General features: G+C 48.2%; 4 protein-coding genes across 5 annotated transcripts in view; 2 read left to right on the top strand and 2 right to left on the bottom strand.

Moving 5' to 3' along the window:
* Positions 1-2,999: 2,999 nt before the first annotated feature.
* Positions 3,000-17,050, bottom strand: msrb3 (methionine sulfoxide reductase B3). Of its 2 annotated transcripts, XM_084447929.1 has the most exons (7): positions 16,843-16,978; positions 14,418-14,823; positions 11,265-11,373; positions 9,894-9,971; positions 9,097-9,125; positions 4,428-4,525; positions 3,000-4,047 (listed from the first exon to the last, which is right to left on the bottom strand). In XM_084447929.1, the coding sequence occupies exons 2-7, from the start codon at positions 14,491-14,493 to the stop codon at positions 3,865-3,867; spliced, it is 573 nt and encodes a 190-aa protein (XP_084304055.1). In that variant the 5' UTR covers positions 14,494-14,823; positions 16,843-16,978; the 3' UTR covers positions 3,000-3,864. The 2 variants fall into 2 exon arrangements, with proteins under 2 accessions (XP_084304055.1, XP_084304054.1); XM_084447928.1 differs by lacking the exon at positions 14,418-14,823 and having other exon boundaries at positions 16,843-17,050.
* Positions 17,051-24,927: 7,877 nt separating this feature from the next.
* Positions 24,928-34,321, bottom strand: lemd3 (LEM domain containing 3; the record flags this gene model as incomplete). Its single annotated transcript, XM_084447706.1, has 13 exons — positions 24,928-25,103; positions 25,636-25,714; positions 26,556-26,661; positions 26,859-26,940; positions 27,088-27,266; positions 28,228-28,330; positions 28,486-28,587; positions 29,059-29,204; positions 29,435-29,514; positions 29,699-29,775; positions 30,051-30,120; positions 30,347-30,387; positions 32,776-34,321. 13 exons carry the CDS (start codon positions 34,319-34,321, stop codon positions 24,928-24,930), a joined length of 2,787 nt encoding a protein of 928 aa, XP_084303832.1.
* A 980-nt stretch (positions 34,322-35,301) lies between these two features.
* wif1 (wnt inhibitory factor 1) lies at positions 35,302-45,374 on the top strand (the record flags this gene model as incomplete). The annotated part of the gene is made up of 10 exons (XM_084447705.1): positions 35,302-35,443; positions 35,643-35,782; positions 38,297-38,405; positions 38,575-38,715; positions 41,103-41,198; positions 42,402-42,497; positions 42,686-42,781; positions 44,189-44,284; positions 44,660-44,755; positions 45,244-45,374. The coding sequence occupies 10 exons, from the start codon at positions 35,302-35,304 to the stop codon at positions 45,372-45,374; spliced, it is 1,143 nt and encodes a 380-aa protein (XP_084303831.1).
* Positions 45,375-61,178: 15,804 nt separating this feature from the next.
* Positions 61,179-63,616, top strand: part of rassf8b (Ras association domain family member 8b) — a 16,172-nt gene continuing 13,734 nt past the window's right edge. The window contains exon 1 of the mRNA XM_084447808.1: positions 61,179-61,382. The gene's annotated coding sequence lies outside the window, so the exon portion shown is untranslated. The remainder of the gene's footprint in view (positions 61,383-63,616) is intronic.

The following is a 63,616-nucleotide window of genomic DNA, read 5'->3' as shown; positions in this document are numbered from 1 at the left end:
CCACCCCCCCCCCCTTCCCCCCTCCCTCCCTGCCCTGCTCTACAAGACCGTCCCACAGTCTAAACACACCTGACTTGTAAATATTCTTTATTGCGTCCGTAACGTAAACGCTCTCAGCGCCTAGACCAGGCCGAGGACTGTTCCCACACTTGCCCCCTCCCCACCCCCCCGCGCTTCCTCAGCGCTGCCCCGACTCTAAACACAGCGTGGTCCTGAGAGACACGGCGGACTGACGTCACCCCCACCGGGGCTCACGCGGGGGGCTTACAGGGGTCCGTAGCCACCCACGGACCCGAGGGGGGGGGGGGGGGGGGACAGCCTCCCCACCACAGTCCTGGGGGTTACGAGCGGGGGGGGGGGGTAGCGGCGGAGGATACTGGGGTTCTGGTACACCCAGCCCTCCTCTTTCCAATAGAGTCATGACATCATGTTTCTAAACTTGCCTCCGTGTTGCCTGGTCAGACACAACACACCCAAGCTATAGATTATGCCCATCGGGCAGAGGCATGGACGCCCATGGGTGGCAGTTTGGAGGGGGTGAGCAGCAGTAATGCCTACTGTGAGACAGAACAGTATCGGACGTTGTCAAGATGTGGCTTTCAAGGAGGTAAATCAGCCCAGGCCAGTCTGTAGAGGTCATGACCCCCCCCCTGAGCCAGGACACCAGGGGTCATCTGCTTACAACAGGCTGTTTGGGGGAAGATTGTGTACTGTATGTAGAGATATATACATTTAAAGTGTTATATGGCTGAGAGTTTATGATTATGCTGTTGTCTAGTGAGTGTTCTCAGACGTGTGTGACCTCAGGGTAGTAGAATATTCCAACTAAGACGTTTGGGGGGGGGGGGGGGTAGAAGAGAGCTCTAGTAGGGAGGGGCTTTCCCACTGACCTCAGCTAACCTGTTATCTTCTTGAAGAGTTAGATAACATTTGCCTGGCACATTTAAAGTGACACCAAAACAAACATTGACTTTTCATTCATGAAATGGAAACCCTTTACTCACTTCAAAAGGAAGTGGGTCAACAGATAAATATTGTCTTAGTGCTCCGCTTGGCTGCACTTGGACGAAGGCCACATTCAGGCCCTGGTCAATCAACAATCAAATTAGACCACATTCCACATCAGGGGTTCCTGGCCTGGGCACGCTGGCGTGAGACTCTAGTTAGAGTAACACACTTCACTGACAATGACAACAATAAGACAGCAAGAAATTGATCTATGAAAAAAAATACCACATATCATACGACTGTGTCACTTTTAAAGCTTTGTTTTAGCTAACGGTACCAAGGTTGAGGGAATTTGACAGAAATATTCTGTTGACTTCATTGAGAATGGTCGCAAAAAAATAAAAAAATAAAAAAACACCGACCGCATCTTACGTTACAGAGCAAATAAAACCTCATTCCAGTACAGTTAAATCTCAACATTAGGCCCTGGCACCAGGTTAGTTACGTCACTTAAAAATTGCTGTGGTTTGTTTTGCCTCCTGAATAGTGTGAAGGGGATCTATCAAACCAAAATAAGCTGGAACAAAGCTACATTCCAAGGCTGTTTCCCTGGAGACCCTGCACAAGGCAGACCCCCCTCCCCTCCCCTCCCCCTCCTCCTCCTCCTTCTCCTCCTTCTCCTCCCACCACCGCAACCGCCGCCGCCACAGTCAAATCCAGCAGCCTCGCCGGGCTGCGCCTGCTGGGCCAGCAGATAGCGAGTCGCATTCCTGCCCAGTTAAAAACGCTCAGCCACTGTGCTCGACGCTAGCCCGCTGGGAAAACCAAAACACATAAACATCGTTTGAGGTGAGCGGTATGCGTCTCGACACAAACCAGTGTCCTCAGATTGTGACCGCGGAGAGGGGTGATGGTGCTTTCCCAGGGTGTGTGTGTGTGTGTGTGTGTGTGTGTGTGTGTGTGTGTGTGTGTGTGTGTGTGTGTGTGTGTGTGTGTGTGTGTGTGTGTGTGTGTGTGTGTGCTTGCTTTCAAGTGTGTGTGGGTGTTTTTGTGTGTGCGTGTTTGTGAGGGCGCCTTTGCCCGTGTAGGCGTGCGTGTGCATGTGTGTGTGTGTGTGTGTGAGGGAGGAAGGAGGTGAAGACTAGGGCGGGTTCTGCCACGGCTGGCTTCACAACAGTGTTGGGAGGAGTGCACTGCGGAGGGCTCAATGGCCGCAGTTAAAACAAACCATCATCAACACACCCCCCAGGTGCTCAAATCACTACCAGCAATAATTAATCAGCTCCTCTTAAACACTACCTCCCATTTCCCATGCCCCACACCGGCACCCTATACCAACAGCACTCAGTCCTAGGCCAGACCAAACCACTGCTTGAAAGCACAAATTAAAGAGTTGTCAGACATTTTTGAATTAAAGGTATTGGGTGAGTAGGTGCTTGCCAGGTTTTTGTTTATTCTATTTTTAATCTGAGCAGTCGTACCCGTTTGTCTTCATCTGACTGTGACTGGGTATCAAGGTCTTCCTCAGACCCAGAACCTGGGAGTCCGTGGTTCACTTTTAAGAGTGGCGGAGAATGTTGGCTGCCAGAGGAATGTGTGTGTGCAGACCAGGTCACCCCACCTCTGTGTCCCGTCCAATGGACTGTCTGAACGCCTGGGCAGGTCAGCTGACCCGAGTATGACCTCTTGGTTTACAGAGCCACAAGACTTTTACAGCTGCCAGTTATTCATTTTGTACGCAGAAGGGCGTACAGTAATACACAGAAAGGGGTTACGTTGACATTGTATGCAGATGTGGCACCTTATGAAGCTCACAACATGGAGAAAATGTGAACCCCCTGATGTTGCGGCTGAAAATACAGTTTTCTGACACGGATAGGGGTTTGACATAAGGGAACATACAAGCGAAGAACAACTTTATTTGACTAGAACAGGGTGGTTGTCGTTTTGAATTACTATCACGTCTCTTTAGTACACTTGGCAGAAAAGAACACAAACGGCAAAATAGAGATGTATCAGGTTTTATTTGAAAACTCTTCAACAACCCTTGTCAATGCAATCCGTAAAAGAAAAATATTACTCAACACAAGAAGCACCAAAAGTATAGGGAGCAAAAAAAAGACACCCTTAAAAGCCAGGCTACATTTTGTGTTCAGACTAAACATTTGTCATCTGTTCCGTTTTATTTGAAAGAATGCTTTGTTCTCGGCGTGATGCTTATTTTACTGCTCACAGCGGCACTTGCATAGCGTTTTCCTCAAACCATCAACCTCTCAGTATCAAATATCACTTCAGAAATAACACATTGTTCACAGAAAATACACATATATAATTCACTTCCAAGCAAAGGTCTTTCAGTAAATTCTAAGGAGAAAATAAACCAGTACATATATTATTTTCATATATTATCAAAAAAAAACCTCATATGTTTCTGGAATAAGGTGCGCACTGTGACACAGCGTCTGAGTTCTACACAGACAGATTTCTAGAGTTCTATTGTGCAGAACTTGGTAAATTAAGGCAAGCAGGCATTTCTGGGTTTCTGGGCAGTTCTGGCCATGGCCACACAGTGGGTTCTTGAGAGGACTATCTGGGCCTGTGTTATTTCAGATTGGGGAGTTCTCCGGCTGATGTTATGATTGGGAGTATTTGGTCTGTGTCTGGGGTGGAGTGGAGTCTAGTGTCTTGTTCCATACTGCTATAAATGGATCCTTCTTTTCTCAAGCTGATCACAGATCTGACATCATTTGATAGGTGAAAAGTACAGTAGAGTAGCATACTTCTAGCTCGTAACATATTGAAATCTCCAAGTGAGGAGCAATGTTTGAAAGTTTTCGGCCCGGGTCCTGAGTTTCCATATGGAGTTGCTGTTCCTTGGTTCCTTGGTTCCAGGAGTCTCCCCAGCCTCCCCCCGTCTCAGAGCTCCGTCTTGCCCCCAGTGGCAGAGCCCCCGGCGGCCCCGGCCCCCTCCCTGTCCGTGGGCGGGCTAGAGGCGGCGGAGTCCTGGGGCTGGAAGGCCAGCGAGGCAGAGTTGATGCAGTAGCGTTTCCCTGTCGGCCGAGGGCCATCATCAAACAGGTGTCCCAGGTGGGCTCCACACTGAAACACACAGAGGGGGGAGTTACACAGGTAGGACAGGTCCAGGTCTTTGAGGGGGGAGTTAGCACACACAGGTAGAGCAGGACCAGGTCTTTGAGGGGGGAGTTAGCACACACAGGTAGAGCAGGACCAGGTCTTTGAGGGGGGAGTTAGCACACACAGGTAGCGCAGGACCAGGTCTTTGAGGGGGGAGTTAGCACACACAGGTAGCGCAGGACCAGGTCTTTGAGGGGGGAGTTAGCACACACAGGTAGCGCAGGACCAGGTCTTTGAGGGGGGAGTTAGCACACACAGGTAGCGCAGGTCCAGGTCTTTGAGGGGGGAGTTAGCACACACAGGTAGAGCAGGACCAGGTCTTTCAGAAGGGAGGGATGTCTTACCTGACTGCAGGTCGTCTCCACTCTGTGCATCCCGTAGGCGTAGTCATCAGTCACGGTGACGGACTCTTCCTTTATCAGGTCGTAGAAGGAAGGCCAGCCTGCAGTGAGAAGAAACACACGTCACATTCGCTGTTAGCGTCACAGCCTGGGCACAGGGCAGCTTAAGGCCGCGATATACTTGCTTTTAACTATGCGTTCGTCCACGCAAGATGGCTGCCAGATCGTATTTTGCGTTCCTTTGGCGCGTTGGCCGTGGACGTCCTCAGAAAAGAGGGGACTGCAAAATACAAGCTTGTCTACTACGTGTTGCTAAACAGCAAGTATATTGAACGCTTCATAGTATTCCCACTCAGGTGCAACATTGAAAAATGCACCGCAAATTAACATAATCAAAAACACTTCATTAAAGAAACGGTTCTTCTCGTGTTAGAACAGGCAAAAGGAGAGAAAACTGGTCAGACAGTGATGTCATTGAGTGGCTGTGCCTCGTGGTTCAGCCTCAGCCTATCGGGCTACAAGCCGGCGCTGTTCAGATTCGACGTGTGTCCTGGTCTATTTTTAGACCGCTGTGACTGATTATAACTATGTTTTTTTGCATTTGGTGCTGATTGTGATTATAGAGTTTGCTGCAACTCTGTGTGTGTGTGTGTGTGTGTGTGTGTGTGTGTGTGTGTGTGTGTGTGTGTGTGTGTGTGTGTGTGTGTGTGTGTGTGGAGAGAAAGGATTCCCCCACCACTCCTTGGCTGCATCCCCACTCTCTCCCTCCCTCTCTCTCTCTCCTTCTCTCTCCCTCCCTCTCTCTCTTTTCCTCCCTCACTCTCTTTCTCCCCTCTCTCTCTTTCTCCCCTCCCTCCCTCCCTCCCTCCCTCCCTCCCTCCCTCCCTCTCTCTCACTCCCTCTCTCTCTCCCTCCCCCTCTCTCTCTCTCAGTAGCCGCCAGTCTCTGGGACACGTTTCTCTTTATCGTTGGCTGCCAAACCAGAGCTGGAGCGTTTATTTTTGTAGTTCATTCCAGCTAGACGCTCAGTTTCACCCCCCTCTGACTTCCCTTTCATTTCTTAAGGAGACCCCAGCCTACCTCATAATTGAGGAGTGGTGTAGAACAGGGAAGACTATCAAACACAAAACACCGTTCAATGAGCTGAGAATCCAGAGGTTCAGTGGCTGTGTTTTTCTCAGGATGTGGAGGAAGATAGTGCCCCCTATTGATTGTGACATTGAAGTATGGATTACCCCATTCATCGTCAGTGTGGAAAAAAAAATATTTTAAAAATCATTAAAAGCATCTATGGACATTCTATAAAGTTCTGTTCACTGTGATTGGCATCTTAGTCAAAGACACAACTTCATCCAGTCAAAATTGAGTGGTAGGGCACCGTTTCAAAAGCAAAAGCAGACCAAATAAAACTTGTCGGGAAAAGTCCAACATAATCCACTGAGCTAGATAGATCTCTCTCTCTCTCTCTATCCCTCTCTCTCTCTCTATCCCTCTCTCTTCTCTCTATCCCTCTCTCTTCTCTCTATCTGCTTTTCCATGAGCTGTTCGGTCCCATAAAAGCGCAGGATGGAGCGTTGTGGGCGGCCCGGTGTCTCTCCGTGGGTGGTCCCGCCGACGGCTCCCTAGGTAGGCCGGGGCCTGTCTCGCCCTGTCACGGGAAGAGAGGTGTCACTCTGACCCCCCCTTCCTCGGCCAACCAGGGCCCGGGGGGCCCCAAACTCTTGATTTCCACTGCAGATGGAGCTGTCACGTGTAGCTAGCCCACTCCCCTCATTATTGAGTTATTGAGGCCTGGGGTGGGGGGGGTCACGTTACAAGTGGCTCTCAATGTACTCGTGTGGCGCATACATACGCAGGGTGACAGAACGCAACAGATGCGGCTCGGTTTCCCCCGTGTACCGACTCAGAAGCTAAAGACCCGGTGTGGAGCGCGAACGGCTGAACGAGACGAGGACATCGACGTAGTCCGCCTATTAAAAAAAAAAAACACCCGTCTCCCTGTTCTCTTCAACAGCACCGTTCAGAACAACAACAACAACAAACGCGCAAAACTCAAGATTATTCACCGATCGTGAGCGAGGAAGAGAGAGGCTGTAGGTGCGTGAAATAAAATAAAAACGAACGACTGTGGAGTTTCCACCTTCGTGGTCTTATCCTGCCGTTCATCCTGGTTAATTACTAAACAGCACCGTCCTGGAAACTCTACAGGCTCTTTCCTCTCAGGAACCCAGACATGAGACCCTGCTGCTACAGACCATGTGCAGAATACTAACACAGGATTAACTTGAAGTCTCAGAGAGAGAGAGAGAGAGAGGGATGAAGGGGGAGGAGGAGTGAGTGAGAGTGAGTGAAAGCTATAGTAGGAGGGAGGGAGAGAGAGAGGGATGATGGGATGGGGGAGGAGTGAGAGAAAGCTATAGTAGGAGGGAGGGAGAGAGAGAGAGGGATAGAGTGCGGGCGGGGCGGCTCACAGCTGTGTATCACTTTTAATGACGCCAGAGCCGTGGCGATAGATAGCATCTCCAGATACTCCAGCGCCAGGTCTGTTGAGAGGTGAGGTCACAGAGCAGGTCTCAGCTGAGCTCCTATCTGTGGTCAAAAACAGAAGTCCTGGAGGCTGGACCACCCCTGGCTCCCTGTGGTACAACAACAACCCCCCCCCCTCCCTCCCGAACTCCACTTACACCCCCCCCCCCCCCACCCCTACTTCCCCTAAAAAAACTACACTGTTTACCCCTGAACCTTCCCTCCCCCAAAACCAGTTTGGGAGGGGAAGGCTGGCCACAACTACAAAGACATGAGATTCCACTGAAACACAGGAAGCCCTCTGGGGAGAAGAGGAATCCAGTGAGTCAGAGCAGGAGAATCCCAGTTGGTTGCCGTGGCGCTGATCTAATGGGTCTTCATCGTCAGACCAGCGGCCCTGTGTGCAGGGGAGACCTAACAAAACAGGAAACCCAGTAGAAACCAGACCTGGTTCGCAGATGGAGGGGGACGCGCAGCGTGTCTACTGGACAGAGTCGAGGGCAAGAGTGCGAACAGGACCGCTGCAGGCGAGGGTCCAGATGTTCCGATTGGCTCTGTGAAAATCAGTTTGGAGCCGAGAGGTCCTTTGTGTCAGAAGCGGGGCACTTTTTACAATCTATCGTTTCCGAAGCCTTTTTTTTACATTTTTTTCAGGGGGAGCTGAATATTCCCAAAAATATATAGATATGTTTTTTTTATATGACAGACAGTTCCGACCGCGCGCTGTGATTGGTCGAGAGGCATTCTCAGCCATGCCGATATTCATGATATGAACGGCTAAATCACCTCTAAACGTTTCCCTGCGCTGCTGGTTCGATTCATGAAAGACGTTGAATTTACATGAACAATAACGTTATTTCCTATAAAATAGTCAGTTAGCTCCCCCCGGTTCTTGATTTGTGTAGTGTTCTTTGTTTGTTTTTGCATATGAAAAAGGAAAATGTACGCATTGTATATTAGTATGTCACGTAACATTTGAGTGAAATAATGTGCAAATAAAAAGTAATAATAAAAAATAAAAAAGTCAGTTAGCTGCTAAGGTTTGTGTGCTGTTGCAGCTGGGCTAAACTGTCAGCTGGTATGAGGTTTCTGTGCAACGATAAACATTGGGGTGAACTATTTCGTAAATGGTAAGTGGACTGCACTTATGTACAGTAGCGCTTTTATCCAAAGTGCTTTACAGTGGCCACTCATTCAACCATTCACACATACATTCGCACACCAATGGCGGAAGTTGCCGTGCAAGGTGCTAGCCTGCTCATTGGGAGCAATTTGGGGTTCAGCGTCTTCCCCGAGGACACTTCGATATGTGGACAGGAGGACCCGGGATTCGAACCGTCGACCCTACAATGCTCTACCTCCTGAGCCACAGCCCCCCGGGAGCCCTTCTTAATCCTCCAAAGACAGTTTGTACCTTGGATATATCAGTTTCGGTTAACATCTTTTTCATAAACTACCTTGAGCGTTTACATTCATCACTTCCCCAGTGACATCACCATCCGATGTTACGTTACGGTATGCCCTAATTGCCCCCAATGACTAATAGTTGTCAAGCCGCCCACAATTAAAAAAAGAGCAGAAAGTCCTACAGATTAGAAGTGACAGAACCCGTATGATTACAGGCAAAAAATTTACGGCGGAATCCCAGATAGCGTTCATTAAAAATGACACTCTCCAAATATTTTAATCTCCTTTAGCCACTCCGGCTATTTCATATTCCGAGGCGTAATTCACCAAGATGAATGGCTCCGAGGGCCTGGCTGGGCTCCGGCGCTAGACAGCCGACAGTGAGCACACTCGTCCTTGCAATCAAGCAGAGAGGGAGAGGTGCGGGTCAAGCTCTGGATTCTCTTGTGTGCGAGAGCTAGGCAGATAAAAAGCTTGCAAGACTCTCCGCTCTCTAATTTCTAGCTTATGTTGATGTGTGACCTTGCTTGGGAGCTATATATTACATTGGGTGGGAACAGGCAGTTGTTGCCATTAAGAATTGTGAGAGGAGTGTGTGATGGGAAAAACAGCCCGACTCAAAGCTTGGCGTTGCCTTGACTTGGGGAGTTGTTGGTGTTTAATTGAAGTAGTGTGTGAGCTGACGTCAGACGGGGTGTAGGAACGTTGCCCGTCACGCTGGCTTTTCAAACATACATACCTGACCCAGAGTCGAATTTTGTCTTGGACCTGCAAAAGAGAAAAGCAAACATTGAGCTGAAAAGCAGAACGGGTAAACATGGCGTTTTCTTTGTGTCTGTACAGCAACTCACAGGTTTGGGAGGCAGAGTTGGGGAAACGGCAACTCTACTCTACTACTGTGAGTCTTCATCTGCCCCCAGAATACCAACCCAAACACTGCTCCACCTTTCACCCCTGCCCCTGAGTGCAGATGCACAGTAAGCAGGCACTCAATGTGCTCTGAGAGTGTGTGTGTGTGTGTGTGTGTGGGGGGGGGGGGGGGGGGGGGGGGGGGTTCTAGCCCCCTCTCTTGTGGGAACATTGTGTCTGAGATATGGACCAACTCTGGGCTGTAAATTCAGCCTCCTTTGAAGTTCTCCATCGAGCTGTGGGAAAATGGCGACCTGGTAATCGCTGCCGAGATGGGTCTGACGTGCTGTCAGGTAGAGTTAACCTAGCGGCTGTCTGTCAGGGCGGGCGGGTTGCTGTCGGGCCGCGCCGGCATGGAGACCTCTCTTGAACCAATTAGAGAGAGACTGTGAGGGGGACAGTGGCTCTGAGGGAATGGGTGTGTGAGGGTGTGTGTGTGTGTGTATGTATGTATGTATGTATGTATGTATGTATGTATGTATGTATGCATGTATGTATGCATGTATGTATGCATGTACGATCATCATTCTGATCATGCACGCATACACGCACACGCTCTCTCTCTCACACACACACACACACACACACACACACACACACACACACACACAGCAGTGCTGAACTTACTTGAACAAATGTGATCCGCAAACAACGCAGGTGTATGTGCCATCCTCTTTATGATCTGTCAGCTCTCCTCTGAAGGCGCTGTGGAGAGAAGCCATTACATAGTTATTACAGATATTACACAGTTATTACATAGTTATTACAGTTATTACACAGTTATTACACAGTTATTACACAGTTATTACACAGTTATTACATAGTTATTACATAGTTATTACATAGGTGTTACGGTGATGTCCCAGTGAAAAGACGAAGCACAGAACGGCGTCAGTTTTGACTCAGACCAAATTGCTAAGAAGTTATGCGATCCCTCTGCAAAGGTCACAGTCTAAAACGAGTGTTCGGCCGTCAGGGTTAAATATGAAGTCCACCCACTGTGGAGCCCACAATATAAACGATGAAGCCACCGGCTCTGAGCAGCAGCTGGGCCACAGGGCTAGGACTCGGGCTGGGGCCGGAGCCACGGGGCCGGGGCCGGGGCTGGGGCCGGAGCCACGGGGCTGGCCAGAGGCCCTGTCGGAGGGCACACCAATGCGCTCCCGGGCTCCGGCTCCCAGGGCCTGGTGTCTGGGGCTGAACCGCCACGCAGCGCCCAGTTATTGGGCATTTTTCACATTCCTTCCGCAAATGAGCCGATAAATACTTTCCCCACGTGTGCATTGCCAAGGAGGAAGAGGAGGAGGGATGGAGGCGTTGTTTCAGCAAACAACCCTTTTCTTTTTTTTGGGGGGGGGGGGGGGGGTCCCACTGGCTACTTCACGGTCATGACTGGGCCTTTAGGATGGGTCAGTCTGACAGTGGAATGTGTGCGTAAAGAGGGGGGGGGGGTAGCTTGGTACACGGAGCAGACTGACTGAGCAGCCAAAGAACATGGCGCGCGGGGTACGAACCGAGGGACTGGGGAACATCTGAGCTGCCAAATAGTGACCCGTGGAGAAATCCTTCAAACTTAATCACGGCAAACGGCGTGCTGGATCTCATGAGCTGTTTAAACAAAATTGCGTATTCTTCTACTCGGTGGCCAGCAGCGGCAGATGTAGTGGTAAAAGTTCATCGTCTGTACTGGAGATCTGTTCTACTTTTCATTTCGACTTCCTCATCTGAGGCGTCTGCATGGTACAGGGGCCGAAATGTCCTTCAGGAGTCAAGCAGACCCACCTTAAGAGGAACATTTGTCAAATCAGAGCCAAGTGTATCATCATACTGCGCTTTGGAAGGATTAGGATTTCATGATCTCCCGAGAGGTGATGATCATTGAAGTATAGTTTTGTTTTTTTTGTAAACAATGCAAAAATATTTATCGGTTCTAAAGCTTTCCTCTGATTTCACAAATGTGGCACCGGCGTGGGTGTGGCTGCCCTGCGCTGTCCCCACCTCTCTGTGCCTTTCTCCTGGGTGACGTGGAACTGCATGGGCGTCAGGCGTTTCCTCAGCTCCTCCTTGGAGAACGACACTGGCCAAGTCTTCTTGGTACGGCATGTTCCTACAGGAGGGAGGGGGGGCAATAATCAGTGTTTTGGTCCACTGCTCTGACTGGGGGTGAGGGAGTAAAGGGGGTCCATGTGATTCCTCTTCTGTAAGCCCCCCCCACCCCCACCCAACTCATAGCTGGTGCCTCAACACGCAACACAAGCCGGGCATTCACCAAGGCCCAAACGTTCATTAGCATTGATCACCCATCTAGTTCTGTGGAAGGCTTGTCTACAGCTGCTGTGTCAGTGTGCGAGGACAGAGGTGTGCTACAGCCAAAGCACCGGGCAGGCCACTATTCCACATGAGGTTGGTACCTCAAATGCTACCGAATCTTGGTTAACTCAGTTATAGCCAAGTCTATACAAATCTGTTGTAATAACACAGACAATGTCAACAAAGGTTATAGTTTTTCACAAACTTGCTGGTTAGGCACCCATCTGAGGAGTTACGGTGAAGGTCAGTGAAGAGGATGGGTTTGTGAAGCAAAAAAAAACAAAAAACCCTCAGCGAATCAGTGATTTGTAAATCTCGGGACGAGATTCCAGGATAGAGCTGTGGACATGAAAATCGGTCTCCTGTGGGATTGTTTTGATTTATTTTGAAATGACCGGCCTAGCTCCTAGTACTTATGTTCAATACTCGTACGATAAGCAATAAACGTGTCAGACAAAAGTATTTTTTGTTCCTAATATAGAAGTTCACAGGCATAGAAGGGCCAATTGTGTTGGCAGCGTTGAGGGGGGGCCAGATGTCCATCTGTATGCCATTTACCTAAGGAGACGCCACTGCGGTCTTAAATTACAGGGAATTGGATTGCAATTTCCCAACATTGTATGCTTTTGCCTTCACTCTCCTCCGCTGCCTTTATTGATCGTTACAGCTTTCTTCATTAAGGAAATCACGGTTGAGCCGTTATTCTGGTGCCGGCTTTGCGGCCATGTTGTTTCTTTAAGGATGTACTTGTTTTCCTTTTTGGAGACGGGACTTTCCCAGCGCCGGACCCTGTCGGCGAGGTCGTTGGCTGGGGCTGGGGCGGAGAGGGGGGGTTCTCCTCTCTCATGTCGACTATGTGGAGAATTCCCCCCGAAGAGATTGAAACCATGTGAATGGAGTAAATAATGGGAACTTTAAAGGGCTCACCGGTGAATGGACGCCATTGATGCCCCTAGCTCCGTCTCGTGGGTAGAAAGTTACTTTTGACACACAAGGGGCTGGAATAGGATGGGGGGGTTGGGGTTTGTGGTGGTGGGGGTGTGTGGGGGGAGGGAGGAATGATGGTGGTTTACGGGCCTGGTCCCATGTTCTACTGGTCTGTGACCTCGTGAAAAAGTGCTACTGCACCAAGTCGTCCCTCTCTTTTTTTGTTTTGATTTTTTGGGAAGCGAGCGGCGAACGAGAGGGAAATCACGACGCGTCTCCTTTGTCTCTGGAGAGCCCCTGAAGCGGCACTCTCAGAAATGCCTCTGGAATGTGCCCTGTGCCGTAGCCTGCAAATTATTTGGCTTTGGTGCACTCAGGGGTCACCTTCCAAATTAGCAAATTTTTCCGACATCCTGGCTTTTCAACCCTCAAGTGTAAATATTGTTTCCTAATTGTAAGCAAGGTTTGTTCTCCGCTACCCCCTTTTGCTTATTTGAACTTGTCAAACTTATGGCTTTCCTTCCCAAAGCCTCGTTTTATCTCCCTCTCCCTCCCCCCTCGTTCTGCTCTAGGTGGTTCTCCTGGCCCAATCAGCTATTCTACAGAGACGGGCCGGGCTATAGTATTTCATCAGTGACGGTGAACATGACGTTAAGCATTGAAAGCACATCCAGCTCATTAAAACAAGCCACCATGAATGTCAGGGGCACAGATCAATCAACCTTAATTGGCCCCTGAAACGTTTCTGACACCGCGCTACTCTGCCAAAAACACTATAGGCTAACCTCTAATAGCTGCAGAGCGCTGACTGGAGATGTCGCTTTCCGGACTTCAAAAGATACAAGCCCTTCTAGATAACAGAGTGGACATTAGTGAAGCAAAAGAAAATCTGTATTAAACTACACACACAGTGCATGCAAGCTTGAAGGAAGGCAGGCAGTGAGTTACTGGTTGTTCCACGAGAAACGGAAAGAGGCTTTCCAGCTGATGAGAGGAAGAGAGAGAGAGAGAGAGAGAGAAGGAGAGAGAGAGAGAGAGCACTGCGGAACGTGAGAAGGGTTTGTTACCCGCTGCAGAAAAACACAGCTCGCTCACAACGCATCTTAACGCGTCAAACGACGGTGGAGCGACAACTGAGGTTCTGTCATGTCTAGAGGGGAAACTAGTCGTCTCAACTGAGGTTCTGTCATGTCTAGAGGGGAAACTAGTCGTCTCAACTGAGGTTCTGTCAGGTCTAGAGGGTAAACTAGTCGTCTCAACTGAGGTTCTGTCATGTCTAGAGGGGAACTAGTCGTCTCAACTGAGGTTCTGTCATGTCTAGAGGGGAACTAGTCGTCTCAACTGAGGTTCTGTCATGTCTAGAGGGGAAACTAGTCGTCTCAACTGAGGTTCTGTCATGTCTAGAGGGGAAACTAGTCGTCTCAACTGAGGTTCTGTCATGTCTAGAGGGTAAACTAGTCGTCTCAACTGAGGTTCTGTCATGTCTAGAGGGTAAACTAGTCGTCTCAACTGAGGTTCTGTCATGTCTAGAGGGTAAACTAGTCGTCTCAACTGAGGTTCTGTCATGTCTAGAGGGTAAACTAGTCGTCTCAACTGAGGTTCTGTCATGTCTAGAGGGTAAACTAGTCGTCTCAACTGAGGTTCTGTCATGTCTAGAGGGTAAACTAGTCGTCTCAACTGTTGTCGCGAGTGTGTTTTTCTGCCGGGGACGAAAATCGTCACACACACACCAACCTTTTACAAAAACACACACACACACACCACCTTTTTACAAAAACACACACACACACACACACCACTCTTTTACAAACACACGCACACACACACACGGTGTGTTAAGGCAGAGTGAGGCAGGACAGGGGGGTGGCACGGAGCAGGGCAGGGCACAGCAGGCAGACGGCACCCAGAGTCCACCTGAGGGGAGCCCACAGGGCCGCAGGGCCACAGGCTGGCTCTTGGTTATCAGGTGCAGCAGATTGAACCCGGACATGGCCTCTACCGACGACCGCTGGAGAGAGAGAGAGAGGGAGAGAGAGAGAGAGAGAGACGAACGCCCGAGCTGCCTGCTAAAACCACCCAGGGAGGGGCAACGCTGAAAAGGAGGGAGGGGGGGGGGGGGCAGGCAGAGGGAGAGAGACAACACAAAGACAGGTCAAACACATTAACGTTGATTAGATCAGACACAGAGATACGGACGTACAGTAAGAGGGCCACCCCGCGTGGCCGGGGGGACGGCCGTGCAACCGTCGTCTTTTCATACGCCGCCGGTACGACGACGGCTATGAAACTGGAGGATGGCGGCAAGGCTCGGACACAGAACCTGGAATGACAGGTCGAGTCGTTATTGCTGTGGGACCTTGTTCTTTGTTCCGGAGTGAGAACTCCCCAGTTCTACCTGCTATTATTCCCACAGCACGCTGGAGATTTTTCAACAATGACCAGGAGGAAGATTGAGAGGATGAGGGCAGTTAAATGTTAATTGGGTTAGGGATTCTAAGATAATTACAATATCACATGATTACTGGATGATAAATCACAAGTACATACAGTACAATGTTGTGCATGGCTGTCTTTATGAAGTCCTTATTTATCACTGGTTGATCTGATCTGAATGGACTGGGACAACAATGACGACAGAGAAACCGGAAGTAATTCAACGACTCGGAAGGGCCAGAGACGGCGTATCAAAACAGATATAGCCCACACACCGAGCCGAAACCACGCCTGTCCACAAGGATTCACGCTGAGATGTTTTGGCGTGTCCTCCGTGACCCCGCCCCTGCCACACGCAGTGGCTGTAGCACAAGCTGACCTGGGTGTGATGGGACCTACAAAATACCCTAGCAGGGTGTAGTAGACTGGTTACTCTACCTAGCAGGGTGTAGTAGACTGGTTACTCTACCTAGCAGGGTGTAGTAGACTGTGGTTACTCTACCTAGCAGGGTGTAGTAGACTGGTTACTCTACCTAGCAGGGTGTAGTAGACTGGTTACTCTACCTAGCAGGGTGTAGTAGACTGGTTACTCTACCTAGCAGGGTGTAGTAGACTGTGGTTACTCTACCTAGCAGGGTGTAGTAGACTGGTTACTCTACCTAGCAGGGTGTAGTAGACTGGTTACTCTACCTAGCAGGGTGTAGTAGACTGGTTACTCTACCTAGCAGGGTGTAGTAGACTGTGGTTACTTTACCTAGCAGGGTGTAGTAGACTGGTTACTCTACCTAGCAGGGTGTAGTAGACTGGTTACTCTACCTAGCAGGGTGTAGTAGACTGGTTACTCTACCTAGCAGGGTGTAGTAGACCGTGGTTACTCTACCTAGCAGGGTGTAGTAGACTGTAGTTACTCTACCTAGCAGGGTGTAGTAGACTGTGGTTACTCTACCTAGCAGGGTGTAGTAGACTGTGGTTACTCTACCTAGCAGGGTGTAGTAGACTGGTTACTCTACCTAGCAGGGTGTAGTAGACCGTGGTTACTCTACCTAGCAGGGTGTAGTAGACTGGTTACTCTACCTAGCAGGGTGTAGTAGACTGGTTACTCTACCTAGCAGGGTGTAGTAGACTGGTTACTCTACCTAGCAGGGTGTAGTAGACTGGTTACTCTACCTAGCAGGGTGTAGTAGACTGTGGTTACTCTACCTAGCAGGGTGTAGTAGACTGGTTACTCTACCTAGCAGGGTGTAGTAGACTGGTTACTCTACCTAGCAGGGTGTAGTAGACTGGTTACTCTACCTAGCAGGGTGTAGTAGACTGGTTACTCTACCTAGCAGGGTGTAGTAGACTGCGGTTACTCTACCTAGCAGGGTGTAGTAGACTGGTTACTCTACCTAGCAGGGTGTAGTAGACTGGTTACTCTACCTAGCAGGGTGTAGTAGACTGTGGTTACTCTACCTAGCAGGGTGTAGTAGACTGTGGTTACTCTACCTAGCAGGGTGTAGTAGACTGTGGTTACTCTACCTAGCAGGGTGTAGTAGACTGTGGTTACTCTACCTAGCAGGGTGTAGTAGACTGTGGTTACTCTACCTAGCAGGGTGTAGTAGACTGTGGTTACTCTACCTAGCAGGGTGTAGTAGACTGTGGTTACTCTACCTAGCAGGGTGTAGTAGACTGGTTACTCTACCTAGCAGGGTGTAGTAGACTGTGGTTACTCTACCTAGCAGGGTGTAGTAGACTGGTTACTCTACCTAGCAGGGTGTAGTAGACTGTGGTTACTCTACCTAGCAGGGTGTAGTAGACTGGTTACTCTACCTAGCAGGGTGTAGTAGACTGTGGTTACTCTACCTAGCAGGGTGTAGTAGACTGGTTACTCTACCTAGCAGGGTGTAGTAGACTGTGGTTACTCTACCTAGCAGGGTGGCGGAGGGCAGCAGAGGGAGGCGAGGGGCCGCGGCCGCAGGGAAGTGTCTGCCGTGTCTCGGGGCCAGCTGAAGGGCCACGCAGCCCACACGTCTGAGCAGGACAGCCATGGCCCACACTCACGCCTCAGTCAGAGAGAGAGCAAGAGAGAGAGAGGGGTGAGGGGGATTGAGCTAGGGGAGAGAGAGAGAGGGGTGAGGGGGATTGAGCTAGGGGAGAGAGAGAGAGGGGTGAGAGGGATTGAGCTAGGGGAGAGAGATAGAGGGGTGAGGGGGATTGAGCTAGGGGAGAGAGAGAGAGGGGTGAGGGGGATTGAGCTAGGGGAGAGAGAGAGAGAGGGGAGGAGGGGGAGTGGAACATCATTCTGTGGCCAAGTAACATGTATGTGTGTTGGTGTGTGGGTGTGGGGGGGGTGGAAGAGTGTGTGTGGTGAGAGAGAGCATGTGTGTGTGTGTGAGCGCGCGTGTGTGTTTGCGTGTGTGTGTTTGAAGTCGGTGTGGATTTAAGCAGGCTGTGCTGCCATAGGAAGTGGAGGGTGTGCTGTGTGAGGAGTGAGGTCCATCTAGTGGTGCAGTTGGTGATGTGATCAAGCTGTGGTTCAGGGCTGTAGAATATACAGAGAGAAAAAAGATGGAGAGACTCGGGGAGAGGGAGAGAGAGAGAGAGAGAGAGAGAGAGAGAGAAAGAGAAAGAGATGGGAAAATATGCTGCAGAGCAGTTCGCTCAAATAGCCTTGAAATGTCACGGTGGAAAAGAGATGCGAATCTAATGTATCTATTGTATTATTCATTATTTTTACAGAGCTAGAAATAGCTAGATGCTGCTTTAATCTGTGCTCATGTTTGGATATGCAACTCAACACAGTTTTTCTTGTGATGTGTGATGAATGAAAGCTATTGAGCACTGTCATATTCCTAGGGACTGAATATATTCTAGGAATCCCAGTTAACCCGAGGTGTTTGGGCCAACAGTACAATTTTAAGTGGTAAATGGTATAAGTCACATTTAGGATCAGGACAGTCCAAAATTACGACCTTCCTTGCCTGTCATCACCATTGCAGTACCAAAACCAAACACAGGGTGGCAGAAGAAAGGAATCTCATTTTACAAGCCTACGACTCCCAACTACAGGAGAGTCCATGCACCCTGCCACTGGGTCAAAGAGAAGACTGGGTATTGTATGCTTATTATGCCAGAGTATTAATCATTGACACATTTTTCTTAAATATCCAGTAATTTTTTTTTTTTTTTTTAAGTAGTCCTAATAAACTGGCCGTATCACACAGCTTATGCTGACCCTATTAAGCCTGGCTATGACGATTAGACTGGAATATATCATGCTAGGTCAACTACCAGCCTTCCGGCTATCCAACAGGCCCTATCGATCAGTGCAATCGAGCTGGCCAGTCTGGACACAGTCTGTGATCACTGACCCTGCCTTGTGGGTGGGAGGGGGGGGGGGGGGTTCTATTAATGTACGCCAAAGATCTGTCTGGGTCATTACAGTCTGCTGGCTCAGGACACACAGATCGTTAGCTGACTTAGAGGGCTGGGTGGGACTCAGAGGCCCTCAGAGGGAGGGGAGGGGGGGAGGGGCATCTTGCGCTCTCAGGGTAATGATGCATTCTTCTGACAACTCCGATGGGTATTTGGGATTTGTAGTTTTAAGAGCCACACCAGTGGGCTCAATGTTGTAGCGGATACACACAGATCTAAAGCAGTTGGCTTCAACATGGCAGTGATTATGGGGATAATAACCCGATCCTAAAATAAACACAGCCCTAGTCCAGCCCAGAGATGTGCCGTCATATGGTTCTTTTTGGTTGTAATCTTGTTCTCTTCGGTCTTTTGGTAGAACGCTGGACAGAGTGTGTCTCGCCTGTGTGAGGGAAGTATGTGATAAACAAATTTAGCATGCTGACTAGCTCAGACCTTATATAGCCGTCTTCCTCCCTGCTCCGAAGTAGAGTGGCCTGACTAAGAATAAACTGCAGAAAAACTACACAGATCTCCGGTCCGTCTTACAGTAAGCTTTTACAAGGCCCTTAGTTTTTATAGTCCATTAAGGTTTCCACTAAATGCTACTCTTAAATACTAAAGATGAGTTAGTACTTCCAAAAACGACCTATTCTAGAATGAGTTGGTCAGTGGCAATCATCCCCAAACCTATATCAGATTCCAAATGTTTTGGATGAGCTGCAACTGAGCATTTGCCACAGGCTATTCAGCATGGCAAAGGACTTATGTGTTTTCATGCAGTAATGGCAGCACTGGAGCTCAGCACAGCAGGCAGTGGTTACTGTGCAAAGTAGCCTTTGTCACAGGCACAATGAACAATAACACCAGTAAGAGTGACCAACCCAAGGCCTCTTATGACAGACTATTAAGCACCACAGTCCAACACACTTTAGTGTGTGTGTGTGTGTGTGTGTGTGTTTTGCTTTTGTATGCGTGCACATGTGTGTTCACAAGTTTGTGATTGAGTCAGTGATTACAATATAATGAAAATGCTAACTTTAAGGCTGCTTCATTAGTGGTAATGGTTAGAGTTCTGCTGGCTTAGTGAGGTTGCGTTGCATGTCCACAGATAACGCAGAGAAGCACACCTGGTAACCGTAACCATAACAAGAGTCTTCTTGACTCTTGGATGGTCGTGTGAAAAAAACACATACCAGATGAACTCTGTTTGACCGGTAATCACATATTAGCTACATGCAGTTTCAATCAAATTATACAAATAGCCTGGCTATGACGTGATGTAATGGCTTTCAGTCTGGCTGGAAGAGGGTTAGTGAAATCAGTCCATAATAAAAAATACATTGAAAAGATATTTAGGTCAATACAAGAAAGGTTATGTACATTATATTCACGATGATTTACAGGATGATTTACAACACTTAAGGCCAAAAATACGTTTGTAAATAATGATTACGTCACAGCAATGCCACACAGTGCACTGCTACATTGTATCCAACGTGACTGCGCAGCTCGCTCCCGTTACATTGTATATCCAACATGACTGAGCTTATACCGTTACACTGTATCCAATGACACGAGATGGTTACAAGATAGTTTGGGTTTCACGGTGTAGGCTAGGCTAACCACGTACGAACAGTTAGTCCACGCCGGTGTTCTTGTTATAGAAGCCTTAAATACATGGGAAAACGCAATCAATTGGCTATTTCTAATTAGAACGACATTGAAGCGCGACAGTTTCTCGCACATGACCACAGTTTGTTTGCCATTGATGGTGGTCGTCCAACAGCGAAAGCTCTGGAAACACCGACTGTTGTTCACAAACTCCGTCTATAGACATGCGTAGCCTATATTATAGCAAATACATGTTATGTCATTCCGACCTGTAGCTTTGGCCTACCTGTGGAAAGCAGCAGTGGTAAGGTAACGTAGATAGTTAGATAATGTACGGACAAACAGGCAGTCCCGTGTCGGCGCATTGACTGTCAACACAGTGAACAGATCTGAACTGAACACTGCTGAATAACTTGTTAGGTAATGACAAGTGCATTATGGGAGATTCCGCTGCTACAGCGATCTCCAAATATGAGCAAGAGGCGAATGGACTTGATCTCTATCAAACCGTATCCCAGCCGACGATTCAACTATGGTCTGTCCGGCAGTCTCCTGTTCTCATTAAAATATGTCTGCAATAATGTAGCCTGTTGTCAATGGCAGCTATTATAATCTATTGTAGGCTAATGTAGCCGAGTGAAACATAAGTAGCTGGTGAAACTCACTCCTCAAACGAGCACTGACTGTCAGTCCAAATGGGACGTCCTATTGGCGCAACTGTCAGCACGTCCGCTTCCCAAGCGGGAAACCTGGGTTCTAATCCCGCCCTGAGCATGCTGAAACTGATGGATAACACTAACATGTAGCCTATACTCGAGCGTTATTTGGAATAAGTCCAATTTATTCTAGATTGCATGAATAGGCCTACACTTATAAATTAAGCCATCAGCCATGGGTGATAATCAATTGTTGGTTTCTCCATAGCTATTTTCAATGTTCAATAAGTTTCATATTATAAACAGGACTTAATGGGTAAAAGTTGATGTTAAGTCCCCTTCTACAGTCATCGTCATTCTACAGTATATGCATGTGTCAAAGTAGAAATTGACAAGACACGATTAAAAACCCCTAATAAACCTTTAATTAGAGCCGTTTTTACAAGACAAGTGACAAATTACATTAAAACATCTGAACCTTTTAAATGTCTGGATTATTCTACAGCTTCCCCCCTGGCTTGCAGGTCAGGGATATTGGTCAATCAAAACAATACAATGCAATGGAAATTAAGCTACATATAATAGTACATATTACAGTTATATAAATGTACAGTGTTTACATAAAATACACCAGAGAAGAAAACAAGGATGCAGCTGAAGTTCTAGCGCCGCCTTGGGAGAAGTGCCACCATACCAAACTAACATTTACATTCATCCTCTCTAGTCATCATAAGACAAAAGACCTGCAGGTGCACCGACATCAGGCTGGAAACATACAAAAATATAAAGATTACCCATGATGCACTGAAGTACAGAAAAAACAACTGGCTTTAATTCGCAGAGTGTTCTCTTTATTGTTGATCAGCTCTGTGCAGTGGATACAATCGTTTAAAGTCACTGTAAGGTCGCTCATGGATGGGGTAGAGAGAAAAAAAATCACTAGACTTTTAATGTAAACGCATAACACATCTAGTAACATTTAAAAACACTTCCAACAACACATCTTATCGTAAAACGTTGTGGAGGAGCATTGGGTAGGACACTGATAGAGACTCCTACGAAACACTCTGGAGATGTCTGCAACAACTTAACACAATTCCTCGGGCAAGTCTACTAGACCTTTAAACGATTGTACCTGTTTCAACACTTAATAAACCCCATACATACATTCTCCAGTAATGCAGTGCCAGTCATTTAAAAAGCACAAAGTTAAGGCACAATCAGGTTAACTGCTGCAGGGAGTGTGCACCAGGTTAATATCATTTTACATGTGCATCATTTGTACAACGTCTTGCTGCAAATACTGCACCCCACTGAAATCCACTACACTGCATTTCCAAAAACAAATTAAGTAGAAATATATATATACATATATAATATATATGTATATATAACTAAATGGTGGCAATCCTTTGATCTTTAGCTTTGTATGAATACATAGGGCCTACCACAAACAACTAACTGACAAGCAATCAATCATTCATAAGTTTACAGTCTCCACACGGGGTTGGAATACTTGGGAGTTCAACAATAAAAATATGTAAATCAGCTTATTCATCCTAACACCGTTCCCCGTTACATCTAAAACAATTGGCTGCATTCTGTCTTTCTCTCTATCAATCTGAATGGGGAAAACAATAACATTACAAAAGCTCTAAGTCATGAACATGGCTGGATACAATCAACAACTAATAACAAAGTCGATTTTCAAAATGGCAGGAAATGTCTGTCTTACAAGTGAAATGACCAAAGGAATCTGAGCTTGACAAAGGTTGGAACTCTATGGGCACCAATGGAATTTTGATCATGTACACGTCTAACACATAGATGACTGTGCTGGGAAGGTCTCAGGCCAGGGACAAACATTCACACCATCTCCAATATATCTACAAGGCCCCTGAAAGCCTTGGAAATTTAGAAATTTCATTCTGTTTCAGTCTCAGCAGAGGTCTGTGGTTGGAAGAGGTTGATGAATGTCAAAATCAGTCCATAATCAAAACAGTTGTTAACACAGAAACAAAAACACCTTACATGGGAACACGTGGAATAGAATCTGACACCAGGGCTTCACATGTGGAATAGAATCTGACACCAGGGCTTCACATGTGGAATAGAATCTGACACCAGGGCTTCACATGTGGAATAGAATCTGACACCAGGGCTTCACATGTGGAATAGAATAGGACACCAGGGCTTCAGAAAAATGGCTTGGGGGGGGGGTGCCTTAGAGGGCAATGGCCTGGGGGGAGGGGCTTAGAGAGAAATTGCCCGGGGGGGGGGGGGGAGAGAAAAATGGCCGTACATAAGTGGAATAAAATGAAACAGTAAGCCAAAGATACTATGGCTGACTGTCTGACCGCCCTCACAACCCTCCCCAGAGCACTGAAGACTTCCCTCCAAAACCCAGGGTCAGATACGCCGACGCCGCCCGAAGTCCAGGGTGTCAAACCACGGTCCCCTATCTCAACACACGTCTGTCTTACCACGGTCCCCTGTCTCAACACACGTCTGTCTTACCACGGTCCCCTGTCTCAACACACGTCTGTCTTACCACGGTCCCCTGTCTCAACACACGTCTGTCTTACCACGGTCCCCTGTCTCAACACACGTCTGTCTTACCACGGTCCCCTATCTCAACACACGTCTGTCTTACCACGGTCCCCTGTCTCAACACACGTCTGTCTTACCACGGTCCCCCGTCTCAACACACGTCTGTCTTACCACGGTCCCCTGTCTCAACACACGTCTGTCTTACCACGGTCCCCTATCTCAACACACGTCTGTCTTACCACGGTCCCCTGTCTCAACACACGTCTGTCTTACCACGGTCCCCTATCTCAACACACGTCTGTCTCACCACGGTCCCCTATCTCAACACACGTCTGTCTTACCACGGGTCCCTGTCTCAACACACGTCTGTCTTACCACGGTCCCCTGTCTCAACACACGTCTGTCTTACCACGGTCCCCTATCTCAACACACGTCTGTCTTACCACGGTCCCCTGTCTCAACACACGTCTGTCTTACCACGGTCCCCTATCTCAACACACGTCTGTCTTACCACGGTCCCCTGTCTCAACACACGTCTGTCTTACCACGGTCCCCTATCTCAACACACGTCTGTCTTACCACGGTCCCCTGTCTCAACACACGTCTGTCTTACCACGGTCCCCTATCTCAACACACGTCTGTCTTACCACGGTCCCCTGTCTCAACACACGTCTGTCTTACCACGGTCCCCTATCTCAACACACGTCTGTCTTACCACGGTCCCCTGTCTCAACACACGTCTGTCTTACCACGGTCCCCTATCTCAACACACGTCTGTCTTACTCCTTCTACGGTCTCCCTGCCTGCTGGACACTGATGCAGTCAGTTCATCTGAGTATTGATCGGCAGGAAAAGGAGAGCTTATGGTTTCGCTTTAAATACAGATAACTCAACGAAGACCCCGCCACCATTCAAATGTATATACAGCACCTCATCTAAGTGTTTGTGCATGCCTTCCTTGACTAAAAAAAAACTACAAAAACAAAAAAGGGAGTACATCACCTCAAACATCTTCAGGAAATAAACATCCACGTTATATGTTATAATTCAAAGCTTAAATAGAGGCATAGTTTAACCAGCACATGCAGCTATTCCATGTATAACCCAACTGAACTCCAAATAACATGGGACCAGTTTCACAAAAAGAGGTTAGGGTGGAGAGAGAGAGAGGAAGAGGGAGAGAGAGAGAAGGGGTCTCTTTCACGTATATCTTTTTAAATATGCTGTTAGAACTGGAAGCCTTTTGTTTCCTTGTTTAATCCATAACATTTGTAATATCCCCCCTCCCAAAAAAGGTAAAAGAACGTATATATTGTCCACGGCACCAGCGCATAGCTGACGCCAGCCTTCTCCTCCCGACGCTCCAGTTCGCCCCATCTCCCAACCCCGCGGCGTTTCCGACCGCTCTTCCGAGGTCGCCTGCGTTTTCAAAACTACCCTTTACAAAAAAAAAAAGAAAAAAAAGAAGGAACACCACAGTTCAGAGAAGTCCAAAGCCTCCCCTCTAGCGGGCGAGCTAAGGAGCGGACGGCTCGCTGTATGTAAGTCCCCTTCAAAACCGGGGTTTCCCACACCTACACCTCCACCATCTCCACCTCACCCCCGTAGTTCAGGTGAGGACGCTGTACTGAGTAGAGGGGGGGGGGGGGGGGCTAGGGGAGGGACAAGGGGCTTGTGGTGTGACGCTGGAGGGGGCTGGTGGGTCAGAGAGAGAGAGAGAGAGAGAGAGAAAGAGGAAGGAGGGTTGGGGTGGGGGGAGGGGTGCAGGGCGGCCCCTCTCAGGAGAAGCCCAGGGAGTTGGCGGCGGCGGCGGCGGCGCTGGTGCGGGTGCGGAGGCGGGACATGGTGTTCATGTGTGTGCTGGAGGGCTTCAGCGGCGCGCTGCAGCCCTGGGCCTGCGGGAAGCGCTGGTGGTAGCGGTCCAGGCGAAGGTACTTCACCGTCACCAGTTTACCTGAGAGAGGGGGAGAGAAGGAGAGAGAGAGAGAGAGGGATGGAGAGAGAGAGAGAGAGAGAGAGAGGGAGAGAAAGATGGAGAGAGAGAAATGGAGAGAGAGAGAGAGATGGAGAGAGGGAGAGAGAGAGAGGGAGGGCGAGAGAGAGAGGGGGAGAGAGAGTGATGGAGAGAGAAAGAGATGGAGAGAGAGATGGAGAGAGAGAGATGGAGAGAGAGAGAGAGATGGAGAGAGAGAGAGAAAGAGATGGAGAGAGAGAGAGGAGACCAGTTAGGCCCAACCTTACCATGATGTGTGTCTGTCTCATAATTCAATCTCACATATCAAACACTCTCATCAGAAAAAGAATGATCAACTCAAAGACGTGACCTCAGACATGTTTCAGCTCAGTGAGCAAGCAGAGGAATTGGTTCATTTCACTTTTTAGGTTCATTTATATTTATATATAAAAGATCAAAAGACCTCTGCAGGGAAAGACGAGATGTTGTTGTTGAGACCTTGTAACTGTAAATCTTATCAAGTGTCTTTTACCGTCAAACCAGGATCCGTGCAGGGCCTTGAAGGCTTTTCCTGAGTGCTCTGCCGAGAGACACTTGACATAGACGCAGCCCTGCGGACGCAAGGAGGGGGGTTAGAATGCAGCTTGACCAAACAATTTTGTAAATCTGACAACGCTTTAGATACTTAGTCTATTTTTATGTACATTCTCTGTTGTAAAGCACTCTGCGCTGCACTTATTTGAACGGTACTAAGCAAATACAATTTTATTATTATTACCATGTTGTTGCAATGGTAGCAGTCTTATATTATACAAGTGTGACTTGAGGTTAAGCCTAGGCTAATCTGAGTACCCAGAAGCCCTCGCTGCGACAAGAACTTCAGGGAACAAGCTACGATATTTGTGGACACCAATGAGAATCCTAGCGGATTTTCAATAGGATGCTGATTGGCCGGCGCAGATAGTGGGCTGTGCAGAGGGGCTGACTTGGCCTCTGATTGGTCACTGACCATAGATTTCCACTTATTGTATTGCTAACGAGCCCTGCACTCTAACGAGCAGTCGGTAGCATATCTGGCACACAAGGTGTGATTTACTTTTCCACATTAACTCTCACTTCTTGGAGGTTTTTATTACACAAAAGGCAAAGTGTACTACCTAAATGAGTTTTTCATTTAGCCCTGACTACACGCTCCCAATGAAATAATGTTCAAATGCAGCTGGATTTGAAAGGTAGACTAATGCTCTGGCTCCGCCCCTCTTTTGTGGCACTTGACTCCAGACTTAGCTAAGGCGAATCAAAAATCTTTTTTCCATAATGATGATGATAAAAGTTCAACAGACCTAAATCAAACAATGGATTTTCTCAGCTCTTGAAAAGGAAAGGACTGACTTAACAAAAAGTGCTGCAGCCTTGTTCTGTCATTAGGCCACATGTGGCGCTGAGACGCACCTCGCGAGAGTTCTTGTCTACGGCAATGTGGACGATACCGTCGTTGTCACTGCACTTCTCCAGGATGGCCTCGTGGATGGCCAGGTGCCAATTCTCTCCCACCTCCCTGAAGACAGACACAGACACAGACACACACACACACACACACACACACACACACACACTATAGGTCATTCAAAGACGTCTGAGTAAGTTCACTGAACACAATAGCATCCTGGCGTGCCACAGCAGTGGGTCATCATTACAGTACACCAAAGATACAAGAGGCAAAGTATGGACACAGACGCAAGACCTGACACTCACATGACTGGATCAAACATGTTTCTGATCTTCAGACATGGCGTGAGGCTGTTGGGAGGAGAGTTCCTCCTGTCCAGAGGGAACGCTGAAACAGACGAGCGATGCGTTAGAAACGACAAGACAACGGCACATACAGAAGCGCCTATCGACGTCCCCACACGCAGTCCAAGACAGAAAGGTCACATCAAGATGGGGGCACTTTAAGCGACACTTCACATGTGCGGAAGGTCACCTTTGCCTTGCCAGACTTTGGAGGGGATGAGCGATATCTTGTCACAGCTGAGGGACGGCTGGATCCACCTCCAAACCAGGAAGTCCGCTCCGCCGATCCGCTGGGACTCGGTTCTGATCCGCGATTCGTTGGCAGAGAGGAAGGTCACTGCTCTGTCCCAGACCTTTTTCATTTTCTTCCTGTGAAGACAGAAAAAGACGCCGTTAGATACTCGCGGACTGGAGTCCATCAGCTGCAGAAAACAATATTGATTCCAAGTACTGTAGAGCAGATGTCCAGTTAAGCTCTACACACACACTACAAAATACTTGAGCAGACAACAAGAACGCTCAGTGCAAAGTGAGTAGGTGTGTAGGTAAGCTGTACTGTACGGTAGGACTGGGCAATGCTCGAATTAATTCATGTTTTGGTTTTTGAGCGGCGTGAAAAAAAAAAAGAGCCTAAATCGCAAAAATCGAGATGAGTGCTTCCTCTGCTGCTGTCATGGTTACTCAAACGCCAGCGCCAGCAGTTCTCTCAGGGCACATTTCAAAATCTAGGTTTTGTCGTCCGTCCCCCCCTTTACTAATCTCTCAAATTATTTCGTTTTGCCTGCCCCTCTCTGCTGAGTTCAGCTGTTTGCTGTTGCACAGTAAACTTTCTCTTTCTCTGCAAGGTAACGAGCAAAATCTGGTATGGATTTCAAAAAGGTTGCTATTCTCACACAACGAAAGCGGAATGGGTTCATTTGGAGATGTGACTCGTCTCTAAGAAGTTCTCCATTTGGGACATTTTCATTAACCTAGCCTGTAGTAGGACATCTATAGGCTAGAGACTGATGCCACAGGCCTACTTGAATGACACAGGCCTCCTTGAATGACACAGGCCTACTTGAATGACACAGGCCTACTTGAATGACACAGGCCTCCTTGAATGACACAGGCCTACTTGAATGACACTAAATGTTTCCACTGTTTTCTAAAACTAAAAGTTCAGTCTTAAGAAGAAAACATGATTCGAAAATAATTTTCTCTCGAGTCCAAGTGAACAGAAAAAAAAAAAAACTGTCCACAACACTGAAAAAAAATAATATAGATTTCATATTTTGTCCGTATCGCCCAGCCCTAGTGTAGCTGTCCTGGAGGGGGCGTTGGTGCTCACCTGTCCTGTGGCTGGAGCAGCGAGTCCCGGACGTGAGGGATGGGCAGGTAGGGCTGCAGCTCCTTGTTCTCCTGGCACGCCTCGTTGTGGCTCCGCAGCTCATCTGAGCACACAATAACAACAACAACAAAACAACAACACTTGGTCAGACAAAGCTTCGTCACACACCTCTGCGTGCAACAAAACACATAGACACACATCTCTCTGTAGATGAGACAGATGACCGTGGTATGTCCGTGATGGAGGGGGGCTCCATACCAATGATTCTTTCCACCATGTCGTACATCTGCCTGGTCTGCTCCTCCTCCCTCCTCCAGCGGTACTTCATGTAGAACACCAGACCCCCGACCAGCCCCACAGCTTGGGGGACGGACAGAACGACCACAAGAAGAGAGAAAAGCAGACAAAAAAAGAAATCGGTTAATAATGAGTTGAGAAAGCAATTACTTTTCAGTTGTTACTGTATGCACTTCAAACACGTCTTGATACTTTGGCCGCCTTTTCAAAAGGGTTCTGTACAGATAGTTCAAGTTTAATGAGGAACAAACTCCCTCATGCAAGTTTACACAAGATGAATTACATGCCCTTTACAACATAAATGTTAAAAAGACAGTACATTCAATTAAATTAAATTAAACTAGACAAAGGAGAGGTCTTCAGGGTCATGCATTTTCATTGAGCAGTCTGCTCAGATAGGGGACGGGAGAGTTCCTGTAGTGCTCAGTTCTTGTTTTCATGGACTGGAGCATGTTGGTGTTTCTCTGCAGGCAGAGGGGTGTGTGTGTGTGTGTGTGTGTGGGGGTGGGGTGGGGTGGGGGGGTGTTCTCTGACCTGCCACTATGAGCAGGACCCTGTGGATGACGGTGAAGAAGGCCCGTCGGAAGCGGCAGGTGAAGGACATCCTGGGGTGGGTGGACTCCAGGCGGGTGATCTCCGACACGTCGCTCACCGCCTCCTCCGGGCTCTGTCCCAACAGTCTAATGACACGCGACGGGACAAGACACAAAAAAAAATCACAAGAGAAAAGTGAGCGATCGATAGTGTGATAAATGAGCGGATCGATAGTGTGATAAACGTGGTTCGTGTGCGTCGATACAGCTGTGCCGTCTTTGGTTAGGGAACAGACGTTCTTTCAGCCAGGGGACTTGGCGTGACCGGCGGGGGTACCAGGTGTCAGAAGAGGGTACCGACGAGAAACGTGACATACCGAATACCGACGTCCTCGCCTGTTCGTATAATCCACTCAAGCGAAGTAAGGATGAAGCCTCTGTAGTCCTGGTTTTGATCCTAAAATATAAGAATAGATCATGTAAACACTGGTTATCAGAACCGGCTGTGCTTAGTTCAAAGGAAAACGCTGCTTTGATGCGTTTCACTTATTCGAGCTCTGCTTTGGTTGAAAAGAGCGCTAGATCAGCACTTGGCGAGACTCATGCATTACTCAAGGTCCAAAACAAGAAAACAAACGCACCACCAGATAGTGGGACGCGGCGGCCATGGAAAGACTCCTGTTGGTCCCGTCCTCCTGATCACTGCAGTCATGATCGCCTGGGGGGTCAGGAGTTGGGACGATAGCATCAGGTCGTGGGTTGGGGTTACGAGCAGTTATCATGGAGAGCAAATGCATTCTGGGAGATCCCGGCAAGCAAATGACACTTGGCGTTCTATCATGTGTGGGCCAGTGTACTCAAGGCATGGTTAACACTTGTTTGTTTTTCAAAATATGATTACGTCGTGCTGCTATAGGTGCTCTATGAAACACAGAATCACAGAAACGCGGAACAGCGGAGCGGCATTGCCGTTCGTTAGATTAGCTCTCGTACCAGCAATGTTAGCCAGGTGGTCATGGAGGTTGAGCAGGAGTTTAAGGATAAGGTCTTTCTCCGTCTTGTTCTGTTAAGGAGAGGGAAAACAGGATGCAGTTTCTGTCAGTACACAGAGAAATATTAACACATCCCATAATGTGTGCAGAGTTCTTAACACTATTACACAGCGGACGATCTTCCTAAACATGACAATATAGCTGCAAATAAGTTGCTTATTGGTGGGACAACAATAAGCTGTCCCTTTGCTATAGGCGAGACAGTATAGAAAAATCATAGGAAAATAATTTACTTACATAAGCACTGTCAAACTCAAGTCCAAATGGGTGGTTCTTAACTGCAAAGGAACAAAACACGTAGCAATTAGACCCAGCCGTGCGATCGACACAGAAGAGGAGGCCGGGAAAAAGAAAGCGCAGTCTTCAAAAGCACATTCTAGTCAAATGGAGGACTTTCACAACATGCTCTGATCTAGACGAGAGGGGGGTGACTCCGGCGCAGACTATCGCCTCACACTTGAGTCACTGTCTGAACACGGAGCTCCGTACTTCCACCCTGGACCCGGCCCAAGACTAGCACGGCCGTGGTGGCGGTTGGAGCGAGCAGCGCCCGTCAGGCACGACGTCTGTCTGCAGACGAGCCGCGCTTAGTTATGCTTGGGAGACCGCCGCCGACGGCTCTTCAGAACAATCATTATGGTCGAGGAGTTTGCAAAAATGGAACATAAATAACGTGAGATTTGATTCATGTTTACAGAGCACATAGTAGACGGCCCACCACTTGAGTTTGACTCGTATAGCAGGCCGCCTGAGTTCACATTTCAAGTGGGCCTACACTTATATATTTCAACAGACATACTGTACAGCGGGCTCATTGTGTATAGTATTGTGTATCAGTGTGCATCACGTGCTTGGCAGTGTGCATCACTGGTAATTTGCATTTCTTAAATTACTTTTATCAGCCAATTATCGCCAGTCTGCAAGTGGAGTGCTTCTATCAGTTTGCCTTCAGAACAGGCATACAAGGGTGTGACCTAGTGTCTGTAACTCAAAGCTCAAAACTCAAACCTTCCTCACCCCTGCATAGCAACCACAGCTTGTGAGTGTGTGTCTGTTTGTGTGACATATGCGTGTGTGTGTATGTGTGTGTGTGACATGTGTATGTGACGTGTGTATGTATGTGTGTGTGTGACGTGTGTGTGCGTGTGTGGTCGTCCTTCAGACCGCCGAGGGAATGGTCGTCAGTCCCAGCTCTGGTCTGCCGTCTCCTCGTGTCTCCAGAGCACCAAACAATTAGGGCAGTTTAGCTCGTCTGTGACCTAGATGTCTGCCACGCGCCCCTCAGTCAGAACCCTTTCCCTGGGAATTTCAGGCACGCCACCGGCTGAGGACCATTACATTATTCATTATTTCCACTCTAAACACTAGCAAAAAGTCTACCCTACCTACAGCTCCGGTACAGAGCACAGATCCAGACGCCGCACACCGGCTGAGCTCAAAGACTAAGGCGCACGTTCCATTTACGCTCGTAAAACGAAAAACCCGCCAGGTCCCACAGAAGCCGGACTGAAGACCCAGCTCAGCTGTGAGATGTGCTGTTGAATATTTCAAAATGTCATGTTTTTTTGTGGATTTCACAGCTCTGGTGCGATCCTGGGAAACTGGAGAAGAGACACCAGAATATGTGTGTCACCTGCCTTTGTTGTTCACAAACTAGCAGTTCAGCTGACTGTAGGTGGGGAGAGGCCAAGTCTAATCTATGGCATCTGCATACTGAACTTCACCTTTAAATGTCTGCTAATTTTGTCTTTAGTTTTTATGCCTTTTTAATGGGGCAGTCTCACCAGTAAATCATGGCTTAATGGTGTGCTACCAAGAGTCTGGTGTGCAGGGGGGGGCACTCCTAGGGTGTCCCAAAGTGCCAATGAGTCTAGTTCCTAAGCCTTGACATGCAAATATGGCTTTCAACTCCCCCGCCATGAAGTGTTGTGCCGAGTTAACGGCGTGCGCCACTTCCTGGCTCGCCCAAGAGGGTGTGAAGGACTGAGGTGGACAACTGTCATATAGCATCACACACACACACACACACACACACACACACACACACACACACACACACATTAGGCTAGGCCTGAGCTAAACTAAACTAAATCCCAAGTCATTCTCTATCAATAAGCATAATCCCGGAGGGGGGTCTGTCAAGAATGAGGAGAATATGATTTCTGACTGGAAATGGACCTATAGGATCCACCCAGACACGTTTCTGTAATCTCACTAATGCCTCCACTTCCAACAGGTATAGGCTCAAATGCTGACTGTGTGTGAGAATCATTATGCAACCCTGTCTGTCATTCAATAAACAGACATTCAGACAACTTCAATAGCATTGTGGCATCACCTCCAAATTCCTAAATCCCAAATCATAACCTGGCTTTGCATCTGATGATCACAAGTTACAATAATTGCATTTAACGTAGGAAGTCAAGTGTATGTTCTAGACACCAGAACTCACAAGTGCATCTCCTTTCTAATCAAGTGACTAAGGGCATAATCTAGTGCTAAAACCAAAGCGCAATAGTAGCAAATTTAACTAATAAGTTAACTAATACCGCCCCTCCCCCGCCCCCCATCACACACACACACACACACAATGGAACATTTAAGACTTATAATAACAAGCGAGCATTTATAAGTAGGCTTTAACATAGATAATTCAGGCTACTTACTAACAACATCCACGTCCGAGGCTCCGGACCCTCGCATTCTCAGGTACATGAGGCCGAGTAGCAGGAAAAACAGGCAGGCCGCCGTCAACAGGAACATGGACAGGTAGTGCGCGCTGAACCCGCCGGTGGAGGATACCTCTTCCCTTTTGAACTGCTGGAGAAGCTCGTCCTCCGGTACCGTGAGCTTATGTTTGAGCGTCGCCTGGCTGTAGGCATGGTTGGGCCCCGTGTGGTTCGAATGGTTGGGCCGGTAGGTCGCGGACAGGGTGTTGTAGCTCGAAAACCGCGGCCTCAGACCGATGCTGAACCGACTAGTGCCGCCGCCGCTGCCGCTGCTACCGGCGGCGCCGTCCTCGCCGTCGACGTGGTTTTTGTTGTAGGACGCCGACGGCGCGCTGCTGCTGTTGCCGCTGCTCTCTCTCATGGCCGCGGACACGTAGATGGACCTCCTCGGGTAAGCGCGGCTCAGCAGGCCGCCGCTCAGGGCCGACTCGCCCGGGCCTCTCTTCTCCTCCTCCTCCTCCTCTCCCTCCTCCCCCCGGCCTCCCACCATGTCTAGACTCCTAGCGCCAGGCGTGTCATTTACTCTGATTGCGCCTCCCGTCTTTTCCTGGCCGCTCTCCGACCCCCTGGCACTTCTGTGGGGAGGAGACGACGGGGAGGGCTTCGGGAGACTCCGTCTGGAGTACAGACGGCGATCACGTTGACGGTCGAGTGCAGATATGTCCTCTTCTTCCTCCTCCTCCTCCTCGTCCGAATCAGAGTAATCCCCGACTAGTTTGCTAGTATTCAGATAGGACGCCCTGCTGCCGTTCAGGGAGCGAGAGTCCCTCTCATTCTCCCCCTCGTAATCGTCCCGATCCTCCGGCTCCTCGTAACCACTCCCCTCCGCTCGACGCGAAACCTCGAGGCTCGATTTACCCCCGTCTCGCCAACCGAGAGTCCCGGATCCGCTCCTCCTGCTGCTCTCCGGTGGCGGTCCGGGAGAACTGTTTCTGTTACTCGCGGATAGTCCTCCTTGGCTCTTCCGAGCGGCGGGGACGGGTGTTCCTGTAGTAGTAGTAGTTGTAGGCCTGGTCTGCGGCGGCTGTTGTTGATACGCGGAGCCTCCTCGGTCTCTCCGACCGCTGTGGTTCGGGCCTCTTTTTTTCTGCGGCGCCTCGACGTCCGATTCGTCGGAACTAAAGCCCAGGACGAACTTCCCCACTCCGACACCGGCACGCTTCTCGTTCAGGGCCGGGCGGCCGCCACCGGGGCTCTTGCTGGGGCTCCGGTGCGTGACGTCATTGCTGGCCGGCCTGGCTGCGAGTCCCGAAGCTCCCGCCGTGTTGCCGCCGCCGACGGTACCGACGCTACTGTTGTTGTTGATGCTGCCGCTGTTGCGCTGTTTTCCCGACCGAGATCCTCGCTGTTGCTGCTCTTCGCGTAGTTTCTTTAATTTCTTCAGATATACGGGTCGTGTGTGCTCGGTGACCGGGCCGGGGGTGAATCCGAAGCGCTTTAACTCGGAGAAAAGCTCCTCGTCCGTTAGCTGCGCCGTCGCCATCTTTGCTCCAAACTCTCAGAAACGCTGTAAGAACGGAAGTGATGTAAAAGTAGCAAGACTGACAAATGTTACGTGTGAAACATGTTGATACGATTTTTATAAATATATTAAATTCATGCTGGTTTTTCATTTGTTTGTGTTGTATTCGTATTTTGCACTTTGTTATTTTGTAGTCTTAAATATAATCCTCTACTGGTGAAAAATGTATTAATATTTTCTGTTTATCCCTAAATCTCTAGGCTGTTAGGCTTAAGCTGTGGACATTTGTCTCAAATACGCTAGAGTAGAGAGTATGCCTAGTTCACTTTTCCGGCGCACATGTGACTCCCAGCAAAGTTTATCTTTGGAAGCCTATGAACCTTATGAGACAGACCCATTGACAGCAGACCACACAGGAGGAGGATGATCCGTCTTACCCCATCCCACCCCTCCACCCGTCCCCTCTCCTCTCCCCTTCACATTCTAGAGTTTTGAGCGGAACCATTGCACGATATTGCCTCGGCCTCATGTTTGATTTGAAGAATTCAAATGTAGTTACTTTACTTGTCATTATTACCATATTATTCCATAGCTTCTTCATGATAAAATAGCCTTAAGTAATATTCATCAAATAGGCTATCATTAGCGTTATCATGCAATCTGTGTAAAATTAGATGAGGTAGGCCAATTTAGTTCACAAGCCAGGCCACACACACAACAAGAATTCCTAATTCTTTGCTAAAACAAAATCTATTTAACTCCTATTATAATGAACAGTGTACTGTATACTATCATGGGTTTATTCCTGTCCCACTGCGCCCCCCTGTGGTCATACAGCCACACTGCAGCTGCCCGGTGTGTACAAGTAGCTTGCGACGCGGCTCAGGCTCCCCATTCTATCAATTAAGAAGGCGGCTGAGTACAGTGCACACCAAAGAACTTCATAGGCTGCGAGGGAGCGAAGATTCGTCATTTTGCTTTAGATTTCGAGGCTGTTCAGAATGGTTACCCAGACACCTGTTTTTCTGTCCCCCCTCAAAACGTGTTTTCTTTTACTTTTGGGGGGTTTGATAGCACAGGCTGCACAGGATCAAGGAAGTTTATACATGTGGATTGATGCCAACCAAGCCAGGATCCTAATTGGTAAATAAATATCGTCTATTTGCAATTAACAAATATTACAATTATAAAATGTCAGCGCCAGAAAAACCTTCTCATGCGCATTCATAAAAGTTAAGACTATAACTTTCAAAGATGTTACACATTTTCCAAAGTTTGAAGCCACTGTGTTATCTAGTTGCCCTTTTGGGGAAGATCATGTAGGAAAGTATTATTTTCACAGGATTTGAAGAAGATATTTTGATCGTGTCGGAGGGGAAAATGGCTCCATTCACTCACGACTTCAGAAAGGCGCAGCAGCGGATGCCAGCGATACCTGTCAATATCCAGCACGTGAACTTCACCTGGCAAGCCACGGAGCAGGTACCCGTCCGTAGCTTGTATGAAGTTGATTTAATACGTGTTAGTCTATGTCGTGTGAAATAGCAACTCCTGTGGTTCATCTCAGAGATAACACAAAATGGTACACTGGTCCTACAAAAAACACATTTCCAAATGATATTAGGCTACTTTATTGCAATATTGATTAGAATGCAAGGTTAAAGAGGGTGCACTAATGGGGTCAAAAACACGGATGCATGAAAATGTCAGCAGTAATAATCTCAGAGTATAATTTAAGCAATACCCCTCCGCAACGCTAAAAGCGTTCATGTGGCACGTTTCTTCATCTACAATTTGCAGGCTTTTACTTCAAAGTGATAATAATTATGCTGTAGGCTATATTGTTTTGGTTAGACGTGGGCCTGTGATATGCGAGCAGTTGAGTAGCAGATTCTGTTTTATTTTTAGAGAGACGAACAGAGTCAGTTTCCTTTTTAATATTCTAATTCCCATCTCTTGCGGTATTTTACATCTTGGTGTCGTAGAGCTGCCGCCACGGATCAAAGCGCAAAGCTGCCGCGAGGCCGCCTCTTCAGGCATGTGCCAAACATCTGGCCCATCTGCGCATTGAAAACATTGGTCAAATTCTCAGACGCGTGCCAGAACCCGCGCTTTATTGGAAGGGGAAAGTTCCATTTGGACTCGCTTCGCGCAAGGTGTTATTGGTTGTTCATAATCTTTGTTATGAGTAACAGGTCTGGCAACAATAGTGGCAAAAGGATTTGAACCACCGCGCATCATGATGCCAGTCCACTTCTTTCTAGATTATGTAGGATCACCTCATCCTGCAGAACTGAAATATCACAACCCTTGGACGAAACTGATTGGCTTGACATCAATTGGTTCGGTTTATCATGAAATATAACCATTCATACACTGTTATTATTTTATGATCAGTCAACCGATAATGCACAGTGCACATCTAGAGGGAGGCATTAAAAACGGCACGCCCAGAAGAGATGTACAGGCTCCTCCACACTCCTCGGCCACATGAGGGGGCTCGTATGGGGTCCCCAGGGGCCACGCGCAGCATTGTAAACGGGTCAGAGACGCATGACCTCATATCTCACTGGGAGGTCAGGCGGCCGGCCAGCCCTTTCACTCATCCCCGAGATGAGTAAAGACCTCTCTTCCCTTCTCCACAGACCTTTACTGTGACACACACACACACACACACACACACACGCATCTGCACCGAGGAGTAGTACTGTGACGTGTGATGATGAAATTGGTGGTATAAATTTGCACGTATGTGAGAATTTGACCTATCTAGCATTGGGTTGTAAGACCAAGGAATCCACATTTTTGGCAGGTGTGTGTGTGTGTGTGTGTGGGGGGGGGGGGGGCACAAACAAGTGATCACCGACTTTCACACTCACATCCACAACCTTTTCTGAGGCGTAGCGTCACGGCCCGTTTCCCATGAGATCATCCTCGGGTGTCACGGCCGCAAATTACAGCGCGGAGAGCGTCAGAGCCGCCGTGTCCTCCGCTTCTCAGCCCGTTTCCCTGGTGCGCTGACGCTGTGCCTGACTAATGCTGTCCACACACACACACACGCACACACACACTGAGATCAGAATCCGCAAATGGCATGTGGAGTCGGCGAATAAGAGGGAGAGCGAGAGAGAGAGAGGGCCCTTCTCTTTCCTGGGCTCTCTTTACCCCCGCACTACTTCAAAGGCAGCCGCCGCGGCTTAGGAACAAAGAGCCGCAGCATAAAAGGCTGGCCGCTCCGCTCGGAGAGAGAGAGAGAGAGAGAGTTATCTGTGTTGGTTATAGCCATTCAGCTGCTGGATTAGGCTGGTTCTCCACACGGCCTGTGTACTTTTCCCTTCATCAAATGGCCGTGCTCTTTTACACTGGGAAATAATTTGCGGAGAGAGGAGAATGGCTGCCTCTACCCCCCTTTTTTTTTTTCTGTCTTTCATCTTTCTTTTTTTTTCTGTCTTTTTTGTGTGTACTTTTTGCCATGCTGCCGCTGTCGTCTGACAAGTGTGTAATTTTCAAAGGGGAATACATTATTTAAGGAGAGCAGCCTTTTGATTCTGGAAGGGGAGCACACTTGTTCTCTCACATAGGGCCTACACACACGCACGCACACACACACACAAACACACACACACACACACGCAAACAGCCAACACAAACAATGCAGCCCTCAGTCCATTCAGTTAGGCTGAATTGTTGTGGTGATTTAGGTAGCGTGACCAAATTGACAGCCCTACTACCGCCAGTGCTTCTGGCGTGTGATGAAGGCCCTCGACGAAACTTTACATCTCAGGCCCAAAGTGTCAGGAAGGAAGATCAACAGATTTGATCTGTTTTATAGCGATAGCTGTTTTATAGCTCCTTTTATATGCTTGTACTGCGATTCGCTGTGCTGCTGGATTTGAGATAACTTTCTCAGCGCTGATATAAAGGTGAAGTGCGGACGGTCACGCGTGCTTCCCTGCGAATGCCGGTCGTTCACTCTTGTTGGCGGCTCTGTTGCAGGCGGAGTACTTCTACGAGTTCCAGACCCTGCGCTCCATGGATAAGGACATCATGGACCACCCGACAGTCAACGTGCCCCTGCTGGGCTCCGTGCCACGCAAGCCCTCAGGTGAGCAGACGAGCTGGCGGGCGACGTGTACATTCGAACCCAGCGGTGGTCACCTAAGGCCTGGTATCCTCCCCTGCAGGTTTTCACTCTGATCACAGGCCAGAGGACATGTTTTGATCACTATACTGTGGTATGGGTGTGTGTGTGTGTGTGTGTGTGTGTGTTACAGTGGTGCAGGTGGGGTTCCCATGTCTGGGTGACCAGGACGGTGTTGCTGCCTTCGAGGTGACTATTCTGGTGATGGATGCCGGAGGGAACATCATTCTACGGACGCCACACAACGCCATCTTCTTTAAAACCTGCCAGAGAGGTGAGAGAGAGCGAGAGAGAGAGCACGGGAGGTAGAGCGGGCCGTCCGATGACCGCAGGGTCGGCGGTTCGAATCCCGGCTCCTCCTGTCCACATGTCGAAGTGTCCTTGAGCAAGAGACTGAACCCCCAAGTTCCTCCCAATGAGCAGACTGGCGCCTTGCGTGGCAGCTACCGCCGTTGGTGTGTGAATGGGTGAATGAGAGGCCATTGTAAAGCGCTTTGGATAAAAGCTCTATATGTAAATTAAGTGTAAAGTTTACCGTTTACCGTTTTACCATTTACATGTTTCAATATCATACCAGCAAATTCATACTGACTTTATACTCTTTGGCCGGGCCGTTGGTTGGGATGGCTCGACCAATCGCCGACCCCCGAGAGAGACCGCGTTCAGTACGCCACAGCGGCGGCGGAACGCGAGACGCACGTTGTCGCAGACACACGGACGCGAGAGAGCAGCGCATGTGTCCGATTGGACGGGACGGAGGTGGGAGGGCGGGGTCAGGTCCCCCGTCCGTCATTAGCGGGGAAACGGTAATTGGATCTGATCGGCCCAACTGCACGCCTTCGACGCCGCCGCCGCCGCTGGGCTGGATCAGTGGGGCGGGCAGCCCCTAATCTCCGCTGGGCCCCGGAGGACGCTGGCGCTGCTTTGTGACCCGGGGGCGGAGGGGGCGGGGCGGGGGAGGGTGATGTGACCTGCCAGTCACCGTTCGGCACAAAGGCCATAGCTGGGCCATGATGTCATGCGAATGCTGCCAGCTGCAAGCCACGGGAAGCAGGAGAGCTGGACTCTGTATGAACCGTCCCCAGTTACACACACACACACACACACAAACACACACACACACACACACACAACACACACACACAAACACACACACACACACACAACACACACACACAAACACACACACACAAACACACACACACACAACACACACAACACACACAAACACACACACACACACACACAACACACACACAACACACACACACAACACACACAAACACACACAACACACACACACACACACACGGCACAACTAGCTACTACTTACATAAACAGAGAGATGGATTTGCTGTACTGTACACAGAGATGCACGCACACACACACACACACACACACACATGCAAACACATGCATGTACAAACACATGCACACACACAAACCCTTCCCCTACAAGTGGCCCAGCCTCTCATCTTACAAACACACACACACACACACACACACATACTACAGCCTGACCTCGGCATGTATACATGGAGGATCTACTGATCCTTCCGGCCCCTGTTGCTTTCAACACAGGAAGCGAGCTCTCAGTCGCAGCATATCTCAGTGACAGCTGTCCGACGCCTCACAAACCGTGACTCGGGGGGCAGCAGCGCCGGCGGGAAGTTCGGGGCACTTCAGATCAGTTACAGGAAGCAGCGTGCAACCAACCGGATTCCGACAGCGAATAACAGGCTACATGATCTTCTCCGAAGCGGCTATGTGGCGTCACGGAAGAAGCACGAATATCCAGCGATGGTACGCCACAGTGATGAACTCTGTTTTTGATCACCTCTGAAGCAAAGTGTTAAAGCCGGGCATGTAGGATAATAAAGGAGATAATTTATTGATAGTTAGTTGAACGTCGGCCATCGATGCTCAGACGTAGCAGCGTTGTCCAACGCGTTTAAAGGTCAACTGTCAGGTTTTTTTTTTTTTGGCGAGACAGAATCCTCAGTAAAGTCAAACCAGACTCTCTCTCTGTCTCTCCAGATGGGATTCGTCTCCTAAGTGAACGAGACAGGCGCACTGCCTGACAACACATTTCCCTACATGGGAGAAAGAAATATCGTCGCCGGCGTTTGCCAAAGGCAACCGGTCATCTCTCGCAAAATCGCCTGGACGCTGCTCGCGTTTGTCGACGCAGAGGAAATTGTCCGAGAAACAATAAGTCTACTGGCTGTTTGTCCGTTGTCTTTGTCCGACAGTTAGTCTTTTATAGTAACTAAGGGCCACATGGTCTTCGGAGACGGTATTTAGAAGAAAAAGATTTTTCATACTGCTATGGGGTCTGTGAACTGAAAAGGGTACAAAAGTGTTTGACAGGACTGTTGACATTATGCGCCCACCTCAAAGACTTCCCTTAAAGTTGTTTTGTGAAGCACGGGTACCCAGAGCTTTGAACCCACCCTTGTTATGGAGCTCAATGGCATCTCAGGAGTGGAATGTCCGCTCGCCTTGAAGTGGTCTTTGGAGATGGCAGGCTGTGGATAGTGTCAGAGAGGGAGGGGAGTGGAAGGGAGACTAACCCCACCATTCATATACAGCTTGGTCTCCCCCCTCACCTCTCTCTCTCTCTCTCTCTCTCTCTCTCTCTCTCTCTCTCCCCCTCCAAAGCTAAGTGTCCTGGAGGTTGTCGAAACGGAGGCTTCTGCAATGAGAGGCAGGTGTGTGAGTGTCAGGACGGTTTCTACGGCCCGCACTGTGAGAAAGGTACAGTCGACCATACCATAACCGTACCATAACCGTACCATAACCTTACCATAATGATACCATAACCATGCCATAACCATACCATAACCATACCATAATGATACCATAATGATACCATAACCATACCATAACCATACCATAACCTTACCATAACCATACCATAACCATTCCATAACCGTACCATAACCTTACCATAATGATACCATAACCATGCCATAACCGTACCATAATCATACTATAACCATACCATAACCTTACCATAACCTTACCATAACCATATCATAATCCTACCATAACCGTATCATAACCTTACCATAACTGTACCATAACCATACCATAACTGTACCATAGCCTTACCATAACCATGCCATAACCATACCATAACCACACCATAACCATACCATAACCATAACATACTGTAACCATAATATAAGAAGATCTTATTCATGCCATGGTGTTTAAAGATCAAAATATCTGCGCTTGCTCTCTCTCCTTTAGTTTGAAAGACACGCCTTACATAACTGTACAGCTGTATCCTTCTCACTGTCAATGCTGTCATTCAATATCTGATCGGAAGGGCTGATTACCATGGATACCAAATCTCAACAAAAACAATGAGTTGTCAAACAACGCCCAGGATGACACATAAGATCAGACTTTAGACAATAAGATACCCATCATGCACTTGGATGTATCAGAGGGTGGGGGAAGGTTACTGTACGGCTGTGGTCATTTCACTTCCCCTCAGGGCAGAGAAACCCCCCCAAAAAATCATGGAAATTACAAAGCACTGTAAAGTCGGCTTCATGCAGACTAGTTAAATGGAGGCCAAACGTATTTTGGAGGTTTTCCAGACTGAAAAAAGAATAATGACCCATCAGGTTGGGTGGCACAAGCATGTGTTTTTCATCTATTTACAGCGTTAAAGAGTGGTTTTGGAGAGCTGTGTCCAGACTGTGTTGAAAATGTTTCAGTTTTCTCTCTCCACCTCTGTGTCGAACTATGTGAGGCACCTAGACAGAATACCGTCCGCTGTATCCCTGACGTCTAGTTTACTTGGCTTCTATAGGCAAACATATACATCGTTTATTAAGTAAATCACAATTTGGTTAAAAATACATACAAATAAAGATATGGTCTCACCCCTCACATAGCTCTCTTTTCCTCTTGCTCTCCTGCCCTCCTTCTGTCCTTCTCTCTCAGCTCTGTGCTCCCCAAGATGTCTGAACGGCGGCTTGTGTATGAGTCCGGGGGTGTGCATCTGCCCACCGGGTTACTATGGAGACAGCTGTGACAAAGGTACAATCTCACCTGAAGGCTGGCAAAATCAAATCTTCATTTTAGTATTATTCTCAGTCTCTCTCTCTCTCTCTCTCTCTCTCTCTCTCTTTCTCTCTCTCACTCTCCCTCTCTGCAAAATAAATGTAAGTGTAAATACCGTTACAGTATGCTATACTATAGTTGTATATGTGTGTTTTCCTCCCCAGCAAACTGCAGCACCACCTGTTTAAACGGAGGCACCTGCTTCCACCCAGGGAAGTGTATCTGTCCCGCCGGTTATGAGGGCAGCCGCTGTGAGCTGAGTGAGTCCCGCCCCTACTTACCACCTCATCCCTCCATCCCTCCATCTCTCCATCCCTCCATCTGTCTCAGTGGCTACAGGAAAAAGTTAGGACCTCCCTCGATATTGTCACCTAGCTGTGACGGTGACATCACCCCCTCCAAAACCCCAAATAAACCCCCAAAGTGTGCTGTCACTTGGATGGTAAGTAGGAGGAGCCCTGTGCAGGGTAAACAAGTGATGTCATGTGATTCGACCGCCACTGTGGGTAGAGGGAGCAGCTGTGGCCCCGCCCACAACGGCTGTTTGTCCAGAGTAGCCATTAAACAGCACACTGTCCTCTCTGCTCTCATGCCAAAGTCACGGAGCTTGACATTTATGGCAGATTTAGAAAACCCCACTGGTTACATGTAGGATAAAGATGTAACCGAACTGATGCAAGTGATGACGTAAGAAGGCAATCCGGTCCATTGAAACCGCCTTCCAGATTGTATCCTGGTGTCATAACGGGCCACAGCTCAAAGGAGGATCTGAAGACAGGATGTTGGTTCCATCGTCATTCATCCCAGTTCAAAGTCAGACCCACCACTGCAAGGCCCCACATCTGACAAATTATCATACACCAATATAAAAAAAAAAACACTTTTCAAAAATTAAACATGAAAATAAGCGATATCGCATTAAGCCTCTGTGAAGTTGAAACGCTCTTTGAAAACAAAAGCAAAAAAAAAAAAACAGGGAGTAGTTACAGGCTTTGTGAAGTTGCTCTTTTTGTGAAATCTCTCTTTTTTTTTGTCAAGCATCCCCCTATTGTCTCTTTCCACGGATATGAATTTCATTGATATGTCAGAGAACAAAGGTGCTGTTGAAATTCAGTAGGTGTTGATCAAATATGCAGGTGGAACACAATCTCTTAGATCAATCCCCTCACGCCAGGGCCCTGCTTTTGAAAGGCGTTGAATTTCCTCTTTACACCTCCACTGTCGTTCTCCTAGTCTGGGATTTTTTCCCCGTCGTCTGCGGCCCCCTCTCACCCCCCCGGGCCCCAGGGATCCCTTTCATTCTGCCGTGAGGTAATTGGTAGCTTGACTCAACGACCTGCAAAGTTGGACTAAAGCGACTCTTTGGCGTCTCATCATCTTCTGTCTTTCAGACCAGACGATGATGGATTTATGCTCTTTTGACTGCTACTGTTCCAGCGACATGTGTGGTACTGTGTCAAATGTAAAAAAAAAAAAAACTCCCTAGGTATCTTTCACTGAAACACACCTCTAGGATATTGCTGTAGTCCGATGAGGGCGTCAGGCCGAAAGGTTAGGTTTTAAGGCCACAGGCTTGACAGTTTTTTTTTTGTGGCCGTTTCATAATAACGTGGAACATTATCGCCTGTTCCAGAGTCTCAGTCCTTAGCTTGTGGCTGTGTCTCCAGGTAAATGTCGCCAGCCCTGCAGGAATGCTGGGAAATGCACAGGCAGAAACAAGTGCAAGTGCAGCAAGGGTTTCCATGGTGACCTCTGCTCCAAGGGTAAGTTTGCCGCGGTCTGTCTGGGCGCATTGTTGGTGACTATTACCTTAGAAAGGAGGCCAGCATACCGGATACAGTAAAAAGAATTTGGGACATTTGATAATACTGTACTCATTCTGCTACTTTGTGTGGTGTGTGTGTGTGTGTGTGTGTGTGTGTGTGTGTGTGTGTATGCGTGTGTGTGTGTGTGTGTGTGCGTGCGCGCGTGTGTGTATGTGTGTGGTTGTGTGTGCGTGTGTGTGTGTGTGTCCGTGCGTGTGTGTGTGTGAATGCATGTCTATATGTGTGTGCGTGTGCGTCCGTGCGTGTGTGTGTGTGTATGTGTGCGTCTGTGTGTGTATGTGTGCGTCCGTGTGTGTGTGTGTGTGTGTGTAGCTGTCTGCGAGCCCAGCTGTGGGGCACACGGGACGTGCGTGGAGCCCAACAAGTGCCAGTGCAAAGACGGCTGGCATGGTCGCCACTGCAACAAGAGTGAGTGAGAAATGCTATCGCCCCGCGACGCTAACGCCCTCTTAATACCCCCCCCCCTTAGACACCGACAGCCCTTCCCCGAGCCCGGCCTGCTAGAAGCCTCCTAATACCCCCCCCCCCCCAGACACTGACAGCCCTTCCCCGAGCCCAGCCTGCTAGCAGCCTCCTGTCCTGTAAGATGATGAGCATGTGCGGGGCCGCTGTAACACAACACCCTGACCGGGCCGGTTCCGGCTCATGGAAGCGTGAATGAACAGAGACGCCCGCGTGGTCCCCCCCCCACCCCCCCTCCCCTCTCTGGGGTGGAAAACACCGGGCCACATGTTAGCCAACGACAGGCCCGGCTGGGGGGGGGGGGGGGGGGGGGGACACGACTAGTATCGAGTAGTGTCGCCTCAAGGCTCGCGACTTTTGAAGTAAAATTTTAATCACGCACTCTCCATTACCCCTCCTACTCTCTCTCTCTTGTTCTCCCCCACCCCCCACAGGATTCCGCGGGGGGGCATCCAACGGTCATCGGCTCTCAGGGCCCAAACACAAGCAGCAGGCGTCCTCCGCTAAAGAGCCCAGGGACACGGCGATCCCCCAGCGTCCAGCCGAGACCAACTACGTGGTGTGAATGGGAGGCTGGTTCCTGACGACCACAGACGACCCCCCCCCCCACCCCCCTCAAGCCATCTCTCTGCGGTAGCCAACCAAATGTCTTTTTGTTTTTTATAGCCCCAAGCGCCACAACCACCACTAGCAAGCTACCTATCCCACCTACCACAACCTAGCCCATCCCCCCTTCCTTGAATTCATTTGTAAGGTTTCTGTTCGTTTTAATTTCCACTTTTATTCTTACTTGGCTCTCCTTGAAAGAGTTCCTTTCAGATAGCTCATTGTCTGTGGAGGGAGTCTGCGTGGGTGTTAGTCATTGTCAATGCGGTGTCTGTTCACCTGGAGGACGCTCTAAGAGGGGGTGACTCATAGTTTTGGTTATTGTTCCGTGATGGGGGACGATCTGTGGCGTCATCTACTCTCTGAGCCCTGAGCAGAGGCGGGTGTGGCCTCACAAGGGGCGAGGGCAGACACCACATTCCACCATTTTGGAAACAAGATGGTGCCTCCCCCTGTCACGCGTTAGTTGTCCATGGGGTCAAGGATGGAAGTTTAAGATTGAAGACTGGGGGGGGGGAGCGTCGAAAGCCAAAGAAAAATCCATTTCAAAATACGCCAACCAAACATCTATTGAAGACTGCAATATACTGTATAGCAATTAACAGCAAAGGCATGGGTGGGTGAGCCCAAGAACTGAGACACATCCCAAATGCATTGGCTCATGCAATAAAGTACAAGTGGCATGTTTTTAGCTCCTTAAACCGGAAAAAAAACAGGAAAGACATACGTCTCATGCCAAAACACTGAGCTCTTCATCCAGATAGTCCTTGACCGTGCAACTTGATATCTCTTGTCGTTCCTGTTCAAGTTTCCACTCGCAGATGAATATGTATCCCAAAACCATACTAGTTTACTTTGACATTTAGGTTAACCACATGTTTTGTGAACCACTTTTTTGTTGTTGAATATTTATCGTGTAGTTTGCTATAGATAGCATAGTAAAGTAAGGTTAGACTTTACCTTAGTACTTTGTCTCTTTTAAAAATAAAAAAAACATTCACTTAGTGTTTTTTCATATTGTTTGTAACATTATAACACAGCACATGAACTGCCTAATATATCGTCAACTGAAAATAATCTACAATTTCCATGTATGTAATGTAATGTATTATCAGAATAAATGACTGTAAATGATGCATTTGTTTTGTGGTTGATGAAAAATTGGACATGAATAGATTTTACTAATCCATCACATGGGTGACAAATCGACATCGGCATTATTACAGGGAGTTGAGAGCTGCATGGAGGCGGGTAAACCCCCCCCCCCCCCCTCGGTAAAGGCCTGCGTGTGGTTTTTGGGCGCCGCCCCAGTTGGATTAACCCAAGCCACATTTCCAAGGAGGAGATGCCTCCCCCCTCCCCTACAGGAGGGCGGCGCTATAGAGGGATACTGGTGAAGGTCCAGGGGATTACGGCAGGACGGAAAGACACGATCCCTTCACACCCCGCACGTCTGGCTTCGTCTCCTCGCCCCTCCGTCGGGACTGTGATCGGGGCGATGACATCAGAGGGTGGTGGGATTTAGAAAGACCAGTATCAACAATATTGATATTGTCAACCATCAGAGACTCTATTATGAACCCCTTTGAAAATACTAAAGCCGGTTTCCTGGACCTAGATTAAGACAAATCCTAGACTCAAAACCATCCTCAATGGCGGATATCCAAGACCGCCGTCAGGAAACTGCCCGTGATCACATGATAAATGTGTTGGCTATGTACCATGAGGCCAACATATAAACGACATCCCATGGATGTATACACAGTCCAGAACCAGGGCTTGAAGCTCTTTTCATATTCCCAGCGTACAGCACTTTTCATCAGCTGGGTTTCTGCCGTGCCTGCCTACCCCTCATTTAAATCAACAGCACATTTGTATGCTGGTTACACTCTATATCCTCCATGCTGGCTTCATCGTTTCCTCATGGCGTGGTGAAGGAGGTGGTGGAGGAGTACATGGGGGGGGGGGGGAGTATTTATATGTGGGAGGGGGTGAAGGAGGAGGTGAGGAGTATGTATATGCGGGAGGGGGTGAAGGAGGAGGTGAGGAGTATTTATGTTTGGGAAGGGGGGGTGTTGAGGAGTATGTATATGTGGGAGGGGGTGAAGGAGGAGGTGAGGAGTATTTATATGTGGGAGGGGGTGAAGGAGGAGGTGAGGAGTATTTATATGTGGGAGGGGGTGAAGGAGGAGGTGAGGAGTATGTATATGTGGGAGGGGGTGAAGGAGGAGGTGAGGAGTATGTATATGTGGGAGGGGGTGAAGGAGGAGGTGAGGAGTATTTATATGTGGGAGGGGGTGAAGGAGGAGGTGAGGAGTATTTATATGTGGGAGAGGGTGTGAAGGAGGAGGTGAGGTGTGTGTGTGTGCATGCGTGTGTGTGTGTCCGTTTCCCGACATTTGATCTTAATTACTAGTACTGAGAACCAAGAAATAAAGTTTAAAAAAAAAAGGTCTTTCTCCATGGTGGCATTGGGGCCTTGCTTTAATTTGGCTGTTGAGTTCTGAAAACATGGAGGGATGTTGTTTTAGTATTTCTAGAGAGGTCTGGGAGGAAACTGGAAACTCTGAATCAGATGAACATTATTTTTGTCAGCCTGACTTGATTATGTTAACAACATGATGCATACTGGGATCCGTGAACATCTAGAAAAGTAACCAGTATAGGCAACAACATTTGCCCTCAGAATGTCACAAACCTATCGTGAAAAATAGGATATTTTTTTCTTTTCCGTTTCATCGTTCCCACTCATATAACAGTCTAATGCAATATCCTGTGCAGGATAAATATCTACTCCCACTGATATATTGGATTGCACTGAGTAGCAGACTCAAGTCATCGAACAAGAATTTTGGAGTTGAGCTAATAGCTCTATAAAGTAGACGGTTGAAACCACCTGCTGTTACTAATGAGCTGATCCTCTGGTCTCCTGGCAGGCTGACTACCCTCTGCTCTAGGCCCATTTCTCCAGGCTGACTACCCTCTGCTCTAGGCCCGTTTCTCAAGGCTGACTACCCTCTGCTCTAGGCCCGTTTCTCCAGGCTGACTACCCTCTGCTCTAGGCCCGTTTCTCCAGGCTGGCTACCCTCTGCTCTAGACCCGTTTCTCCAGGCTCATACAGACTGGCTAGCCCCCTGCTCTGGGAAGCCTCTGTTCACCGACTAGGGTGATACAGGCTAGGTGAACGTTCCTCCTCAAGTTCCTTCCATATTGACTGATTCATATCTTGTAGACATGGGCTATGGCTACACTCTCAATATTTAGTCCACGGTCAGCCTGTCGAGGAAACGATTTAGGCCCGACTACGAGCACCGTAGAGGCCCCTTTAGTGCAACATCACGAGAGTGATGACTCCTGGAGACCAACGTGGAAGCTTGTGTGTCTGCACCATTGTGAATGAGAATGGAATCTCCTGTATTTTAAGTTCCCACCTCTCAAACCTACATAAAGTCAATAAACTGTGATGTTGGGGACTAACATGCGGTTTATTTTGCACACATCACAAAGCATAGGACAGGACACTCGATGTGGAGGTGTGTGTGTGTGTGTGTGTGTGTGTGTGTGTGTGTGTGTGTGTGTGTGTGTGTGTGAGGGAAAGCAGAGTGAAACGCTACAGAGCCAGACAGTGATCTGATTGCTCACATTACAGCAATTAACCCCAGCTTGACTCCAGGGGCTGCCCAATCAGACATGTTTCCGCGGGGACACACGCATACATATGTGCACGTGCGTGCGCGCGCACACACACACACATCCACACACACACATCCACACAACCCAGAGACACTCACACACACACACACACACACACACACACACACATATCCACGCACAACTCAGACACACACACATACACACATGTCCACACACAATCCAGACACACACACACACAACCCAGACACACACACACACACACACACATATCCACACACAACCCAGACGCACACACACACAGGCACACACACACGGTGGGCAGAGGAAGACAGGCGAAAATAAACAGCCGTGCTGGGTGCTTATTTTTACTGCTGCGCAGCGCGTAAACGGGTCCCGCCCCCCGGCCTTCTTCCCCGTGTGCGGCGGCGTCCCCGGCCTCCCCAGGTCACTCCTCACCGAGGAATAAAACAATAACAAAACAGGCCCAGGAATCCCAAGTATGCGCTGGCAAAAACGGGATGCCGGTGGTGACCAGGGAAACGGCCTGCAGCAGACCCCCCCCCCTCTCTCTCTCTCTCACTCTCTCTCTCTCTCACTCTCTCTCTCTCTCTCTCTCTCTCTCTCTCTCTCTGTCCGGTGGGTGTTTTTTCCCTGTCATTCCTCTCAGACGGTGTTTTCACAGCCGCCCCCCCCCCATCTGGTCCGGTCTCCAGGGTGTGAGGAGAGGAGAGAGAGAGAGAGAGAGAGAAAGAGAGAGAGAGAGAGAGAGAGAGTGAGTGAAAGAGAGAGAGAGAGAGAGAGAGAGCTCTGCAGTGTGAAAAGCTGCTGTGGCTACAGGGGTCTTGACCAGCTAACCTAGTGCTACCGTTCATTCATTCATTCATTCATATGGCTACTCGAGACCCCTTTAGCACTAGGTCAGCTGCTGAAGACCCCTGTAGCTGTGCACATGGAAGCTGCTCTGTTAGAGGCCCCACAATGACTTCCGAAGGATATTCACTTCACTCTGTTCTAGTCTATATTCTCTCCAAACTGGTGTTCTTGTGTTTTTGTTCTTTCCACCTTGTTAGCTACATTTCAATGTTGAACTAGGGCTGCTAGCAGCAGTGAGCGGGCCCTCGCACCCCACGCGTGTCGGGATGCGGCGCCGTTAAAGGGTGTGCTATTTCGGTGTCCAGTACTGAGAGAAACTTCCTGTCACCAGTAGGTGGCGCTCTAAGCGTGACTCAATACCGATGCATAGATGTGTTCAGGACGGTACCTTGATGAAGCTTGAGAAATCTGAGGCTAATTGGATAATGTATGGAGGAGTTATGAGGACTTACTGTTTCACCAGTAGGTGGCGCTGTAAGTGTGACTCAATACCAATGCATAGATGTGTTCAGGATGCGACCTTCATGAAGCGTGAGCAATTTGTTGTAAATCGGATGATGTATGTAGGAGTTATGAGGACTTCCTGTAAGCAGTAGGTGGCGCTATAAGTATGACTCAATGCTGACACACACATGTGTTCAGGATGCGACCTTCATCAACCCTGAGCAATTTGGAGTAAATGGGATAACGTATGTAGGTGTTATGCGGACTTCCTGTTACACCAGTAGGTGGCGCTGTAGGTATGATGCAATACTGACTTACAGATGTGTTCAAGATGCGACCTTCATCAAGCATGAGCAATTTGGAGTAAATCGGATAACGTATGTATGAGTTATGAGTACTTCCTGTTTCACCAGTAGGTGGCGCTGTAAGTGTGACTCAATACCAACGCATAGATGTGTTCAGAATGCGACCTTCATGAAGCGTCAGCAATTTTGTGCAAATCGGATAACGTATGTAGGAGTTATGAGGACTTCCTGTTTTATGGTGAAACGTCAGAATTCGCCACGGCGCCACGGCAAGGGTGTTTAATAAACATAAAAAATGTTTTGATAACTTTTAATCAGAAAGGTCTTCAGATGAAGCAGACCGAGTGTGAAGTCGATCTTATGAAATCTGTAGGAGTGATGGACATGTCAAAAACGAGCAAAATGGCGGACTTCCTGTTGGACTTAGGGTATGGCTCCAAGAGACTTTGTGTGTGGATCAACTTTCGGTTGCCTACGAAAAACTGGAAGGTGGGGCTCGCCATTTTAAACTTTCCAGGGGACGCTCTTGAGCCATTTTGCCACGCCCATTTCCGTCACCCATGAAATATAATTTTTTCTACCGGGACTGACTTATCTGCCAAGTTTCAAGCGTTTTCATGGATGTTTAGGCCGCCAAAAACGCATTTGTTTGGGGAGAAGAAGAAGAAGGTAGGAGAAGGAGAATAATAATCCTTACAATTTCAATAGGACCTCTCACCGCCAGTGCTCGGGCCCTAATTACTGCAGGCTCCTTTGTGTCTGATTCCCTGTGTGATTAGAAAGAGATGCGGTTTTGTTTATACCTTAAAAAGAACCCCAAAAATGTAGATCTAGACAGGCAAACAACACTAACCTAAAGAAATATATCGGAATGTTAATTATCTTGCTTGATGGCTGTGCATTACCGACTTTTCTAGAGGGCATTACAAAGGGGCTATCATCACTTTGTGGTTGTGTGGTTTCCCTAAGCGCTTCATGAATAAGGCAAGCTGCCTGCCATTTAAAAATCCATTAGCCAATCCGAGTGCCAGGGGCCTGGCGTGTTTTCATTCTGCCTTCTCTGTGATACTGGTACTCTGTCTCTGGTGCTCTGTCTCTGGTGCTCTGTCTCTGGTGCTCTGTCTCTGGTGCCCTGTCTCTGGTGCTCTGTCTCTGGTGCTCTGTCTCTGGTACTCTGTCTCTGGTGCTCTGTCTCTGGTGCTCTATATCTGGTACTCTGTCTCTGGGGCTCTGTCTCTGGTGCTCTATATCTGGTGCTCTGTCTCTGGTGCTCTGTCTCTGGTGCTCTGTCTCTGGTGCTCTATATCTGGTACTCTGTCTCTGGGGCTCTGTCTCTGGTGCTCTATATCTGGTACTCTGTCTCTGGTGCTCTGTCTCTGGTGCTCTGTCTCTGGTGCTCTATATCTGGTACTCTGTCTCTGGTGCTCTGTCTCTGGTGCTCTATATCTGGTACTCTGTCTCTGGGGCTCTGTCTCTGGTGCTCTGTCTCTGGTGCTCTATATCTGGTACGCTGTCTCTGGTGCTCTATATCTGGTACGCTGTCTCTGGTGCTCTGTCTCTGCTGCTCTGTCTCTGCTGCTCTGTCTCGTGGCTCTTGCAGGACTGCAGGGTAGTACTGTAGGAGTAATCCACTACTGCAACAACGTTTCTGGTCCTGTAATCAAAGGGGTGGCGAGCTGAGCTGGGTCAGGCTGGGTGGAGGGGGGGGGGGGGGCACCGGAGCCAGCCCTAGGAGGAGGGAGGGAAGGAGGGCCGGGCCCTGGACCGTACCGGCTTGACTAATCTCCCCCACCGCTGCCAACAAAGGCCTGCAGGCTGATCGTGCCCAGGACTGCCTGATCCCCGGTGTTACATCACACACGTGGTCATGGCGGTGGGGGGGGGGGGGTTGTGGATCCCCGGAGGCACCGAGTCACGACATCAAAGGTCACAGCGGTAGAGCGGGTCGTTTCCGTCTAAGAACACGGATGCCCCCGACCCGCGCCGCACAGCACATGATTATTATGTTGCGGAAAAATACAGCGGCCCTGGCAGGGGTGATGGATGTGGAGCCGAGCGGACAGGAGAGGGTATAGTAGGTGGAGGTGGGACCGGGGACAAGGTATTAACTCCTACTGCTACAGGGAAGGAAAATACGATGACACACTGAGGCCTTTATGTTTGCTGACTGCGGAGAGTCTGGCCTCTGGAAGCACTGTTCGTCTGGAAGACCAGAGAGTCTGATGGCTCTTTCAAAGGCTTAGCTAGCAAAAACACCTTTTCCTCATGCTGTGTTTTGGAACAATACAACATAAAATAGAGTCATATTAGGGGTTTTGGAGAAAATGAATCTATCCCGGTCTCCTGTAGTTAATAACCTGTGAACGAGCGATGGATGTGTTTATGGGTGCGTGCGTGTGGCTGGGTTTTTATCGCTGCTAATGACCTCTGCAATGGTTAGGTGTCGGAGAAATAGAGCACTTTGGAGAGGTGCACTGCATTGTAGGAAATGTTTGTGTGTGTGTGTGTGTTGTGGGGGGGGGGGTGTTCCATCTACAATGTCTCTGGATCAGTCGACACGCACTCCCCACTCCGAAACACACACAAACACATGCACCCCTCGCAGCCCTCAGAAGAGCCCCTATGTCTAGAACGTGCCAAGCCAACATCAGAGAACCCAAAAACCTCCCACGGTACCCGACGAAACGCTGCCAACCAACATCAGAGGGGAACCCCGCTGTGCCATCACACACAGCGGAAAATATGCCCAAAGATAAAGGCCGGGTAAATTAAAAAGGAAATAAAAAAAGGGAGAAGGGGAGGGATAAGCGACTTATGAAAGAGCAACATGAAAGCGCTCTTGGGTTTCAGCGGAGAGCAGGAGAGAGCAGAGGCCCAGCCCGACAGAGCAGAGGGCAGAGAGCAGCCCTGATACGATGCAGCCCAGTCTCAGGGCCACTCCGATCCACGTCGTCCAGGGCTGGGCTTAAAGGGGCCGCGTCTCCCTATTCACCCAACATTCAGCGCTCAGTCAAGTGGACCTCGTCTATTTGCTTCTTGAAATGATATTCCCCCTAAATGTGTTTCTATAGCCATCCAGGCAAACACTGCCCCTGTAGAGTATGACAATCAAACAGCCTGATAGAGCAAGGTAAGGCAAACTTTATTTATAAAGCACATTTAAAATGACAGCAGTCAACCAAAGTGCTGTACAGAGGTGGGTATTAAGTAAAAACAGGGAATTTCAACAGACAATGCAAGCATGAAACATAGACTCGGCTTGTGCTCAGACTGAGTGAAACGCCAGGGAGAAGAAGTGGGTTTTCAGGGAGGATTTAAAAATATCAAGAGTCTGGGAGGATCTGATATAAAGGGGCAGGCTATTCCAGAGCCTCGGGGCGGCCGCCGCAAAAGCCCTGTCACCTCTAGACTTTAATCTGGTTTTTGGCACCTCCAGCAGCAATTGGTCGGCAGACCTTAAGGTTCTATTTGGGGTGTGGCGGTGCAGGAGCTCAGAGAGATACAGAGGGGCCAGATGATGTGGTCTCGCTTTTTCTTGCCTGTAAGGAGGCAAGCGGCAGCATTCTGGACAAGCTGTAGGCGGCTGCGGGAAGACTGGTCCATGCCAACATATGGGGCGTCACAGTAGTCAAGTCTAGTGGTGATGAAGGCATGGCTCACGCTCTCTAGGTCTGTAGCAGAGATAAGGCTTGGTCTTAGTTAGGAGACGCAGTTGAAAAAAGCTTGTTTTAACTACAGCACTGATCGGTTTATCAAATTTAAAATCACTATCAAAAACCACCAGGTACGCAAAAGAGTAACTAATGATTAGTTAATGGTTAGATAATGAGGACTAGCTATTAACTATTCTGTATGCTGTCTGACTTTACAATAAGGTACACTAAAGAATAAGAAATTATTAGGTAATGAATGACTACCTGGTAAATATATCATGAACTACTCATTACCTAATCATTGGGTTCCTCAGCTTCTATAGTTGTCCCCGGTCCCTAACTATCATAGTAGTCCCCAGTCTGTTCTCTAGTAACCCATCATAGTAATCCTCATCAGTAACTACTCATTAACTAATCAGATATTCAGTAACTACTCTTTACATTATCACTGGTTCCTCGGTAACTACTATAGTAGTCCCCAGTCTGTTCAGTAGTAGCCCATCATAGTAGTCCCCATCAGAAACTACTCATTAACTAATCATTGGTTCCTCAGTAACTACTATATTAGTCCCCATAAGTAACTACTGTCGCTATGCCTACAGTTTTAACAGCTCATACACATATTATATATCAAAATGTTCACACAACTGTGCTGATTCGTACAATGTAAGTATCTAAACTTATAGTGTGACTTATAGTTTTCGCTGTGTGACGATTTGTTCGGCAACTGCGCTCCCCATTGAAACGTATGGCGAGTGAGTCAGTGAATTCTGTGTGTTCTGTGCTTTGGTGCTGTAGAGCTGTGCTGCTGCGCTGTGGTTGCTATGGTGACAGTTCACAGGAGAGAGCTGGAAGGTATCTTAAAGGTACACATTGAACTGTGAACCTGACCTTGTGTAGTGTGTGCTGGGGATTGCAATAATGAGGGGACGGAGTCTCGCCAGCACGTCACAAGACACAAACACACTGAACACACCAACACACTGAACACACCAACACACGTAGAAAACCAACACACTGAACACAGCAACACACTGAGAACATCAAAACACTGAACACACCAATACACTGAACACACCAACACACTGAGAACACCAACACACTGAACACACCAATACTCTGAACACATTGAACACACCAAAACACTGAACACACCAACACACTGAACACAACAACAGTCCACGATGGGCTATGACCTGAGGGGGCGGAGTCTCGCCGCCACGCCACGGACCACACAACTCAGGGCTTGAGTGGGCTAGAGACACACGGTGGGGGCAGGTGGTTGGTTCGGAGAGGGGTACACTGTTCACGACCGGTTCTGACCTGAAGGGGCGGAGTCTCCCCACCACACCACTATCCACACCACGGAACCCACAACTAAGCCCCTGAGTGGGCTAGAAACACATGGTCTTCACCAGTGGGGGCGGGTAGGTGGCCTGGAGAGGGGTACACTGTCCCCAACCGGCTCTGACCTGAGGGGGCGGAGTCTCACCACCACGCCACTGTCCACGCCATGGACCCCACAGTTCAGCCCCTGAGTGGGCTAGAGACACACGGTCTTCGCCGGTGGGTGCATGGAGATTGCCGGGTCTGCAGTAGTACTAGCAGTAGCTGTTACATACAGCAGCAGCAGCTAGCCCACCTCACATTTTCTCCAGGAAATGTACTTTCTAGTTAGTATTAATGTTGTTAAGTAGAAGCGGGATAACGTGTGGCGAGCCTGTCATTATTGAAAAGGAAGAGCCCTTCAGTGCGTCACAAAACCTCGGCTTCACCTCGGGATTCTGAACATAGGCTACTGTCGGGCACTGCTTTTTCGATAATCACCGGATGGCCATATGTTATCCCTTGCTTATTCTATGTGTGTAAGTCAGAGCAGGCTGTAATAGAGGCCTATCGATCCAGACGTCCCGGTGATTCAGATCACAGTAGGTTCAGGCGTTCCTTTATGACACGAAGACGTCTACACATTCAGGATCTGAAAAAAAAAGGGAGACCCCTCTTGAATAGAAAATAAACAAAAGAAAGTAGAATGTATTTCATCTGTTAAATGGTTGTTGATGAAAACAAATGAAATACCCTTGGATCATGATACTGAAGATAAGGTGTGTATTTTCTTTTATTATTTGTATAGTTTTTTTTCTCTGAATATAGTCCTATAAACATAATGAAACCTCAACCATCATAGTAATTTAAGTGTGATGTAGGCTAATATATCCTTTTAGAGGAAATAATCGAATACAATCAAAATAAAAGTAAGTATCTAGATAATTAAATGGGGCTTGACTGAAATTAGATTTTGGGCTATTTTCTTCGCTTGCGTTGGATGGCTTCCTTAACCATACTCGGGCTGCAGTTTCTCAAGAAACCAAAGGCACTTACTTCAAAGGCTTGCTGTCACCACCAAAGAATCCAGTGTCCTCCACAAGGACACTAACCACACTGGAATTTTAAGTGGATTTAACCATTTTTGTCTGTCTATGGTGGGGGAAGTTGTACAACCTTTCTTTTCTCTCAGTGCTGATGGTGGCCTGTGGGCACAGAGAGGCTGCCCTACCCCCACAACCACACCAGGCCTGAACCCCCACCACCACACCAGGCCTGAACCCCCACCACCACACCAGGCCTGAAACCCCACCACCACACCAGGCCTGAACCCCCACCACCACACCAGGCCTGAACCCCCACCACCACACCAGGCCTGAACCCCCACCACCACACCAGGCCTGAACCCCCACCACCACACCAGGCCTGAACCCCCACCACCACACCAGGCCTGAACCCCCACCACCACACCAGGCCTGAACCCCCACCATCACACCAGGCCTGAACCCCCACCATCACACCAGGCCTGAACCCCCACCATCACACCAGGCCTGAACCCCCACCACCACACCAGGCCTGAACCCCCACCACCACACCAGGCCTGAACCCACACCACCACACCAGGCCTGAACCCCCACCACCACACCAGGCCTGAACCCCCACCACCACAACAGGCCTGAACCCCCACCACCACACCAGGCCTGAACCCCCACCACCACACCAGGCCTGAACCCACACATGAGAATGAAAGATGCTCCTCCTCACTGATCAAACCCCCCACGCTCCATCTACCTTGCTATCTTTCTAACTTGGCTGTAATCGTGCTTTAAAAAAAACAACAACACTGATCATCTGTAATGTAGGGTATATTATTTAGGCCCATCTTAAATAATACAGTATGACAAATCTCATGTATAATTGCTTCAATTAACATTTATTCATTTTGGGTCTATGCAATATCCTTTACATGTTGCAACTCCTTCAATGCCTACACTATATGAAAAACAAACAATTAACAATTCAGTCCATACAAGCATAGCACTAATAGGCAGGCTTATAATAAAATCATCCACTAACCAGGTCAAGACAGAAAACCTCACAAGCATCACCAGCCTATGAACTGGAATGAGGAGCAGACTGTTTAATCTCAACAAAGCATTCCTCAACTATTTTCAAATAATATGGCGTTTATATCAATGAAGAGCTGAGCAACATTGACCCAACATCTGGCCACCAGAATGACGTTTGATTTAGCATTGAACAACACCGCCCTCTTGTGATTCTTTTGTAAACATCACTTCCCAGCTACACCACACCACTCTGTGTCTGGAACATTGTAGGCTAATCCCAATCCAAGTTTAATCTCCCAAAGAAACATCTGACGCTGCACTTTGTAGGATAATTACATCATTGCGTGTAGACTTGTGTCTTGAAATGAACATGGTAATTGAGCAGGGACTTAGAAGTAATCTGTGGTGTGTAGAGCAATATACTACGTCTCAAATGTAATGTTATTTAGACACACACAGCTTAATCCTGCAAACATCTGTTCAACAGATTTTCATCCTCTCACCACATCCACTTCATGAGGACAGGCATTAGGCTACAGCCAGAACAATATGGTCAGGGCTCATTGACAGGACTTGGTTGCCCTACTGAATTAAATTCCCTCCCTTCTGAACTGCATTGTCTCTAAGCAGATGAAACCTGAAACAAAGCTAAAGAAAGGATAGACATACTTGAATCCTTTAATGTGTCCGTGACTGTATTGTTTTGCGAAAGGTGTAGGAAATACCGGCTCACAGGAATAATTATCCTGTCTTAATTTAAACCACATCCTACCGACTGTCTTAATTTAAACCTCATCCTACCGACTGTCTTAATTTAAACCTCATCCTACTGACCGTCTTATTTTAAACCTCATCCTACCGACTGTCTTACTTTAAACCTCATCCTACCTACTGTCTTAAAGTAATTTAACCCTCATAACTGAAGAAGAAGAAGAAAATCTTTATTTCTCATAACGTGCAAACACAGCACACGGTGTAGGGAGGCGTGGACACCGAAACACATACACACACACACACACACACACACACACACACACGACATGCAGGAGCAGTGGCTGTGTGCGTGGGCCACGCCCAGGTCCAAGTCCAAGTGTTCAGTCCAGGTCCTGGTCAGGGACCGGACTGAAGAGCATCTGTTCTTCTGCATATTTTTTGTATTGGGTTTTATGGGAGGAAACCCTTGCAAACTCTGCACAGAAAGGCCTGGAGACCTTCATGCTGTGAGGCGACAGTACTAGGTACTGCAGTATGTGCCACCATGCCGCACGTGAGCAATTTTGGGGTTCATTGTCTTACTCAAGGAACCTTCGACACAATGCTGGGAGCTGGAATCGAACCAGGGACCTTGCGATCCCCAGCCGGACACTTCACCTCCAGAGCTATGTACCGTCCAATAATGATAAAACATTATCACAGATGCTTTATTCTATCTTTTATTTCTATTTTTCATGACTTTGTCAATCCATTTGTTCCTAATGACTTCATATCATTGTTTTCTGTTTCTGTTTAAATTTGTGCTTTTTTAAAATACCAAAGTATTGGGGTCCTTGGGGACCTTTCTCAGATGACATTAATAACTAATAACGTTTTGTGAAGAAAAAGATGAAAGAGCAGACCGTTCTTCCTCAAGAGACTCGGGTCCTTTGATGTGTGTAGCAGGCTGCTGCGGATGCTCTACCAGTCTGTGGTAGCCAGCGCACTGTTCTTTGCCGTTGCCTGCTGGGGAGGCACCAGGTCTTGGGAGACATTGCAGACAGACACATTGCAGAGTCAGTTAAAGGTCACAACATTACACAACAACAGAATCATGTTTTAATATAATTTATCTGTAGTTGGTTTGGAAAACAGTTAATCTCCAAAGACCAAATCTTCTTTCTTCCTTATTCACCACCATTCCCAGATAGCAAGCGGATGTGTAATAATTCTTGGCCATATATGAGCCGGAACTAAGCCACAAGGGCCAGATCTGGCCTGTATATGGCCCAGATCCGCTTGCTATCTGGGTTCTTATCTTACATACATATAGGGATTGATTTTAATTATAAGAGCATCTATCCAGTTAGGTATATATTCCTAGACATGTGGTGGAAACGAGGACAGAGTAGAGTGGATATTGCCTGATCAGCTCCACATGCAGCTGTCATCCTGCCATGCTACTACATTACATTACAGTTGAATGAGAATGTTTCTCAACCATTGTGAACTGTATGCTGTCATGCTGAAGATGAACATTGAAACTGAATGGAATCAACTCAAAATAAACCAAGACGACGTATCCACATTGACAGTATAATTTCAAGATGAAACATTCCTGACTGGACTTTTTGCATGTGAGAAATTAGACAGGTCTTGATTTAGTTTTACACACAGCCTTTAAGTGAACAGTGTGACAACATGACCTTAACCTTTGCCACTCAGTGTGAGTGTACAGTAGACGCCAGATGAACTGTGGTGAAACGGCTGCTAGCATGTCAACCTCACGAGTGTATCTGACATGAAGACACCTCATGGTGGCTTACCCTGAATGCTCTCTGTTCACTATCCATCCTACAGGTGTTTGTTTTGGGGGGTGGGTGTGGCTGCCGTGTGGCAGCTTGTGGTACTAAAGAAATACACACCAATAGAAAATCCCAGATTTATTCTTCAGTAAAGACACTCCAATCCAAAGCATTCAATACAATGTATTATTCTCCAAAACGTAGGCCTACTGTCACATGTAAGCTAATATTATTGCAATAGTTTGTAGGTGATCAACTTAATTGAAAAGCCAGTTGTGTTATCAGTAATTCTTTATTTTTAGCTACTTTCAATTATATTGCTCTCTTTTTTACTCATTCAAAACACATTTACAAATACAGCAAAAATACACAAGAGACTATTTCTTTGTTGCAGCTATACAGACGACACATAAGCACATAGGCCCCCGACATGTAGCACAGTAAGGCACAATAAGGGCAGTAAAAAGGCAGAATCCGTATATGATCACTATTTACAGTAGTAGGCTACAGTAAAAATAGTCTGAAAACTCTCTCTAGGTCTACATTAGTCTTTCATAACGTGCTCTTTATGATTCTGCTTTTTGTTGTTGTTAAAAGTCTGTCAACCTCTGTTACTCATGCTACAATTGGTGACTATCGAGGAAAAAAAAGGTCAAACTCATGCACTAGATGTCGTGTACAGTACGTCAGTCATGTAATACCTGAGAATGTACCGCATGCATGGGACTGCATACATGGGACCGCATACATGGGACCGCATACATGGGACCGCCAATTAGGAAAGGGCAATGCAGCTTTAACTGGTCCACAATGCCTTGCGGTGTCCCAGTTCCGTTACAATGTAAATTACAGGCTAGATCATCCTACGGGGACGAGGCAGCAACAAATATCATGTCCTTTAACTACGCACAGTGAGCCTAAACAAGTGATAATAGGCTAAACTTTGATGAAGAATCCTCATTTAATCGCTGTTGTTATTTGTGCGAATAAGTCGGCTACTCAATGAGAATAACATGCGGAGAACAAGTGTCTAAAATTAGTGTATTTTATGGCACAGAGATTTCCGAGCAATTTTTAACGGGACGACTGGAAAGAAGACGGGAGTTTCAGATGCATTTGTAGCCGAGGTTTGCGGCTGGACACAGGTATGGGATTCTGCAATCATTTCGCTAAAGGTGCTTCCGTCATCGGCTAACGGTAGATGGCATGAGGACACAAACAACTTTACTGTGTCAGATAATGTGTGGAGCCTTTATTGCTTAGGCTACTGCCCAATGTTAGGGTGTTTGTGTTTACGTCCAGTTTTTTTTTCTTCAGCCCTTTTCCCCACGTGTAGGCTATTGATAAACTGGTCTCTCCCCATGTATAAAGATAAATAACTTACCAAAAGGAGGTAGGCATTCCTTTACGTTATCTACATATAAAGCTATATGCCGCATCAAAACTTTAAATTAAAAAGGTAACGGTAATGTGTCATAATTAAGCAATAAACCATGAGAGACCGTGTGTTATAATGATGTTATAACAGCTAGGGGGCGTTGATAGGCACGACGCGAAGCGGAACCCCGATAGCTGTTATAAATTAAATTAAAGCAATACATCGCGATATTTGGACCTTTACAAACATGTCTGGTGCTAATTCTCCAATTAGATTTACTAAAAGTAAGCTGAATCGTCCAAACAGCATTTAGTATTTTTTCAGTGAATGCACGGTTATCTTTTTTTTAATTATTGTTTTTATACAGGTTTCTTGATAAATGAAAATGTAACCAGTTGTACTGTTTTCACCGCGGTTCACCGTGACACCGGTAACCGTCCCATCCTTAGTTCCAACACCCACTGCAAGACACAACCTCACTGGTTCAACACCCACAGCAAAACAACAAGGGGGAAGAACTCCCTAAAATAAAGGCCCACTGGCATAGGTGCGCACACACACTTATGGACCCCGGTAAGATACCACCCCCGCAACCCGACAGGCTACCCCCTCTCCTGGGCACGGAAGACCAGATTGCTATACTTGTGTAATAACATCTAATACAAAGACAAGACAATGAAATATCAGGATTAAAACAACACTTCCCTCCGACGAGTGTCGACACCCTCCCCTCGGAGGGAAAGTTGAACGCCTTCGCTGGGGTACGTTCGGCTCGACCTGGCTGCGGATCGTGGCGAGGTCCGTTCTGGTTGGCCATGGTTCAGCAGCGGCAGTCGGGGTCGGCCAAGACAAAACAGCGCCTCGAACTTAGTCGAGGGAGAACAAGGCACTCCTATGATGTATCCCCCCTGGCTACACTAAATGCCCCTGCCCCCTGGCTACCTATCTTCGGTGCCCAGAGCCCTAACCAGCCGTGGGCACACCCCCCACCAAAAGACGCGAGTGCCTACAGCAAATACAGCCAGATCCAAATGGACATATAGGGTACACCCCAGTAACCTCCCAGCCCAGCACGCCCCACGCTCCCGGCTCTACTGCTTATGAAGAGTCCATGTCAGAGCGTGAGCCACTGGCTGGCAGCGTTCACACCTGTTCCCCATCAGCCTGATCACCTAACTGAGGCGCAAGCGTCGTCAGTCGCATCATGTGATGGACTACACAGAGTTCCATGACAATATTGAAGTTATGGTATGCACACCCCGATCACTGACAGAATGACATGGTGCTGCTCCCTGTCATCATTAACAAATAAATGTCATCACATCAACATGCCTGTTATCTCTCAAACTCAGAATTTAGATTATTATCTCCTCCCAGCTTTACATTCTCAATGGCAAACAAACAAAACAAACCTCTTTATTGATCACACAGTGAGACACACACACAGTGTAGGTGGCAATGCTGAAACACACACACACAAAAGAAAATGGCTGGAGTGTCCAGTGATGAAATTCTTCTTGTGCTACTAACCCATCCCGTTGCCCTTTTCCCAAGGGCAGCTGGGAGCAGACAGTAGGCAGTGTGGAGGGGACGCGCCAGGAGGCCTGTCTGTCTGTCTTCACCAGGGAGAGACAGCATTAGCCAGCTGTTCTTCTGCATGTTTTTCATATCGGGTTCTTTATGGGGGAAACCCTTGCGACACGGGGAGACAGGGAGAACATGCAAACTCCACACAGAAAGGCCAACAGTACTAGATACTGCACCACTGTGCCACATGCAAACGGTTTTCCGGTTCTGTGTCTCGCTCAAGGACACTTCGGCACACAGCGTAGTGCTGGGATCGAACCGGTGACCTTGCGATTCCCAGCCGGCTACTCTACCTCCCGAGCTACGTGCCGCCGCTATTCTATTAAGTAACACCTAACCACAGAACTGAGATGGGAATACAGTACGGGCTACTAATGTTAGAGGCGGGTCACTTATTGATTATATTTGTTCCAG

The sequence above is a fragment of the Borostomias antarcticus genome (genome assembly GCF_949987555.1).
Source record: "Borostomias antarcticus genome assembly, chromosome: 13".
Lineage (NCBI taxonomy): Eukaryota > Metazoa > Chordata > Actinopteri > Stomiiformes > Stomiidae > Borostomias > Borostomias antarcticus.
This window is presented reverse-complemented; position numbering and strand designations above follow the sequence as displayed.

Coding starts and splice junctions, on each gene's coding strand:
- msrb3 (XM_084447928.1), bottom strand. CDS start 16,963: ATGGCTGTCCTGCTCAGACGTGTGGGCTGCGTGGCCCTTCAGCTGGCC. Junction 11,374..16,842: donor GCCCTCCGCCACCCTGCTAG/GTAGAGTAACCA, acceptor TCCCTCCTGTAG/GAACATGCCGTACCAAGAAG. Junction 4,526..9,096: donor AAAATTCGACTCTGGGTCAG/GTATGTATGTTT, acceptor TTCTCACTGCAG/GCTGGCCTTCCTTCTACGAC.